This window comes from Gossypium hirsutum, chromosome D02, assembly GCF_007990345.1.
Source record: "Gossypium hirsutum isolate 1008001.06 chromosome D02, Gossypium_hirsutum_v2.1, whole genome shotgun sequence".
Lineage (NCBI taxonomy): Eukaryota > Viridiplantae > Streptophyta > Magnoliopsida > Malvales > Malvaceae > Gossypium > Gossypium hirsutum.
The window spans coordinates 16,252,982-16,325,070 of NC_053438.1; the positions used below are offsets into that span (position 1 = coordinate 16,252,982).

At 31.3% G+C, this 72,089-nt stretch overlaps 3 protein-coding genes and 2 long non-coding RNA genes across 11 annotated transcripts in view; 2 read left to right on the top strand and 3 right to left on the bottom strand.

The window, feature by feature from the left end:
* Nucleotides 1-2,421, bottom strand: part of LOC107910339 (factor of DNA methylation 1) — a 3,430-nt gene extending 1,009 nt beyond the window's left edge. Inside the window, exons 1-4 of one of the 3 annotated variants that reach the window (XR_005910238.1) lie at nt 1,460-2,352; nt 1,089-1,252; nt 414-529; nt 52-143 (exon numbers count right to left, since the gene is read on the bottom strand). Coding sequence is in view for 1 of the 3 variants with exons in the window: in XM_016838162.2 (XP_016693651.2) it covers nt 52-143; nt 414-435 (114 nt within the window). In the remaining 2 variants the exon portion in view is untranslated. Of the gene's footprint in view, nt 1-51; nt 144-413; nt 530-1,088 lie in introns of all 3 variants that reach the window. The other 2 variants (XR_005910239.1, XM_016838162.2) reach the window with 2 other exon arrangements.
* Nucleotides 2,422-2,752: 331 nt separating this feature from the next.
* Nucleotides 2,753-5,351, bottom strand: LOC107910338 (lysine-specific demethylase JMJ25). 5 transcript variants are annotated; one of them, XM_016838161.2, is made up of 4 exons: nt 4,897-5,351; nt 4,342-4,498; nt 4,181-4,244; nt 2,753-3,664 (listed from the first exon to the last, which is right to left on the bottom strand). In XM_016838161.2, the coding sequence occupies exons 3-4, from the start codon at nt 4,216-4,218 to the stop codon at nt 2,812-2,814; spliced, it is 891 nt and encodes a 296-aa protein (XP_016693650.1). In that variant the 5' UTR covers nt 4,219-4,244; nt 4,342-4,498; nt 4,897-5,351; the 3' UTR covers nt 2,753-2,811. The 5 variants fall into 5 exon arrangements, with proteins under 5 accessions (XP_016693650.1, XP_040944438.1, XP_016693647.1 ...); XM_041088504.1 differs by having other exon boundaries at nt 4,342-4,474; nt 4,897-5,202; XM_016838158.2 differs by having other exon boundaries at nt 2,759-3,664; nt 4,130-4,244.
* Nucleotides 5,352-28,940: 23,589 nt separating this feature from the next.
* On the top strand, nt 28,941-32,364 carry LOC107910336 (receptor-like protein kinase 7). Its single transcript, XM_041088505.1, has 2 exons — nt 28,941-31,606; nt 31,679-32,364. Exons 1-2 carry the CDS (start codon nt 29,071-29,073, stop codon nt 32,068-32,070), a joined length of 2,928 nt encoding a protein of 975 aa, XP_040944439.1. The 5' UTR covers nt 28,941-29,070; the 3' UTR covers nt 32,071-32,364.
* Nucleotides 32,365-33,612: 1,248 nt separating this feature from the next.
* LOC107908347 (uncharacterized) lies at nt 33,613-34,291 on the bottom strand. Its single transcript, XR_001686989.2, has 3 exons — nt 34,119-34,291; nt 33,900-33,942; nt 33,613-33,801 (listed from the first exon to the last, which is right to left on the bottom strand). It is a non-coding gene; the product is annotated as an uncharacterized lncRNA (long non-coding RNA).
* Nucleotides 34,292-38,611: 4,320 nt separating this feature from the next.
* Nucleotides 38,612-39,486, top strand: LOC107910335 (uncharacterized). The gene is made up of 2 exons (XR_001687597.2): nt 38,612-38,802; nt 39,107-39,486. It is a non-coding gene; the product is annotated as an uncharacterized lncRNA (long non-coding RNA).
* Nucleotides 39,487-72,089: the final 32,603 nt, after the last annotated feature.

Consider the following 72,089-nt stretch of genomic DNA (forward strand, 5'->3'; position numbering starts at 1 on the left):
AAGATATAGAAAAAAACGCTTATGAAAACAACTAAACATGAAAAAAAATACCTGCATATATCTCACAACAGTACTAGTATAATCAACAACTCTCCTTTGGGTCAGCTTTCTCATTCTTTTCACAGCAAAATTGTCACCATGAGCTGAAAGAAAAATAAAAGAATTTTGTCAGAACTAAAATTTAGATAGCCTAACTTCTCTGAATTGTAACTCATCTAAACAGGCAGTTGAGAGTAGCCATAGACCTAGAGGGGTTACTAAAACATAAAGCTCATGGTAGAAAATGAACATCTAAGTGCACCAAACGATTCTCCTCAGGCTCAGGAGGTAAAAACATGAAAGAAGTACATGAAATGATCTAAGAAATATTGAGCGTTAGCTGTTAAGAACAATGAAAGATTAACAAGACTCACTCAAGTTCCTGCCTAAGTGCATCAAACAATTCTCTTTTGGTCTATTTCTCTGCACCAGACGTGTTTAGGACCTTACTCTACTCTGTCATTTTGATCGTTGTGTTCTTCAGCTCCTCCTATAGCAAAGATAAATTGCAAATATCATATACATTGGAGGAGTGTTATAAGTCATTACTCTTCAAATTCAATGAAAGTAGGTTTTGTAGACAATATTAATTAATTATGTAATGTCAGCAAAGTACACAATCAATATCAGCAACTTCAATGGAGACCCAAGAACTTAAGTTAACCATCATCTTTAACCAAGTTAGAACAATAAATATAATAAACAAATCATTGAAGCTTTATGGAGTCAAACATTTATAGAGATTATACGATAAGCATATAACATTATAACCAGTACCCACAAAAAAGAACAAAATCTTCTCTTTTATAACATCATAAAGAAAGAGAGACTAAAAGGACTTAATTGCATTCAAACAAGGAACAAAGATTCATATTCAAGCTATTATCAAACGAGCTCAAATAAATAACATCAGTAAAATTGCAAAATTTCATGATAATAAACAAAATTAAGGGGCATTGTCCCAGAAAATCATTCAAGGAACTATTTTTACATAAAAAACACACAGATAAAACCAGGTTGAATATAAAAGAGATTATTGAGAGACTAACATTGGCTTTTAGCTGATTTATAATCTTTAACTTGAGAGCATCAATGGTTCCATCATTCATCAATGGTTCCAACACATCTTCTAGGGTTATTACTGATGATGACCCCATATTTTAATTTTCACCAAAAACTAAAATTGACAGATTGAATCCCTTCAATTTAATGCCTGAAATAAAAGAAAAAATAAAAACACTCCTAGGGCTTCGTTAAGCAAAAATAAAAGTTGGGTACTTGCAAAAAGAAACAGAAGTTAAATAGCACACGATGGAGATTAGAAAGTTAGAAATGAAGATTAGAAAGTTGAATAGCAGACGATGGAGATTAAAAAGTAAAATGAACGCCGATGATGCAAGGCCATTGACGAAAATCTTACCTCGTAGAAGATGAAGAGCGACAGAAAGAGAGGAAGAAAGATTGAAAGAAACAAACCAGACAGGACTCACCATAAAGATTAATTCAACAACAGTAATGCGATTTAATCCGCCATTTAGAAATTCTAGAAGAAGATTTGGAAAAGAAGGAAACGTAGGAGAAGATGCTGAGGGCAAAAAATGGAAAATAGGAAAGAAACTCAGATGGAATCCCTATTCAGCGCTTAAGGGAAGGAATGGCTATTACAACCAATGGTTGTAATAGAGCCTGAATGGAATCAAGCTGTAATGCTATTACAGCTAACCAAACACACGTTTGGTGGTGGGCCAATTGAATTGGGGGGAATGCATGCCTATTCCCCCAACCAAACATGCTGTAAGGGTCTTAAACCATGGTTCTTTTTTGGACCTTAGGGTGAACAGGTCGACGATAGGTAATAAACCAGGTCAGGGGAGTGGTTAGTCTACTGGGCCAGTGACAAGGGAGGATTTAACTATTCATAATCGAATACTGGAGAATCCTAATCGGTAACATCAATCGGAGGCATCAGTTACTGAAAGTGAAAGCAAGGGTCAGGCTGGAGGTGATGGGTTTACAGATTCAGAATTAGCCACTCCCAACGGTAACAATGGTAGTGCTATAAAGTCCTTATCCCGACCTAGTTCAGTGTTGCAATGACTTATTGATGTTTCAGTTGCGGATCCCATCAGAGGCCTTAACCCCAGCAGACACACAACAATATCCTTCAAGGATCTTAAAAACCCAAATGACGACGTCTCGACGGAGGGGGCTTCACTTCAATTTCGAGGGTTGAAAAATTAAAGACGCCGGGAAAGAATTTAGGGGAGAAAGTTGGGGGAGCACATGTTTCTAAAAAACTTAATAAATTATCCATGGGCAAGGGAGCAAGTTTAAAGTAAACAGTATCTCTAAACCTTTGTTGCATGATTCAATGATTCTATTGGTTGAGTTTAGGGTCTGTTTGATTGGCAGTAAAATGTTTTCCGTAAAATGATTTCTGGAAAATGTTTTACTTTTCTGTAAAATGACTTACTGGAAAATATTTTCTGGTGTTTGATTGAATCTGTGTAAAATATTTTCCGCTGTTTGACAGATTTCCTGAAAATATTTTCCGGAAAAGTTATTTTTTACATATATTAATATATATTAATAATTTTTTATATTTTAAATTGTTTTTACATATATTGCAATGATTTATTTATAATAATACTCAATAATAAGCTACAATATTGATCGTTATAAATTGAAAAAATATTATCCACAATGAGTACTAGTAAGAATATTGAATAATTATAAATTGCTTCGAAACCATAATGAGTACTAGAAATAATATTATCCAAATACATAATTAGTAGTACACCACATAATAACAACATTGTCCAAGTGCATAATATTACACCACATAAAAGTATCAATATCTTCAACCCTGAGAAAATTTTTGAAGCCAAATTTTTCTATGCTTCTTATCCAAAAAAGTACCTCACACCAGTCCAAGCAATCAATTGCTTTAACCCTCTTAGCCTCCTCTTTTAATATCTTTTTTGCACCTATAAAAGCTCTCCACATAACCAATGGTTCCCAACTAAGACCAGAACTTTTTTCAAGGACATTTCTAACAATAACAGGTTCACCTCGCATCCAATGAGTTTGAAAATGCTGAATGCTATTGTCTTCCAACTGCATTACATTCGGGCAGTACACAAAATTGTCATGACTTTTCTCTCTATGAGCTGCCTGCCTTACTTCAAAGTTTTTTGCTTCATTTCCTGCAGAGCAGGTGGTTTGACACAAAGAACAGCCTTGAGAAAACTCGATATCAGGTAACTGAAAATTAATGGTGAGCTCCTCAGCACTCTGAATCAGTTGCTCAACTGAATTAGTTTCAAATAAGCGTCTCAGTGAAAGTGTCTCACGACCACAACCACCCTTTCCATTTGGAGGACAAGGAATCCTACCATCTTCCTCAGCTCTCCAATCATTTCTTGCTGCCACTGCAGGAATCTGGTCATCTGAACCCATAGCTCGACTATTTACTCTTTTAGCAGACAGCTGGTGAGAAGATTTTGCTTCATTCCCTCCAGGCTGAGACCCTTTTCTAAGTTCATGACAGCATGATATACATAGATCATATAAACAATCAGGGCAGCTTCTATGGAAATTGACAATGGATGTATTGCAATTGTCACTGTCAAGGAAGGAAACATTCATAGTCATTATAGTAGGAAAAACAATAGCCATGTCTGCAAATTATTAATAACAATAAAAATCCCTTTTGCATATCTTTAGATGCAATTTCATAACCACATGATAATATACACGATAGTAGAAGACAACAAGATCCATCACGGTTGATGCATATCATTAACAATATACAACCCATTACTAAGTACTACAAAGAAAAGATCAACTAATAAGAGTTAAGTTTCTTAATGGTGTGAATTGGTTTTGATTTTCACAACAAAATATAAGGTAAGCTTTATGAATCAGTCTCATCAAATCGGCACTATCCTAGGATAACCCTTTTTCACATCTTCCTACTAGTTTAAATATAAGATAAGCACACAGATTAATATGGTAAAGAATGTAAGCTGTTTCCAAGTAACTAATATGACATGAGATTTTCAATTTAGGGGCAAAAACGTAACATAACATAACAAAAACCACAAGTTTCTCCTTGGTATCAAAGAGCATGAGGTGATACCAATACACTCGATCATCATCATCTATCACTGATACCATTATGTCCTGTTCTGTCAATTGCACACCTATGGCAAAGGAAGGTATACATCACTTAGCATTTCGAAGCATCATCTAGTATAAAAACCAAAACTTACAAAAACCAGACATATCACATTACAGTACCATGTATACTGGCTTCCACCTCTAGTTCAGCATGTTGCTCCTGTTGTATATGTCGAAGCAGAGGCAGAATTTCATGTAGCAAATAAAGCAACTTCTGCAGTTTAATATTTGTATCTGCTACCTCATGCTCATCCTGTCAAATTTGATAATTTTTCACCTCCAAAATGAAATTCAGAACACGAACAATCAGTTAGACCCAAAATACTAATCTTCTGGCCTTATTCGATCCAATCTGAATCACATCCATGCAAACCCAAAAGATAAAAAGAAAATCCTACCCAAAATCAATAATAATGCCAAGAAAAGCAATCATTTCTTTTTCTTTTTAATAACAAACTCAAAATGAATTAAACAACGCTGAATAGAACCGAAGCATCATCAAAGACGTGAAATCAAACCCAGAAATCTAAAATAAGTTACCATAATCAAATGCAATAATGAATCAAATAAATCACTGATAAATCAAACATTTAGCAAAGAAGCTAAACCAGCTAAACAAACAAGTGATGCTAAACAGACAAATTATGAACATCAACGAGTAAACAAAGAGTTTACCTTAAATACGAATTTGTTGGCGATTCGGGAATAAACAAACCCTTGATTTTCTGGAACTGGAACTGGGTGGAGGACCGGAGGTAGACCGGAGGTGGATCGATGGAGGACGGAGGTAGCTTGATGCCTTGATTTTGGATTTGGGAAAAAAAATGGAGGAGGGGAGATAGGGTTAGGGAAGACTGTCGGCAGTAAAACAAAACAATAATGTTGTGGATACAGTAAAATTAGCAACAATAGCAGAGGAGATGAGGCAGAGATGATGAGGAGCTATGGAAATGGTTTCAACGGTGAGAAGATGAGCTGTGGAAAATGTCTTACCGATTTCTAAGGGGTAAGACATTTTTCGGAAATATAGGGTTGATTTTCCCGTGTTTTGGAATTGATTTTCCAAAAGGAAATCATTTTCCTCCAATCAAACACTGGAAAATGGGGAAAACCATTTCCGGAAAATCATTTCCCCCTATCAAACAGACCCTTATTTCAATAGAGCTTGTAGAGGAGTTAGGCCCAAGTGACCCAAATTTAGTTAAAGAACCTCTGGCCTGAAGTGTATTAGTTGGACAGTAAGGTTTCAGTTTACTTCTCTTTACTTTATTTTATATGGATTTAAATCTAACTATATTTTCTTGAAATTGTCAAGGTTGCGCTAACAGTAAATTTCTTCATATTTTCCGTAAGTTTAATATTGAGCATAACTCAGATATCGTGTGTTTGCTGGAACCGAGAGTAAGCGGTAAAAAAATAAATTCAATTATTGATAAATTGGGTTTTAATTATTCTCACCGTATTGAAGCTATTGGTTTTTAAGAGGAATTTGGGTAGGCTGAAAGTAATCTGTTTGGATTAGTAGTATCTATAATCATCCTCAGTTCGTTCTCCTTTGTGCTTCTGGCAATGTTCCCTCTAACTTTGTTTTTATCATTTTTGTTTATGGTAGCCTAGACAGAAGGAAAAGAAAGCTTTAATAGGATAACTTGGTAGCTGTGTTACCTCAAGATCCCTTTCTGTGGTAGATTATGAGAGACTTTAATGTTATTTTATCACCTAATGATAAGAAAAGTGATCGTGGCACAGGAAAGAAATGTAAGTTTTTTTGGTAATTTTTTTGATTCTTGTAGTTTGCAGGACATGGGGTACATTGGGTCTTCCTTTACTTGGCAAAAAAGTAACACATATGAGAGGCTTGATCAAGCACTAGCCAATGACGCTTGGGTTTTATCTTTTTTGCACAGCCTCGTGTATCACCTTCCATGTATTAAATCTTATCACAGGCCCATTCTTCTAATAACTAAATTAGATTTTAGTGTGCCTAAAGAAAAACCCTTTCGGTTTCTCGAAGGATGGACAAAACACAGTAATTTTCCCGCTTTGGTCAAATATAAGTGGAATTACTCAGGTAATATGGTTGACTCTCTTACTAGTTTTACCTCACATGTTAAAGAATGGAACAGGTTCGTTTATGAATTTATAGGTACTCGCAAAAAAGACCTTATAAGATCACTTGCGAACATTCAAAAGACGGTGGATCATTCGGCCTCTAATCGATTAGTTAATCTGGAAATAGATGTACGAGAAGAGTTGAAAAACCTGCTCAATCATGAGGAATTACTTTGGAGACAAAAAGCTAGGTGTGTTTGGCTCTAGCTTGGGGATTGTAACACACAGTTTTTCCACAGTTGTGCAATCCAAAGAAAGAAATTAAATCATATCATGGCTTTGCACATTGACAATGGTGAATGGTGTTCTGATCAGAATATTCTTAAAAATAAGGCAGTTGGTTTTTTCGAAAGACTTTATGGTGAAATCCCTGCTCCCATGAAAGGTCTTCCTTCCAACATCTTTCTACGTCTCAAGGACCAAGATATTGTGTTTTTGACGAAGCTAGTTTCAAACGAAGAGATTAAAAATGCTTTATTTGACATGGCTTCACTGAAGGCTCCGGGGAGCGATGGTTTTCATGCTCACTTTTTCCAGAGTCAGTGGGGTATTGTTGGATATGCTATTTGTGAATAGGTTCAAGGAATTTTCGCTGGTAACAAAATTGATCCAGATATCAATAATACTCTAATTGTGCTCATTCGGAAGAAAGATAGACTAGAAGAATTTAGTCAGTTTTGGCCCATCAGTCTCTGCTCGGTGTTGTATAAATTGGTGATGAAAATGATTGTAAATAGGTTTAAATTGGTATTTCCTAACTTCATCTCGCAGGAACAAGACGATTTTATCACTAGTTGTAATATTCCTGACAGTGTTATTATAGCGCAGGAGGTTATTCATTCTATACATAGTAAAAGGATTGGCAGGAATTGGATAGTGATCAAACTAGACTTGGAAAATGCCTATGACAGAGTAAGTTGGGACTTCATTGGAGCGTCTCTACTAACTGTCGAAATTCTCAAGTTTCTCAGGACTATGATCATAGCAACCATATCTTCTTCTTTTATGCAAATCCTTTGGAATGGAGTTCCCACTCAGAAGTTTAAGCTAGTAAGAGGAATTAGATAGGGTTGTCTGCTATTGCTTTATATTTTTGTGCTTTGTATAGAATGGTTAGGATATATCATTCATGCGGAAATAGATGATGGTAAGTGGAATCCAATTCGTCTATCAAGATTGGGTCCGACTTTATCTCATCTACTTTTTACGGATGGCCTGGTCATTTTTTGCGAGGCGGAATTGGACCAAGCATATCTATTAAAGGGGGATTTGGAAGCACTTCTGTGAATTTTCTAGACATGAGATTAGTGCAAGGAAAAGTAATATGTATTTTTCCAAATGAGTTGAGATTGATTTATGTGTTCAGATTGGTCAGCTATTTGGGTTTTAGAAAGTTCATAAGCTTGAGATTTACTTAGAGGTGCCACTTCTTCATGATCAAGTTATTAAAAGGACCTTAAATTTTGTTGTAGACAAAGTGAGTCACAAATTGTAAATTTGAAGTAATGAAGTTGTCCATTACGGGAAGAGTCACTCTGGCTCAATCAGTTCTTCTAGCTATCTCAAACTACTTCAAACAGTTAATGCTAATTCTGAAAGGTGTTTGCGTAGAGATCGAGTGAATAGTAAGATAGTTTATATGGGGCTGTTCTGGTGGACATCCAAAACTTGCTTTGGTAGGGTGGGATTTAATTTGTCAGCTAAGGTCTCGAGGCGATCTTGGGTTTCGACACCTTCAGGATTAAAATAATTCATTTCTTATGAAGGTTGGGTTTAATTTAGTCACTATGAAAGATGTTGTTTGGGTACAAGTCCTTCGTACAAAATATGGATGGAAGGATTACATCTCGGATTCCATTACCAAGAGTCAATGTTCACACCTATGGCGCTCCCTTTCTCTGGTTTGGCCCATTTTCCGTGATAATTTAATTTGGTTAATTGGTAATGGCTTTATTATTCGTTGTTAGAAAGACTCTTAGATCTCGAGAGTCGGTCATTTACTTTCGCATGTTCCCGCTCATATAATATTATATTTAGAATGTACCTTGAGAGAGACTGGGTCATGCTTGATGGATCTTAGAATTTGGATTTGTTTCATATTTGGCTGCCCGAAGAGGTGATTAGACGGATAGTGGGTATCCCCTCCACATCCTGTTAGTGGGACAGATAGGATTATCTAGGCTTGTTCAGGATTAGGATCTTTTACTATTTGCTATTGGACCTTAAAAGAAGACTCTTGGAACCCCAAAGATGACTGTTAAAAGATTACTTGGAAATATTAAAGCCCCTAAAGAGTCTGATTTTTCTTGTGGCTAGTTTCTAAACAGAGACTTCTTACTAATTCAGAGTATACTCAGAGAGGAATTGGTTCACATCAGCTCTTGCCATTTATGTAGACATGACATAGAGGACACCCTACATGTTCTTCGAGACTACATGACAGCAAAGGAAGTTTGGATGCACGTGGTTCCAATTGAGAAACAACACAGGTTCTTTTCTGATCCTTTTTAGATTTGGCTTTCTTCTAACCTTTGTTGTCATTTTAAAATGCAGGATCGGTGAGTCACTTGGTCGTGTCTGTTCAACCTAATTGCTTGGTGAATTTGGAAGAACATGAATCTATTCATCTTCTAGAACATTACTTGGTCAGTCTACGAAATTGTGAAAGCTTCACTGAGTTGGGCACAACAATTTGAACCTTTTCTTAACAGATACAAGGTCATTCCACTTAATTCGGTGGTTCATTCACACTCTGAAGGAAATTGGGTTCACTTATTCTCTGATAGAGCAGTGGCTAGAGATTTTGTGAATGCTTCTGTTGGTGAGTTGGTTCGTGATTCATTTGGAAAATGGATATTTGGATTTAATTGTTATCTGGGCAAATATTCACCTTTTGAGGCAGAATTTTGGGGTATTTTGGACAAACTTCTCATTTTATTAGGATACAAAGGAGCCAATATTCGAACAGATAACCTAGAGGTGGTTACAGCCTTGTCTATGAAAGGGTTGGTTGACTTAGGTATTATCTTGCTTAGAAGGATTCAAAAACTTATGAGTTCTGGAGGACAGTGGGTGACCAGATATGTACCCAGGGAATGCAATTCACTAGTAGATCGTCTGGCGAAACTCGGCTTAGTATGGCAGTCAAGCTTACAGATTTTTGAAGTGCCTCATGATGCTGTGTCTCTGGTTCTTCAACAAGACAAAGCGCATAGCACTTTTTAGCATTTGATTTGTTGTAATTTTGCTTTATCTTTCACAAAAAGACAAACATTTTTATAATAAAATTTGCTATTTTTAAAAAAAAAAATTATAATAAAGTTTGTAGATTATTTTTAAAAAGTAAGACTAATTTAAAGGGTTTGTGAGAGAAATCGTCATGTTAGGTGACAAATTTATTATTATATTGACACATGTTATTCTTTCAAGGAAAAGAAACATTGAAGATGACACTTGTCATTCTCTTATGAAACTGTTACCGGACATGACAATTTTTTGTTTTCATGAGAGAATGACACGTGATATCTTTAATTTTTTTTATATGTTAGCACTATATTAAACACCACAATTTCTCTTTCCAAACTTTTAAAAATTATCTTACTTTTCTAAATAATCTAAAAACTACCTAACTTTCTAAATAAATTTTCATTTTAGTATTTTTCTTATTAATAAACCCCACTCTAATTGTCAATAAAGTATTAATAGGTTGAATACTTTTTATTTTTATTCAAAAAGTCAAAGAATTTCCTCGACTGATTGTATGATTGTCCCTCAATTATTTACCTGTCCCTGTTCCCAATTGATAGAGATATTGACATCTCCGGTTCCCTGTACAAGAGACTGACCAGTTGATTTTAAGTCATCCATTCCCTTATATGTGTTTGGATATTATTTGCCTATTTGAGAACTTGAAATATTTTTTTGGGCATAGAATTTTTAAAATATTGCAAACCATAAAGTATGGGATCATCCCAACTGATAAATCCGGTAAAGGAAAACAGTCTCCCTCCTCTTCACTCACGATCTTAGTCACCGCTGTATTTTTGTTACGGCTTTTCATTTGTCAAAATTCATGTAACAAATGAAATCTTTTGAATGTATATATAATAAACATTAATCTAAACTCTATTCTCCATCAAGACATTACAGTGATAGGTTAATCAAGCTTTTTTAACTTTTTGTTATAACTCATACTTCATCACACTTTGCTAAATTGTAATCTTAATGTGTTAACATACAATTTTATATTATTTGGAGATAATTATTGTGAGAACTCTTTGAATAATGATGAGTTTTGATGATCGATTGGGATAGTGTGATACGTTTAATTTATTTTTTATTTTACGTTACAATACCTAATCTCATTACCAGATTAACTACAAACCCACCCTAAGAAGAAGTGGCAACCCAAATAGAATGTCAGAAAAACTAATTTTAATCGTCACTAATTGTAACAGTTGCCACTGATATACTGTTGTCTCTGCAAAAACTGGTTTACATGTCTCCTACTTTAAATGAAGCAGACCGTCTAACAACCAAAATGGAAAGAGACAAAAAATGTAATAAAATACACATGGAATGGGAATTGGGAATTGGGTGTTAGTGGAAAATGGCACCAGCGTGCTTTGACTGTGTGTCTCCAGTCTAAAGGTCCCGTGATGAATGTTGAACAATGGTTTGTCTCCCTTTTCATTTTTGGAATTTCTACATCTCATGCCCCACTCTAATAATTCTGTCCTAAATTTCACACGAGTGCTTTTGGGATTATAAATTCTATATTTTTTTTGTTCTAAACCTAATATTTTTATTCAAATATTATACATTAGAAGTTTAATTATTATTGGATACATCGAGCAATTTTTTTTAAAATTATATCAATAGAGTTAAATTTTATTTATTTTAATATTATAATTTTTAAATTTTACTTGTGCAGTTTTCTCTTTAAGTTTATTTTGAATTTAAGTATCATCACGATATTATTAAGCTTTACTCTAATTTAAGTCGGGATATATTCTAATTTTCAGTTTGGTTGTACTTTGTATTGAATTGGTTTTATTTATAATTGTTTAAAACATATATTTTTTGTGGAGTTAATATTTGGTACACTGATAATGTAATTTTTTTATTCTATAAGCAGCCTTAAAAAATTATTATGTATCTTTTTTTAAAATTTTACTATACTCCTATAGGACATTTGTAAAATCATTGGTCTTACTTGTGAAGTGTAAAAACTGCACTGGCAATGTACCAAATGATTTCCCTTATTTAAAACATATATTATTTATGGGGTTAGTATTTGGTATACTGGTAATGTATTTTTATTCTACAAGCAGCGCCTTAAAAATTGTTATTTGTCTCTTTTTTTTAAAAATATATTTTTTATACTTTTATAAGGCACTTATTAACCTCTAACTCTACTTGTGGAGTCTAAAACTTCATTGGCAGTGTACTAAATATTTTCCCTTGTTTAACGCATATTATTTATGAGTTAGTATTTGGTACACTGATAGTGTATTTTTTTATTCTACAAGTAGCTTTAAAAAATTGCTATTTGTCTCTCTTTTTTTTTCAAAATATTTTTTTAATATTTTAATATACTCTTATAAGACACTTGTCAACCTCTAACCCTACTTATAAAGTCTAAAAACTCTATTAATAATGTACTAAGTATTTTTCCATCGGATTATATTTTTACTTGTGATTGTTGTTAGAATTGTAAGTGTAAATTTCTTAATAGTATAACTTTTTGAATTTAAAAGAATTATTTGACTATTAGTGAAATAAAAATAAAAATATAAAAATAACATGCAGCAACTTTTTAATGCAGCTTATAGATAAAACGTTATATTATTTATTTTTAATTAATTTATATAAAATTAGGAAACAATGGATAAAATCATTTTACTTTCCACTATTTTTTCTCCCTCCACCAAGTCATAATTAATTACATAAAAGTTTGTATGTTAAAAAAAAGCCTTTTTAAGAAAATGTAAAAAAAATATTAAAATTTTATATTAAAGTCGCATCTAATTAAGTTTCTGCAGTTAATAAAAAAGTTAATAAAAAAATTTATTAAGCTCTTCCGTTAACGGTTTCTTTCATTGACCACATTCATCGTTAAAAAAATTAATAGACTAATCAGATGATGACACGTGATAACTTTTGATTTAATCTAATATTTTCTCATAAAAATTATTAAAAATAATTATAAAATTATAAAAAATATAATATTTATTAAACATTAAAAATAATAAAATTCATATAAACTTATAAAAATTTTAAAAAACCTATAAATATTATAAAAAAACATATAATAAATCTAATAAATTTTAATAAATTATAAAAATTTTATAAAATTAATAAAACACATTTAAAATATTCAAAATTTTTATAAAAAAATTTCTTAAAAACTTATAAAATAAAATCTTAAAAATTATTAAAAATTAGATAAACTTATAAAAAAATCATAAAAACATGAACTAGACCAGATCAATCGGTTAGACTGAAATTGACAAAGGCACCTGTCCAAAGAAGGCCATTAGATTAGTTAAGCTAGGAGCCAAGTGGTTGAATCCATTTTTTTAAAAATTTTTTTATTTTCAATGTCTTATTTAATTAAAATGGAAGGACATGTCGAATTGGCAAACCAGTGGCTTGACCGGTTTGACCACAGGTCCATTTTGAAAGCCTTGGTCAGAATATTTCATATTAATATATGCTAATAGTTGAATAATGAAATTTTATAAAATTAATAAAATATATTCAAAATTTAGTGTTTTTGGTATAGTTAGACCAGTGGTTGAATCGGTCAGGCCACTGGTTTGTCGATTCGACCGGTCAATCCAATTTAATTAAATAAAACATTGAAAATTAAAAAAAATCGGTTCAACAGTCTAGCTCCTAGGTCAACCAATCTAATAGCTTTTTCTGGATCGGTACCATTGTCGATTTTGATCTAACTGGTCAGACCGACTGATCCGATCTAATTCAAGGTTTTATGGTTTTTTATAATTTTTATAAGTATATATCAATTTTAATATATTTAATAATTTTTTTAATTTTTTATAATTTTTCATAGGTTTTTAAGAATTTTTTATATGTTTTTCCTAAAATTTTAAATGTTTAAATATTGTTATTAATTTTATAAAATTTGAATAAACTATTAGAATTTATTAGATTTTTTTATGATATTTATAAGTTTTTATTAATTTTTTTATAAATTTTGTAAGTTTATATTAATTTTAATAAAAAATAATTTCTTTCCTATTTTTATAAATTTTTTTCTATTTTTTATTTTTTATCATTTTTATGGGAAAATATTATACTAAACTAGAAGGTGCCACGTGTCACCATCCAATTGGTCCGTCAGTTTTTTTAACGGTCAACGTGATCAATGACGGAAACCATTAACAGAGGAGCTCAATTTATTCTTTTTATTATGATAGGGGCTTATCTAAGTCCAAACGATTGGTTCTTTAATATTATTATGAGGATTAAAATGTAAATTTATCATTATACTATTGATGAATATTGAAACTAGTCATTATAATTTATTTTGATTAATACTTGTCATTAAATTTTGAGAATATGGTTAAACTTGCCACACAACTTTTATGTGATTGAATTTTATTGCTATATTTTAAATTTTGCCACTATATTGATTTTTAATTAAAATTTACAACTTAATATTGATTTTGATGATTTGAAAATAAAATTTAACAAAAAAATAATATTTTAGATATTTTATTTTAATAATAAAAATAATTTAATTTATAAAATATCAATATATTGACATATAATTTTTATTTAATAAAATGAAAACTTGAAAAAAAAGAGATTAACTTTACTTTTTATAAATAACGTATTTTATAAAGATTAACTAAATTGTTAACTTATATACGATGATGCATTAGTAAAATGTTGGATAAGGTACTGAAATTCATGAATTAATGCTAGGGATATTGGCTGAATGTGAAATGTTTATGTTTGGTAGTTAATTTGAAAAGTTGCAGATTGATATTCATTTAGAAATTGCAAAAAAAACATGTGTCATCATGACGAGATTTGGATTCTAGGCTACGGTGTGATGTCGAACTTGCTCGCTGTGATGAGACTGAAATAGTATGTCACTTCGCAACGAGAAACTTCCGACATTGCAACATCAGTTGGAAGTTTTCTCAACATTACAATTTAGTCCTAATTTGTCATCGTGTTAGCATTAGAGCTTTTGTAAGCTCATATTAAATTCGGAAATGATTATATGCCGTATCATATGCTTATATTATTTATATTTACATGTTAATTGGTATTAATTGAATATATTTTTATCGTAGTTGCTTCGACAACGAACGTGACACTTTGTAGCTCGGACCCAGCGATCGGATCGGGTTTAGGGTGTTACAGTCTTGAGTGTTGGAGTGGATGACTCTCAGAAGATAAAGACATAGATGTGACTGATTAGACTGACAGTACAGCAGATAAAATCTAGGTAGAATAGATCCTAGATCCGTTTATGGATTTATTCACTTGTGATGTTCATATTGTGGCATACATTAATCTTGAGTGGATGATGGACTATGTATGCGTGACTCATATACTTTGATGTAAGTAAAAACCGGAGTTCAAATAGATAAGGAACCAAAAACTGGAGCATTAGGTATACAATTTCTGTAGTAAATGGTCTTCTCTCATTAGCATTACATGATAGATGAAAAGTAAATATGGCCACAATTAATTTGTCTTTGTGATAAATGACTTGGTTACTATTTGATAGGAATTGACTTTTCATGAAAGAAGATGTAACGGTTACCATGAGACAAAATAGGATTATATTGAGAGAACAAATTTATCCCAAAGAGATTAAGGATATCCTATGAGGGTAACACACTGATAAAAATGTCATTAGGCAAGCGTTGAGTGAAGTAGCATTGGTAATTGTATGTAACAAGGGCGAGCTCAGTCACGATCCTATAGTGGAATGACTTTGTGACTAAATAAGTTTATAATTAATAGGCGAAAAGGTGGAACTTAATTATAAATTATTTGAACCCTAATTACATAAGTCCAATTGATCCCTACGCTAGCTCGTTGAAACTAGAAATAAATTGCATGTAAAATCAAATGAACATAAATGGATAGAAATGATAAAGTTAGAGAAATGGATCACATTCGCAAATTAATGTGTTTTCTCACTAAGTATAGAAATGAGTTGAAATTAATTTAAGTTTTTTGAATTATTATTTAATTAAATAATTGAAGTTTGAAAATGTAATTAAATTAATTAGTCATTGTGAATCCGTTGAATACGAAAATTAAATATATTTCCTCATAAATTCTTTTACGGTAAAGTTGTCATAACTTTAATAGAATTAGAATTTGGTTAAAAAAATAATTTATCTAATTAAATTAATTAATAAATAATATTTATTTTGGGAAAAAGAAAAACATGTATTTGGTTGGATTAAATTATAAAGTATTGTGTTGAAAGTCCAAGAAGCACATATAATTGGACCAAATACAAAAGACACCCAAATTCCCCAGCCCTAGTGTATTTAACTAATGTGTGTTGCTCCCTCTTCTAGTTAGGCTAGAAGACTGATTTTTCTATTAAATAAATATTATTTGTGTTTTTCTAATTGAACCATCTCTCTCTATAAATAAATGGCACTAGTAGAGCTTAAAAAAACAAGTTATACAGAAGTTTCACATAACTTTGAGATATTATTATTATGCCAAAAATTAGAGAATATTTATTTTCTAAGTATAAATTTTATTTTCTGGAAATAATAATTATGTCGATTTCTATTGAGAGAGAATGACATTCTTACTGAAAGTAATAAATTGTTTTTGGTTCTATGTTTGATTCATGATTCTTCAAGCCTATATTCGAACCGATTTTTGGTACGAGAATAGCGGAGTAGGTTGTTTAATTGAAAAACGGGAACATCTAGGATTTGTCTCGCACAAAGCACAAGTACTTTTCGGGAAAAGCTTATTCTTATAAATATCACAAACCAACTCGATTTTCAAAATTTTAATCATTCGTTGTGACAGAAAACCATTTTATTAAACTAGAATTTTCCAACACCATCTATACCCACCAGTTTCATTCCAACACTCCCTCACGTATAGCGTTGGATTTGAAATGGTCGCTTTGTAGTCTACTAACACTTTTAATCTGTAGTCCTTTATGGTAGAAACACAAGACTCCTGATCTAGATATTGCAATCCAACACAACACTCTTTCGTTTCTCTATCCTCTGACAATATTTTGAATACTCCGGGAACTTAAGAGCATGTGTTGCATTACGGTCGACAGTCGTTAAATAATTAGTGGGTTGAAATTGGATTACCATGTCATCCAAATAAATAGTCAAGTAGCACGATGGGAAAATGAGTATAGTTTAGGTACCAATTTGTGGGTTAAGTCAAAATTATGAACAAAATTTTTAAACAATAGACATAGAATAACTTTTAAAAAATAAAGGACAAGAAGTAAAAGAATAATTTACCCAATTTATAAATAAATACTTCAAATAAAGAATATCATACATTAAAAACCTATAATATGAACATAACTATTTTTTAACCTCATTATTATAATATATATAATATTTAAAAAGCCAATTTCTATAATTTTTTTTCCTTTTAGAATTACCATCTTCCCTAATTAATCGCATCTCTCTCCACAAGTAGAAATTTTTAATAAAATTCTCTTTTTAATTCTCAACCCTACCTTCGTCTTTGTCGATGATTTTCTTTTTCTTTTTTAAATTATTCTGTTACATAAACTTTTCGAAACTCAATATATCCAAAACTAATTTATATTTCATTAAAGATTAACCTTAAAATCATTTTCTTGGCAACTTGGTCTTAACAATAACAACTACAATATAAAACCTCAAATCTGAAATATTTTTTTTAACCATCAATCACACTTGCAAATAATATAGTGTAACGCTCCGAAAATGTAAATATTTGATCTATTAAATTTTATCATGAATTAGCATTTGCTTTAGTGGTTAGGGGTTTTAATTGAGTATTTGAGGTCATGGGTTCAAGTTTCACTTTTGAGAAATTTTACTAATTTTGCTTCTATCCTTATATTTGTTCTTCTAACTTAAGCACTATTTTCGCTCAATTTGTCTTAGAATGAGCTTGCTGGTTCAAGGCTAAGGTGTTAGCTTACTTGTTGGTCTTTTGTTCGAATCCCTGCTTGAGTGAATTTGTAATGTTTTTATTATTTTCATTTGAGCCGACCATGTAGTGGTTGTGGTTTAATCGAATTCTGGCTTTGGAGAATTTGATAAGATATCATAATGTTGGGGCAGTTTAGATATTATTTTAATTTAATTTATTTTTATTTTGAAATTAGAGAAAAAATGGATTTTCTAAATAAAACTATCCCCACTTTGCATGTTCCCTCTTTTCCCTATTTTGTTCACATTGTTCTTCTCCCTTTTCACGTGGATTATAGCAACAAAGGTCCTCAACTTTCTTTTTCTTTTCTTGATTTTGTGTCCCCAGTTTTCTTGTGTTCTTGATTGGTGGTTTTTGTGCTACTCAATTTCGGTGGTGGGTGTCGATTGAACTGTTGATAACTTGGTTTTTGCGTAAGTATGATCAATATTTGTTTCTTTTGTAATTGAAGTTTTTCCTTCCGTTATTTGTTATTTTGTTAAGTTGGGGTTTTTAGAGCCGCGTTTCTGTTATTAATCTTCTAGGTTATTTAGGTGAAGGTCACGAAATGATTAATCCACCGGAGGATTAAGCCTTGAGAAGGTGTTGTTTACGTCCAAGGGTAAGGATTTTTTTGTCAATTTGGAACTATGGTGGCTGTTGGATTAATCGTTTTGTGGGTTGGATTGGTAATTTAGGAAAATCGAAGAGTATATCCTCTTAAATCGACTCTCTATTGTTGGCTAATTCGCTAAGTGTTTGATGCTTTTAGGTATTGGAATACTCAATTTTTGGGTTTGCATAAAAAATTATCCAAGTGTGTAATGAAAACCTGAGAAAACAGCGAATGATGAAAGCCAAAATTTGGGAATGTCGACGTCACACAACCATGTGCCAGGCTGTGTGGTATGCCGTGTGATAGGCCGTGTGCTAAACCGTATGAGCTACACGGGTGTGTGTGAGGTCATGTGCCAAGCCGTGTGGGACCAAATTTTGAAAATTTTCCCTATGGTTGTATTCATCGTACGAGAAGAATGTAGGCCTTTTGTAGGGTCTGTACGGTATAAATTATGCTTCAAAGCATGAGTTCTAATGTTCTGTCAGTGGTAAATTTGATTTATGTATGCATGATTAATAAGTTATATGTATATAATATGTTATCTGTTAAGCATGATCTGTATTTGTTATAATAAGCATGTATGTCATATACATTTTCGATATTAGTTATTTTTGCATGTGCATTATGGTGGGACATATGTTTGAGGAGGAAGTGCGGGCAGTTTAATCTATCTGTTGTATCCAGTGGCTCAACCACATATATTTATGTTATTGGCGAATTATCGCCTTATGATATGGCAGCTAGACTGCAAATGTTCTAAAAAGTGCCATAAAGTAACTAAGCGGTGTGTAGGACTGGATGGGTAAATAATACTCCATATTGTGTGTAGGGATGGTCGGAGATGATGTGTAGCAGATGGGGTTAGGATTGTGATTCTCCATCTGATATGTTCTATTTATGTTTTGTTATAAAATATTTCTAAATGATATTTGAAAACATGTCTGAAATTAAATCTGTGATTCTGTTTTTTTATAAGTTACACACCGAGCTCAAAAGCTCACCTTTGTCTATGTTTACTTTCAGGTAACCCCTAGACTTAGGACGGGTCAGTGTGACAGGAGCTCGGTTAAACATTTTTTGCTAATTATGCTATCTTAATTTCCAGTTTGCTCTGTTTTGGTTTTGTTGAACATTTTAGGACTATTTGGTTTGGACTTTTATTTTTTGTTTTAAACTATTTATCGTATTTAAATCAAAATTTCACTATTAGCAAAACATTAAAATTTTTAAAATACGACTCGTGTTCTCCAAATTGAGTTTAACTAAAAGTTTCTCTGCAAACAAGAACGTTTTGTAGATATAAATTTAGTCGACAAAATTAACAAATTAAATAAAAAGGATATTTTCACTTAAAATAAATCAGGATAGTTTTCGTTAAAATCTGGCATTTTTCTACAAGGTTAAATAATTTCTAGGTTTTCAAAGAGTGTCATGGTAGCTTCTCTAGATCTAAGTATAACATTTAGGTCGGGTTTGGGGTATTACATTCAGTGGTATCAAAACTAGGTTGAAAACTCGGGCTGTGATTTTGGGTTCAAATTTTTGTGAAATATATTTCTTGTGCAAAATTTGTTTTTGTTTAAATTTGAAAAAAAAAGTTCATAGGATACCGAGTCTCCGATGCCGATCCTATAAGTGCTTCTGCCTTAACTAAACTTTTAGTTTACAAAAATACTATGATATTAGAATTACTCTGTGGTAGTTGGAGACTGTAACAACTCTATAAACACTTTTGATAAAGTTCTGGACATAAAATATTCGATAATAAACTTCAAAACTTATACACAAAATTCTAGTAATGTAGATAACATACAATGAGTGTGTGTGGAACTTGTGGATGAGGTACCTGAGGGCATGGTGGGGGCCAAAGAGGGGCTTGAGCTGAGCCATCCTCGATAGGCAGTATGTATAATCTAGATACGAGTGAAACTTTGGGCATACCTACTGCTGAGACAGGGTCTAAGACTTAGATGCTGGGGACGACGCATTATCCTAAGCCATGTTAAAAGTCCTTGAGAGGGTCGTCGGGACCCATTCTGGATTTAGGAGCCGAGGGTTGGTAATTGAACGACTTCAATCCTATGGAGCAAAAATATTTAGGGGCATCACTCGGGTCACCCCGACTGTGGCCGAGTATTGTTGGTGGCTACAAAAAGGATTATGAATGAAATAAATTGCACTCTTGAGAAGAATTAAATGGTACGGTGTCATTGCTTCGCGATAAAGCTTATTAGTGGTGGTTGACCATTAAAGAGGGTACTAAGCTTGAGAAGACTACTTGGGATTATTTTAAGAATGATTTCTAGAATCGACGAGTTATGTTGAGGCCCGTAGATACGATTTTATGGGGCTAACTTAGGGAGATAAGACTGTGGCTGAGTATAAGGCCAAATTTTTGAAGTTAAGTAGATATGTTAATGGGTTAGTGGAGACTGACTACGATAAGATTATTCGATTTAAGGAAGGGTTACATTATGAAATTAAGGTATTGGTGGCTCCTCAGAGGGAACGAGTCTTCGAAAATCTAGTGGAGAAGGCTAAAATTACTAAGGACATAAAGCGCATAGAACGTGAGAAGAGAGAAAAAGAGAGGGGAAAAGTAAGAATAAGAAGGATTCAGGTCCTTCTAGCTCTGTTCAGCTGCCTAAAAAATAAGCCATATTTTATGAGCCTCCACAGGTTGAGACATCGATTGTATCTACTAAGATTCAGTTATGGGAGAACTATGGTAGGCGTCATAGAGCGAATGTTGGAGGAGGTTGGGTGTTTATCTACGATGCGTGTCTATGGAACATCGCATTAGGGATTGACCGTTCCGTTCTGATCAGGTGCAAGCTCCAAGTCTAGGTTTGGTTCAGCCTTAGAGGGCAGTTCAATAGCCACCTAGGGGTCGTGGGCAGGCTAGAGGTGGTAATGGTTTAAATAGGGGTCAAAGAGCACTGGATAGAGTTGCAAATCAAACTGAGACTAGGCAAACTTCTTTGGTATATACGATAGAGCACCGCAAGGATAGAGATGCTGCTGATGTGATGGTCGATACATTCATTATCAATTATATTCCATACTTTGCACAGATAGATATTAACTCTACTCACTTGTATATAGCTAATACTATTTTTGTGAATCTGGGAATTCCTATTGAGAGTACTTCTGGTGAGGTTTTTGTGATTAGTCCACTGGGTCATTCAGCACGGGTTAATAATAGTTTTAGGAGGTGTCCGCTGGAGATACAAGGTGTTGTGTTTTCAACTAATCTGATAGAGTTACCGTTTGGAGAGTTTGATTTGATAATGGGAATGGACTGGCTTGTAGAGCATCGAGTCAGCTTAGGCTGTGCTACTAAGAGGGTAACTCTGATATCTGAGGATGATATAGAGATTGTTATGATCGGTGAGCGTCGAGATTACCTCTTCGATCTTCGCACTAGTAGCCAAAAAGTTAGTTCAGAAAGGGTATGGGGCATTTCTAGAATTTGTACATGATTTGCATTCTATAAGATCTCCTGTTAGGAATATTCAAACAGTTAGAAAATTTTCGAATGTCTTTCTTGAGAAATTGTTAAGGTTGACTACGGATAGGAAGGTTGAATTCGGTATTGAGATTTTACTAGATACAGCTCTAGTGTCTATTGCTCCCTACCGCATGGCACCGAAGGAGCTTATGAAATTGAAAGCTCAGCTTCAGGAACTTCTAAATTGAGGGTTCATTAGGCCTAGTGTGCCCCTATATGGAGTGCTTATTCTTTTCGTAAAGAAGAATTATGGAACTATGAGAATGTGTGTGGACTAATTTCAACTGAATAAATTGATGGTAAATAATAAGTACCCATTTCCAAGGATAGACATCCTATTCGATCATTTTCGTAGGGCATCCATATTCTCAAAGATTGATTTTCATTCTGGGTACCATCAGTTAAAGGTTAAATAGGCCAATGTACATAAAACTGCCTTTAGGACTTGTTATGGGCACTACAAGTTCTTAGCCATGCCATTCTGTTTAACGAATGCTCTGGTTGCATTCATGGATCTTATGAATCAGGTTTTCTACTCGTACTTGGATCAATTCATCATGGTTTTCATAGATGATATTCAGGTATACTCTAAGATAGAGGACGATCATGATGAACATTTAATAGTAGTTTTGTGGATATTCCGTAAGACAAAGCTCTACACTAAGTTGAGCAAGTGCGAGTTCTGATTAAGTGAGGTCATTTTTCTAGGACATTTGGTGTGTACTGAGGGAATTCGAATCGACCCTAAAAAGATTGAGGTTGTGCTTTGTAACGCTCAGGTTTGTGCAAGTGTACACATTCGCTATCAAGTAATAAGTAAGTATCGAGTTATCGTCTCCATAGGGATTGTATTTGTGCTAAGTCACTTAATTTTTAAAATTATATTAACTATTTGAAAAATAAAAAAAATATAGTTGAGAAGTGGTATAAACTAAATGCAATGATCCCTAATGTAAATTATCCTAATATGCAGACTATATGAATGAAATAGATTTTAGCAACATTTAACACAATTTGCAACAATTATAACATAAATAAACTAGGACAATTACTTTAATTAAACTTAATTTATTATCATCATGCTTAATAATATTCGGAAAAAATTTCATGGCAACTCGATCTTTCATGAGTTTGGAAACCAAATTAGGTCATTTCGGAATCCTTTACTTAGTAAATACGCATTTTACCGATCCTTATTTACTAAGGGTTTTTTAGCATTCGTGTGAGATAACAAGGACGTGTTAGGTTTGAAACAATTTAATCACAGAAATCTAAAAACTATGTAGATAACAGAGCCTGGTTAGGGTTGTTATGCAACCTACAATTTAATCGGGTTAGAATCTAAATTGAGCATGTACATTTCAATTATACGTCCATTAGTCGTCGTCTGGTTAGGATCGCTCAACTAATTCAGGTGCATTTCAATCACGTATGAAGGAAATACAAACTTGATTTTAAATGAAAACATGATCGATTGAAGCACAAACATTATAAGCATGAATCAAATAAATATTATTTAATTAAAATAATCATCCTAGATTAAATAAAATTAAGCTATCATTGTCGTAAACAAGAACTAAGAACTCATAGCAAACATCTTTAAATTAAATTAAAGAAAAGAAAGATTAAACCCAATTCGGAGTGGCTGTCACCCAAGACTCTGATTGACGAGGCTCCTTCGTTTCTTTGCGTTGCTCTTTTGCTGATGGCTCTCCAAGGTGGCCGACCAAGGGCTCTTTAAAAGGCTAATTTGCTAAAATCCTTATGCAAGGATGATGACAGGTGTGGGAGCTAAGAGAGTTGAGAGAGAGAATGAGAGATGAGAGGGTTGAGGGATGATTGAAAAAGTGAGAAATGAGCTCTTATTTATAGGTGAGGCAAGGGAGCTAGTTTGCTAAAAATGGGAGTATCCATCTGTTGAAACCTCCTCCAAGAGTGGTCGGCCATGAATTGAGGAAATGTGGCTAATTTTTCCTTGATTTTTGATCAATTTGAATGCCACAACAACTCAGGACTAAGACTCGGTCTCCAATAAATCTTCAGGTAAATCTCTAATTTCTTGAACTCTTCAAAGGCCTTGTATAATTAAACCAAAAATTCGTTTATAATCAGCCATGTGAAGCTGAAAATTGGGTTGACTTGGACCCCACTTTGGACGGGTTTGCAATTAGAAGAAAACTCTCAGACCTATAAAAAATAGCAGATAGTTTAGAGGACCAAATGAATTAATTTAACCACTTTAATTAATCAATTTACTTAATTAATTAAACCCAATTTTATTAATGAAATATTTAAAATGAATTATTAAAATATAACATTATATTTTATTATTTAATTTAATCATGCATGACCCACTTCATAGCTTAAAAATATAATATGCTTAAATTAATATAAAATAAGCCATTTTATGCATGAAAACTATATAATAAAACATAAAATTATATTTTAATAATTTCTATGTCCTAATTTCATATTTTCACATATTTCATTAATTTATTAAACAATTACTTGGTTTTAACAATTATTTTAAGTAGAAAGGTGATGAATTATATAGGAAAAATCCTATATATTTTTTCGTTTACATGCTTGAGTGGAAATAACCTGGGAATGTGTCTAAGATTCGCAACTTCCTCGGTTTAGCGGGTTATTATCGGGGACTTTTTGAGGGGTTTTTGCTTATCGCTGCTCGTCTAACTAAGTTGTTGTGTAAAAATGCACCATTTGTGTGGACTGATGAGTAGCAAATGGGCTTTGAGAAGCTCAAGTCTGTTTTGACTCAAGCACTCGTTCTGATATAGCCTGAATTCGGTAAAAAGTTTGTGGTTTACAATGATGCTTCTCACATCGATTTGGGTTGTGTTTTGATGCGAGATGGCAAGATAGTGGCTTACGCATCCTGACAGCTTAAATCACACAAAGGTAATTATCCCAGGCACAATCTTAAGTTGGCTATTGTTGTCTTCGCCTTGAAAATCTGGAGGTACTATCTGTATGGTGAGAGATGAATGTTTTTATTTTTATTTTATCCTGACATCCATGATATGATTTAGATTTCTAAATTTAATTTATTATTTATTCATTCTATGAAATGGATAGAAATTATTATTTTTAGATTAAATGAAAAGGAATATATATATCAAAATCTTTTTGCTAGTTAATAATCTTCATCTTGCAGTGTATGATGCATATGTTTCTTCTTTACACAATATCTATACGTAACACCTTAAACTCGGTCTAGACATTACGGCCAGATCTGAAAAAGATACCATGATACTCTTTGAAAATTCATAAATTATTTAGGCTTGTAAAAAACGCCAGATTTTAATGAAAACTATTCCGATTTATTTTAAGTGAAAATATCCTTCTTATTTAATTTGTTAATTTTGTCGATTAAATTTATATCTACAAAACACTCTTGTTTGCAGCAAAACTTTTAGTTAAAATCATTTTGGAGAACACAAGTCGTATTTTGAAAAATCTAATGTTTTGTTGATAGTGAAATTTTGATTTAAATACGATAAACAGTTTAAACAACAAATAAAAGTCCAAAACCAAACAGTCCCACAATGTTCAACAAAACCAAAACAGAGTAAACCAAAATTTAATATAGCATAATTAACAAAAAATGTTTAACCAAGCTCCTGTCGCACCGACCCATCCTAAGTTTGGCGGCTACCGTTGTCGTTTGCATTCGACATGAGTACACCCCCTATAAGGTGCATAATGTAAGCTCGAACGGCATGCATCACCTCCCATTCACTGGCAGTACTCGGCAAATGCTTGAAATTGACCTTTAGCCATAAAAACTTCAAACCCGTAATTTTTCCCTCACTGGGTGAGCGTCCAAGTAAGTCATAGCAAAGGGCGGTTGACCTAGAGATCGAACTTACACCCGTGACCGCATTCCCGTCGATGGGGGAGCCCGAGCTACAGTACAACATCCTGTAGAGTGATGGTGCACTCGCCGCACGACAAATGAAATATGTGGGTCTCCAGACGCCATCGCTCGACTAAAGCGGAAATTAAGTCGTATCGCAAATCAAAAGTCCAGATCAATGCAGCTGATCCGAATCCGGCTAACTCCAAGTATGGCATTAGGCGTTCATCTAGCAGAAACCCTACACTATTAACACGACCCCTCAATGCGCGATATAGGCCCTGACATTATTAAATTAGCCAAATAGTTAATACAATCTAATAATTCCGCAAATGACATGAGTATCAAATAACAATTTCATTACCATCTCATTAATAGTACTTGATGTGTAATTATCATTATTAATCAAAGAACCCATTTGTTGCAAATCTTCAATTAAAAAAATGAATTCATTTAATTTGTTGCAAAAAACACAATAAATAATGTGGAATTTTAGAAATAGAAAAACACAGTAAATATCTCATAATTTCCCATAATTTACCTACAATAAAAAAATTATGTTAGTTTACAATAATAATATAATTAAAATAAATATAAACTATCTAGAGATAAAAAACATACTAATAAAAAAAATAAAAATAGAAACATACCTATTTAGTTTCTTTCAAACAACCTATAACAATAAATTTAATCAACATTTCAATAAATCAATAAAAATTGTCAAATAAATAAAAAAACAAATAAAATTACATTATAAAAAATTTACATTAATAAAAAAATCACAAAATACTAAACTGAACACTAACAATTTATATAACCTAATCATAAATTACTAACAAAAACTATAAAATTATCTTTAAAAAAAATTACATTACTAAAAAATCACAAAACCCTAAACTAAACAGTAACAAATTATAAACTAATCATAAATTACTAACAAAATAACTATAACATTAAAAAAATTACATTACTAATAAATCACAAAATACAAAACACTAACAATTTATAACCTAATCATAAATTACTAATAAAATAACTATAAAATTATTTTTTTAAAAAATTATATTACTAAAATATCATAAAACACAAAATACTAACAATTTATAACCTAATCATAAATTACTAACAAAATAATTCACAAAATAATTTTACATTAATAAGAAATCACAAAATACTAAACTAAACACAGCAATTTATAACATAATCCTAAATTACTAACAAAATAATTATAAAAAAAACTGCATTCATAAAAATTATTAAACTAAAACCATAAACACTAAACATAAACAATTTATAGATAATAATTAATAACAAATAAAATTCACAACATATTAATCAAACTCTTTAAATTAAAAAAATTATTTATTAAAATAATACATACTTTTTTTTCTTTTTTTCTTCTCCTTTCTCTCATTTCTTTCCCTCTTTTCTTCCCCGGTGCCTTCATCTTATGGGGGACCATGCTTATGAAGGGACACATTTCAAAATATTTCCCTTTTGAAGGGACACAACAGTGCTTAGCAGTGTGCATAGCAGACAGGGGGAAGGAAGGTTGGGGCGTGGGCGTTCGGCGCAGGGGTGCAGGTGGTGGATGGGACTAGTGTAATTTTATAAAATTAAATTCTTTGATGTAATTTAACAAAATTAAATGCTTTGATGTAATTTAATAAAATTAAAAGCATGGAATAACTTCAATAAATATAAGGGTAAATTATATTCAAGATCATTAAAATATTAGTAAGTTTACGTTTTGGTTACTTAATTTTAAAAAGTTACAAAATAGTCACTAAACTAATTGAAAGTTTTTATTTAAGTAGTTAGGCTGTTAAGTTTTTTTTTTAATTTGGCAAGCGAGCTCTAAGAGATAATTCGACGATTGGTGCAATGGGTTTGTACCCATCGACGAGTAGAAGAACATATCTTAGATCTAAGTCGATCTGATGATTAGTGTTGAATATCAAAGAAGAAAGTTGTTTTGTTTCTAGTTTGTAGATTCATGGTGCTCAAAGATATTTAATGAAAAAATTGAACTATAAATAAAAACTTTTAAATAGTTCAGTGACCATTTTATAACTTTTTGAAGTTGATTGACCAAAATATAAATTTACTAATAGTTTAGTGACCCTAGTTGTAGTTTACCCTAAATATAAACACAAGTTAACCTCACTATCATGTTAAGAAAGGATTAATGCTCCATCTAGGTGAGCCGTGAAATTAAAAGTAGTAGTAGCACTGAGATTGATTACTACAACGATGAGATTAAAATTAATAGTGGAATGCGTTTTGATTCAAATGTAGTGATGGAGGTGAGATGAAAAAAAAAAGATCATTAATAACATTAATAAAAAAAATGTATCATTACATTACTTTTATAAATTTTAAATAATATTAAATTATAAATAACTTATACTTTTTTAGAATATTTAAAAAAGATATTACCAAAAATTATATTTAAAAAAGCGTAAATAAAATTAAAATGATTGAAAGTTGAAAAGTAAAACAAATAAAAAGAAGATTAAAACAATAATTTCAAGTCTCACTAGATCTTTCCCACTAGCTGAAAATCAAGGGGTAAATGGAAAATAATCCCACTGGAGTGTGCATCTAGAAGGAAATATCAATGAGTTTGAAATAAAAATAAAGTTTGATAAATTCTACTTCACTGGAGGAGTGAAGGTGTAGTAAAAGGGCGAGCTACAAAATTGCTTTAAGGAGAGTTAAAATTTGTAATAACGTAAATTCTAAAAGGACTATAAAAAAATTTACCATTTTTCGGGGATAACTCCACTACGTACACCATCTTTAGCCATTCAATAATGTTGTTGGTTTAAGTTTGAAAGAGAGTCTATTAGGCATTAAAAAATAAACCTATGCTTCTTAATATCATCATTCACATAGTGGGGACACCCTTAGTTCATGGCTCTAAGATAAGATCAACCCAAGTAAATATATGAATATTTTTAGCATAATAACTTATTTTATCATTTAATTAAAAAAATATATTTTAGCTCTTCATTTAATTTTTTTTATCTCTTTTAATTTTTAATTGACGTTGCTTATTAAATCACCCAAAATAAATAAAAAATACATAAATTATCACATCAACAATTAATTAACTTTTTAAATTTAAAAAACTCAAAAAAAATGCGTGTGTAGATGCTAATCATCATTTCCCATATATATAGTTATTTTAATAAAATTAAAAGATACTAATTAATTTACTCTTCCATTAGTGAAGTGATTTCCACTATCATTTTACAGCCACCACCAAGTCATGGTTGTTTACATTGCACTTCCATTATTTCAGAAGTCAATTTGACTGATAATTATTGCATCGCCCACCAACTGCTAAGTCCACAGATTGTGACTTCACTTTGTTATAATTGAAAAAATCAAAATCCAAATCCCCTGTAATAACTCCCTCCAATATAAAGAAAGCCCCTTGTATTAACTCGCTCGCCACCTTTCTTCCAATATCTCACTTGTCTTCTTCTTCGAACCCTTTGAAACCAAAAAGTCTTCCCTCTCGATTACCACTTTCAAATCTTCCGTATGTCTTCTTACGGACAAATCCTTCTCTGTTTTGGTCTCATGTTCTGTTTCTACTTACCCTGTTGTGTAAAATCTGATGAACTCCAAATCCTGTTGGACCTGACATCCGCTCTTAATGAATCAAACACCAATGTTCTTGATTCATGGGAGGCTACCAGTTCTGTTTGTAGCTTCAATGGAATCACTTGCAACGCCCAAGGGTTCGTTAAGGAAATCGAGCTTTCACATCAGAACCTGTTGGGTGTTCTTCCTTTGGATTCAATATGTCAGCTTAAATACTTGGATAAGCTTTCCTTGGGGTTCAATTTATTGTACGGTGAAATCACTGAAGAGTTGGGTAATTGTTTAAAGCTTCAGTATTTGGATCTTGGCAACAATTTTTTCACTGGTTCGTTCCCGGATATATCGTCTCTTAGCAATTTGCAGTATCTTTATTTGAATGGAAGTGGATTTTCCGGCACTTTTCCATGGAAATCGCTTGATAACACGACCAATCTTGCTGTTTTGAGCATTGGGGACAATCCTTTTGATCGAATGGAGTTTCCTGATCAGATTTTGAAGCTAAAAAAACTGTACTGGCTTTATATGGCGAATTGCAGCATCGAGGGGAAGATTCCGCCCGCCATTGGAAACCTTACTGAGCTCATAGAATTGGAGCTTCAATACAATTATTTGTCCGGTGAAATTCCGGCGGAGATTGGTAAGCTTCATAAGCTATGGCAGCTGGAGCTTTACAACAATGAATTGACTGGGAAACTTCCCGTTGGATTAAGAAACTTGACGAAACTGGAATTTTTCGATGCCTCGGCAAACAATCTTGAAGGAGATATTTCAGAAGTGAGGTATTTGACAAACTTGATAAGCCTGCAACTGTTTGAGAACAAGTTTTCCGGCGAAGTTCCGCCGGAGTTGGGTGAGTTCAAGAAACTGGTGAACCTGTCTCTTTACACTAACTTGTTGACGGGTCCTTTGCCTCAAAAGCTTGGTTCTCGGGCTGAATTCAACTACATCGATGTATCGGAGAATTTCTTGACTGGTCCAATCCCGCCGGACATGTGCAAGAAAGGGACCATGAGAGCAGTTCTTATGCTTCAAAACAAGTTCTCCGGCGAAATTCCGGCGAATTACGCAAGTTGCACCACTCTGAAACGGTTCAGAGTCAGTAACAACTCGCTTACCGGAATCGTTCCGGCGAGAATATGGGGATTGCCGGAAGTTGACATAATTGACGTTGCTTACAATCAACTTGAAGGTCCAATTACATCTGATATCAAGAACGCGAAACAAATGGGGATACTGTCAGCTGAATACAATCGGTTTTCAGGTGAACTGCCAGAAGAGATTTCAGAAGCTAAATCATTGGTTAGAATTGAGCTAAACGACAATCAATTTTCCGGAAAAATCCCTCATGGAATCGGGGAGCTTAAAAGATTGAGCAACCTTAACTTGCAGAACAACAGGTTGTCTGGTTCAATACCAGATTCATTAGGTTCTTGTGCTTCCATCAGCAACATAAACATGGCTGATAATGTTCTTTCTGGCAAAATCCCATCATCTTTAGGATCTTTGCCGACATTGAACTCTCTGAACTTGTCTGGAAATCAACTTTCCGGGAAAATCCCAGAGAGCTTGTCGTTGCTCAAGCTGAACCTTGTTGATCTGTCTTATAATCGGTTAACTGGTCCTATACCAAATTCTTTCTTTATTGAAGCATATAATGGTAGCTTTACTGGAAACCCTGGCCTTTGTAGTCCAACGATCCGACATTTCAAGCAATGTCAACCAGATTCCGCCATGTCTAAAGATACTCATACGTTTATAGTTTGGTTCACGCTCGGCGCAACCGTCTTGCTTGTTTCTTTGGGATGCTTCTTATATGTAAGGAGAAAAGAAAAAGACAATAGCCTTTCTTTGAAGGAAGAATCTTGGAACGTAAAGTCTTTCCATGTTTTAACTTTCACTGAATATGAAATCCTTGATTCCGTTAAGCAAGATAATCTGATTGGAAAAGGAGGATCAGGGAACGTATACAAGGTAACACTTCCGAATGGCGTCGAACTTGCTGTGAAACACATACGGAAAAGCCACAGAAAGAGCCTGAGTACGTCTGCGGTTTTCAGCAAAAGTGCCGGAAAGGAAAAGGAATTCGACATGGAAGTGCAGACATTGAGCTCAATAAGACATGTCAATGTGGTGAAGCTCTATTGCAGCATCACTAGTGAAGACTCATGCTTGTTGGTGTACGAGTACTTGCGCAATGGAAGCTTGTGGGATCGATTGCATACGAGTAAAAAAATGGAGCTTGATTGGGATACAAGGTACGAGATTGCAGTTGGGGCAGCTAAGGGGCTCGACTACCTTCATCATGGATGTGAAAGACCGGTGATCCATCGAGATGTCAAATCTAGTAACATATTGTTGGATGAGTTTATGAAGCCTAGGATTGCTGATTTTGGACTCGCCAAGATAGTTCAGAGCAATGGAGCTAAAGACTCGACCCATGTCATTGCAGGCACCTATGGTTACATAGCTCCTGGTATACGTCTATATGTCACTTTTCATTTCTTACATGCATATGTTTGTTAATAGCAAACTATGAATTCTGCAGAATACGGTTACACCTACAAAGTGAACGAAAAGAGCGATGTGTACAGCTTCGGAGTGGTATTAATGGAGTTAGTGAGCGGGAAGAGGCCAATCGAGCCGGAGTTTGGAGATAATAAGGATATTGTGAGTTGGGTTTGCAGCAAAATAAACAACGAAGAGAGTGTATTAAGCATAGTGGACCCAAGAATTCCTGAAGTATTGAAAGAAGATGCAATCAAGGTGTTGAGGGTAGCCATTTTGTGCACTACGAGATTACCGGCAATTAGACCCACCATGAGAACCGTGGTGCAAATGCTGGAAGAGGCAAAACCCTGCAAATTGGTCGGAATTGTTATCAGTAAAGAAGGTGAGCACAAGATAAAGGAAGCAGACAAGTTCAATCTACTGTTATAAAAAGAATCTTGCAAACATTGTAACATATATTAAACACTTTATCAGCTTATCAGTTGTAAAATATTAACTACAGTCTGATATATAGGTATGTCTATTTATATCCATACATCGATCTTAATATATATATACGCTACTATGTATTTTGTTTTCTTCTAAAAGACACCCCTCTCTCTTATTTAGTGTAAATACACTCTTAAGAAGAGAAAGGATTGTATAAAACTGTGATTCCATGTCATATTTATCTCTTTCCAATGGAAGAATAACAAATCAGATTTTTCCTTCTGATTTTCATCATTTTTAGTTGGATTTGAATTTTGTCAGGAGAAAAGAAGCTGAAAATCAGGAGAGCAAAAAACTGATTTGTCTTCTCCCATTAGAAAAGGATAAAATTGACGTGTCATCACAGTTTCATACAATTCTTCCTCCTTCTAAGAATGCTTACTTATCACTTATATTTAATTTGAAGATCTTATAACCTCTTGAGATTTATTTATTGCTTTTATTTTAAATAAAAATATAATTATAAAAAATAAAAATATTGTGCCATTTTTATTATTTATCTATGCATTTTCTATTTAATTTATTCATTTATCAATTTTTATTTATAAAATAATGAAATTTTAATTACATATTGAAGTGTTACAAAATTAAATATATTTATTTTGTCTCATAAAAAATTATTTAACATCAATTAAAATTAAATATTTTAAATATATTTAATTCAATATTATATTAACCTCCAGATTGAATTCATTAGATTATTTTTATGAAGAATTAATTATGTAGTATTATTTAGAAGGTTTTGATGGAAAAGAAATGAATTGAAATATATAAAAAAATTGAATTCATTTACAATTAATATTATAATTAAATTAAATTTTATATCCTACATGTAGTTACATAAAAAAATTGTTTAAAAAACATAAAGAAAAAAAATAATTATTGTATGAATTTTTTTAAAAAGAAATTAGGTCTTAGTTTAATGGTAAGGTTAAGACCACATGTGAGTGTTCAATCAAATCGAGTAAAAAATCTTTGAGTTAGTTAAGTTGATAAGTTTTATTTTATTGTCTTAACTTAGTTTTGAGTTAGTCAAGTTCACAAGTCTTATTTTATCATCCTAACTCGATGTGAATTTTTAGAAGAGTCGAGTGAAACGAAATTCAAGTCGGATAAATTTGTTCAAGTTAAATTAAAAAATTAAACAAACCAAATTGAAATCTTGTTAAGAATATGACTAAATTCCAAGTTAACAACAAATATCTCTATTATAACTATTTTTGTGATTGTACGTATAGTATGCCTTATACCGTCAAACCGATCACATAGAAAGCATGACTTCAATTACTGAATTAATTTTTCACAAGCATACTAATTGCTACGGAATCGAACTATTATGAGCATATTATTTGTTAGTGCATTGTTTCATTAAAGGCATACTAAATGCTATTGTATTGACCTATTTTGAGCATTACATATTGCATTGCATGGGGTGTGTAAGGCCCAATTTTTGTCTGGGCCCGATAACAATAAAAAACCAAATAAAAAATAATAAAAGTCCAACATTAAACAGTCCATAGTCCAAAAATAAAATCCAAAATTATAAGGCCCAATTACATTGAAGCTCGAAGCAGTTTTCAGAAATCCCTAGGGTTTCTAGATCAGCATCAAGCTCCCAGCGCTGCAGCAGCCAAGCCCTCTCCCGCGCGTGCGCTACCTCTAAGCCTGTACCTGCACAGCAAAGATGGCAACAAACAGTATAGGCAGAATAGCAAGAAAATCGAAAAATCAGCGAACAAATGATGCTTTTTAAATTAGATGTTTCTTACCTTTTTCTTTTTCCATAGTCTGCTATAAAAAGTAGACTCAATACTGTAACAGGGAATTAGAAAATCAATAAAAAAATGAGTATTTCACAACATCAATCAAAGAAAAAAGAAAGATAAAATAGAGATTAAAAGTAGCAATTTATTTTCTTTGTTTCGTCTTTTCTTCGATTTGATTTATTTTTTAGTACAAAAAAGTAAAGGGAAAGAAGAGGAAATTACCTCTGCCTTCAGATCCGTGTGAGAAAGAGCCAAAAAGCCCTTTAGGGTGAGGTTTTGACCACCGTTCACGGTGGAATCATGGCGGAGGCGCGGCGGCGTAGAATAAAGCCGAAACCCTAGCAGAGAAATATTAATTTTTATTTTTATTTTTTAGGGTTGTAAATGTTATTTTTTGGGGAAAAATTGATTTAAATAGTGGTACCATACGGTACCGTTTTGAGCAGGGGATATAGGCGCTGAAACGATGTCGTATTGGCCTTGACTAGCGCGACCCAACCCGATCCGAAAGGGATCCGCGTGTTTTTGGGGCCTAAATGGGAAATTTATAGTTTTAGTCCCCTCACTTCTATAACTGATTTAATTTGTTTTTTTAATTTTAATTTTGTCCCCAAAGTTTTTTCTTTGTTACATTTTAACCCAGATTGCAGCGCTGCGTTTTGGAGGAGAAGGGAATATTTTTTATTAAGTCGTCCATGTTATTCGTGCGTCGCATTTTGGCCCTTCTGTTTCATTTTATTTACATATTTTCTTTTTAATTTGGTTTTAAATTCGATTTGATCCTCATTTCAATTTACTCATTTTTTTTATAAAAATTGGTTTAAATATTTTATTCTGCTGTTTTTAATATATTTCTAAATCTAGTATTATTGTAGTAATTAAACTTATTATTATAAACTTATTGTTGTATTACTATTTTAAAAAGTTTTTTTTATATGTACTATTTTACGTTTTTTCTTGTGCTATTATTTTTAGTTTATCATCATAATTATTCTAAATTTATTATTAAAATTTTCACATACTATTATTTTTTTTATGTTATATCACTTAAATTTAACACGTGTTATTTTTATATTTCATGTTAATTTGATATAATTAGTGCATTTTTTAGTTTTATAATATATTTTTTTATTTCTCTGCTATATCTTCATATATATAAAATTTATATGACAATATTTTATACTGTACTATTATATGTGTATATATAATTTTTTATCAAATTACTTTATTTTTTATGTATTATTTGTTTTAAATATTTTATACATGTAATTTGTTGTTGATATTGATGTTTTAGATTTTCTTTCTTTTAGGATACTTTTTAAGTTTGCTATATTTTAGTTGCGTAATTTGCTTAAGTATTTATTTCAATTTTTTTTATTCACTTGCTTTTGAATGTTAATTTTAGTATTCGTATAATATATGATGTATAATTATCATTCTTACATGTTTCGCATTGCTTATCCATATTTATTATTTTTTTAAAATCATTCTATTACATTTATGTCATTTAAGAGATTGCATATAACCAAAATATTGAAATCATTTTTATTCAAAGGTTTTCAAAATAACGTATATTCGGTATTTAAAATTCTCGAGAGGATGGTGCCCTAACTTACTGGGCTTCGATTTTCTTTGTTGAGTTTAAGAAACCGAGTATTTCTTTTTCAATTCAAATGTAAAATTTTCAAATCAAAATTTATTTTGGAAGTTCGAAACATTATGTCCTAACGCATTGGATATGATATTTTGAAATTTCAAAACGAAATTTTTTAGTAAAAATAAACTTGTATATCATCTTTGAAACTTCAAGAAATTGTTCCCTAACTTACGGGGTTTCAATTTCCTCATTAAATCGGGATGATCAACATTTTTACACAAAGTTTCAATAAAAGGGGAATTGTTTTTAAACTTTTTCAAATTTTTCGGCATTTAACTTTAAGATATTAATTAATCAATTAGGTACCAATTTTTGGGCGTTACGAGGGTGCTAATCCTTCCTCGTACGTAACTGACTCCCAAGCTCGTTTTCTCAAATTTTGAAGACCAAAATCATTATTTTAAATCAAAATGTTTTATTAAAATGATTAATCTCAAGGTGACCCGGTCACACCTCGAAAAAAGATTAGTGGCGACTCCATTTTCGTTTTAAAAGTTGACCCCATTTTTCAAAATAAAGGTGGTTTCGACAGGGTGAGACGATATGTAAGGAGGAAGATCTGGCAGTTTATCTGCAAAATAAAAATGATTGTGCAAGTCACAACCATGCGGCAGTTCTCATCTGCAAACCACTGTGAATCCACAACCAGAGGCAGATTCCATCTACAGGGTATTGCTGTGAATCCACAGCCAATGGTAGATTCCATTTGCGGGTACTTGTTGTGTATCCACAGCTGAAAGCAAACTCCATTTGCAAGATTTGTTGTGTATCCACAGCCATGTGACAATTCTCATATGCAAATATTGTTGTGTGACCGCAACCTATGACAGTTGTGATTTGTGAACCAGTAGTGGTTTAACCACAAACCTAGTGTGTTGGTAGATGAAGTTCTAGGGAACTCCCAACGTGGTGTGTAGCAATGAGGTAGGATTTTTTCTGTTAAAGCGGAACTGTATGACATTCATGAAATGTGTGCATACAAAACTGATAATTTCTAAGATGATACATATATATACACATATGCACATTGTTGAATGATCTAAAATGTTGATAGGTTAAAATTGGTATTGCGAATTGTTCTATAAATAGTATTTTTGTATAATAAATTGTTGCATTGATTATTCTTGTGCTAAGTTGATATGAAATAACGATATTCCGAATTGTCATTTGATAGTTATTACTTGGAATTCTGAGATAGTTAAGTGAAGTGTTTTATGTGAAGAAATGTTAATTTGAAGTGCTTTGTGAATGTGTATGTCGAAACTATTTTTTTTGATGAAAAAAGGGGTCGACTTGGATTTTAAAAATGAAAACGAAAATGGGAGTCGCCACCGATCCTTTATGGGGTAAGGTGTGATCAGATCACCTTGAAAATAATTTTAGGTCTGCGAGATTTGAGAAAATAGGTCCGGGAGTCGGTTACGCACGAGGAAGGGTTAGCACCCTCGTAACGCCCAAAATTGGTACCGAATCGATTGTTTAATGTCTTAGTGTCGAAACTTTGAAAAGATTTTAAAATACGATCCTTTTATCTTGAATAAAATGAATTGGATAATAAGGCTCACTTACTTCATGGAAATAAATTGTCACACTCAGTAAGTTAGAGTGCAACATTTCAAATCCTCAAAATTAAGTTTGACTTTTAAAACCTATGCATTTTGAGAAGGATATTTGATTATTTGGGTCAAATGAGAGAATCAAAACCCAATAAGTTAGGGTTCGATTTCACAAAATTCCTAAATATCGAATATTGCCTTTATTTTAAAATTGAGATAACAAGATGTCCTATCTAGTAAGTTAGGATCCAACATTTTGAAATCTTAAGAACTTTATTTTGACAATTGTATGGTTTTAATAAAATGAACACTTGATTATCTAAATTCATCGAGAAGAATCGAAGCCTAGTAAGTTAGGGCCCAATTTTCTCGAGAATCATGAATATCGAGTATTTTGACAATTTGCAAAATAATATGATTTTTTTAAAAAATTGATGAAATCAGATATTTTAAAAATAATGTGATGAGATATTAATGTACAACACGAAACAATAATTAATAAATTAAAGTTTAGATTAATGGTCATCAATAATTTATGAATACAAATAAACAACATAATACATGTACAAATAATAATCACGTATCTCAAACCACGCAAGCATAATTATCAACATTAAAAAAAACCCATAACATTAATAATTAATCTTTAAGTACCTAAAAAGAACAAGAGAAGAAATGATAATCAATGAATTATGAACACCAAAATTTAAAAGAAATATATATGAATTTGTATTAGATTCCAAATAGAGTTAATAAAACATACACTATATAAGTAATAGTTATAAGATTTACAAAAATAAATTATGTGTACATATAAATGAATTCGAAAGAAAATATATAAACAAATCTAAAGGAAAATTTAAAGGTAATAACTAGAATAATATGAAATTAATGATATATATATAATAAAAATAATTTAATATAAATTATATATGTATAAATATAAAAATAATATTGTATAAAAACATTTTTTTATTAATCTTTAAAATAAATATAAATAAAGTAAATTCCAAAATTATATCATAGAATAGGAACATCAAAGAATATATATAAAATTTAAAATATATAAAAATAATACCAGTATATGTTAAATTTCCAAATAATGATTTATAATAAAAAATAATATATAATAAATTATGCTATTATTAATAATATATTATTAATCAATGTAAACTAAAGCAACCATACCGAACAATTAAAAATAACTTAAAACATTAATATGAAATAAAATATATAAAAATAAAGAGTTTGATATGTAAAAACAAGATTAGATTTAAAATAAATGCATTTATGTGATGGAAAATTAAAAGAGAATTTAATGCATTACTGGACCAAGGTAAAACAAATAGCAAAATAAAGAACTAAATTTAAAAGGTAAAAAAAAGATAAAAAAATCAGAAAATATATGGATTAATCATGCAAATATCCCTCCCCCATGCCAGAACACGCGGATCTTGCCATGCTTGGGCCGGGTCATCGGGTTTCGCCTCTTAAACGGCGCCGTTTTTGAAAACATTTTAAAACTAAAAAAAATAAAAAAATAAAAAAACCTAAATCTAAAAGTTTTCTCTCAAACTCGCAGAAGAACGGAGAGCACAGCCTCCAGCTTCCCATCTTCTGCCGCTTCACCTTCACCTTTGCCCGTTTGACTCTGTTTTGCTCGGAGGGAGGGCTTCATTGGTGCCCCACGATGGTAAGTTTTCTCCTTCTCCTCTCTTATTTCTCCCTTTTTTTTTACATAATTGTTGAATAAATAAATAGAAAAGAATAAACCAGAGAAAAAAAGAACACTGCAATCACCTTTGGAATTTTTGCTTTCCTCTGAAAATTTTTCTGTTTCTCGTATTCAATATCCGTAAAACTTACAAAATCTCCAATGGCCTTATATAGCCAATAATGATCGAATAGAAAAAATAAAATTACAGAAAATCCCTCATTATTTGCTACCTTTTCTTGTTATTCTTCGTTGCTGTTTTGTCTGCTTCTGTTTGTTGCAGGTACGGAGGAGTCTAGCTGGCGGTACGGAGATGCACGCGAGGGCAGAGACTCGGCACGTGCGTGGGAGGGTCTCGTGTGTGTGGCTAGCGGCGGCTGAGGCAGAAGGTTGCCGAAGGCTAGGGTTTCAGTCTCAGTTAGGCTAGGTGTTGGGCTAGAGTTTAGGTTAGTGGGCTAATTAATAGGCTGTTTGTATTGGCCCTAGTGGGTCTAGTGTAATGGGTTTACTGTAGCGGGACCTTAAAATGGACTTTGAATTTTTATTGAATTTGTTTGTTTTTATTTTTATTTTTATTGGGTTTATTTGCTAACGGGACCCGGGAAAAAATGGGTATTACAGTGTATATTCTTGAAATTGTTAAATTCATGTGTCTTGCCTACAGTTTGCATAGTTTTTGCTTATGATGGACCTCAAACTAAGCTTAAATAGCTCACCTCCCTTATTTTCCTTCTTTACAAATAATCCACAAGGTTAGGACACGGACTCGACATTCGGAGGGCTTGACTCAGATTATTAATTTTATACAAAAGTATTTTAGACTTTTTAATTTACAAATTTTGTTATTTGAAACTTTTCCGTTTTATTTAAATTGCGGCATAGGACTTAGTTTTCGAATTTTACTTAGGCATGCATGACATTTAATTCATTTAGACTATTAAAATATGAATTTTTAATTTACTATGCATGGAAACATTGTTTTCATTAAAATTACATTAGTGTCACTTTTTCGTTGCTAATTTGTAAATGTGTTTTGTTAAGGAATTAAATTGAAAAATTACCTAAGTTTTCAAAAGTAGACACCATTACAAGGTTAAAATTTAATTTAATCGGTTTTTGGTTAAACTGTAAATTTTTCTAAAAATAGACTAAATTTTCTTCTAAAAATTATCAAATATTTAAATATGATCAATTTTTAAACTCCAATAGTTTTGCTAGGCCATTTCGGTGGCTGATGTAATCTCCTGAATTTAGGTCTAACGTCTAGGCCGGGTTAGGGAGGTTACACAATTTTGACTAAATTACTTATCCAAAACTCAGTTCACTTAAATAATAACTCAATAAATATTTAAAAATACATACAGGCTTGGTTTACGATAGCAGGGTCCCGAAATTGCCTTTTTCGACACCACTAAAAATCGGGTTGTTACAAAACTTCTTTCACAAGATAAGCCCTGAACTTGGCAATTGTTTTCACATTGAGGCTTGAACTTTTTTTTAGTCTAAGTTAGGTCTTGAACTTAGCAATTGTTCCCACATTGGGTCATGAACTTTTTTTTGGTCCAAGTTAGACCTTGAATTTGACAATTCTTCACGTATTATGACTTGAACTTTTTTTTGTCCAAGTTAGTCATTGAAAACCTGAAAGTTTAGACCCCAATATGAGAAAAATTGCTAAGTTCAAGTTTCAATGTGAGAATAATTACTAAGTTTAGGGACTAATTTAGACAAAAAAATTTCAAGCCCTAATGTGAGAACAGACTAATTTACATAAATAATATAAAAAAATTAATTTCTGAAATGGGTTGTCACTGGGATTAATTACCAAAATTGTATATTTTTGGGTAAAGCCTTTCTCATAGGTGCCACTACCTTTTTTTATAATAATTTTTTTATAAAAAAATATTATTATTATTTTTTAATATATATATCGAGTCAAAATACGGTCAACATGTCAAAATACAGGTTGAAAATACTCGTGACGCGTGTGACGCCACCTGGACTGGTGGCACTAGTTGCGCTTGTCAGATAGGCGGCACTGGTGCTGATCAGTCCCATCCGCCCTTTGCATCTTGCGCTGAACACCCACGCTCTAGCCTTCCTTCCCCTTGCCTACTGTGCACACTACTAAGCAGTGTTGTGTCCCTTCAAAAGGGAAAAATATTTTGAAATGGGGGATCTCATAAGCATGGTCCCCCATAAGATGAAGGCACCGGGGAAGAAAAGAGGGAAAGAAAGGAGAGAAAGGAGAAAAAGAAGAAGAAGAATAAGAAGGAGAAGGAGAAGGAGAAGGAGAAGGAGAAGGTATGTATTATTTTAATAAATAATTTATTTTTTAATTTAAAGAGTTTGATTAATATGTTGTGAAATTTTTTTGTTATTAATTATTATCTATAAATTGTTTATGTTTAGTGTTTATGGTTTTTGTTTAATAATTTTTATGAATGTAATTTTTTTAATTGTTTTAAAATTATTTTGTTAGTAATTTAGGATTATGTTATAATTTGTTGTGTTTAGTTTAGTATTTTATGATTTTTTATTAATGTAAAATTATTTTGTTTGTAATTTATGATTAGGTTATAAATTGTTAGTGTTCAGTGTTTTGTGATTTTTTAGTAATGTAAATTTTTTTAAAAAATTTACAGCACGTTTGGTTCGCTATATTGGAATAGAGGCGTAATGGAATAGAGGCGTAATAACAAATCAATTGTTTGGTTGAATGTAATGGAATAGGGGCGTAATAGTATTCTTGTGTTTGGTTGAGTGGAATAGAGGTGTAATAGCATAATGGAAAAAACTAAAATGACTAGAATACCCTTAGCATAAATTTGTTTGGGTAAATGATTATTGTTATTGTTATTTAAATTTTAATAAGATTATTAATATCAATAATAAATAATTTAATCATATTTTAACATAATTATTATTAAATATATTATAATTAAAATATATAATTTAATAAAATTCTTAATAATCAATATTCTTATATGAATTTACTCAAATCATAATATATGATACTATAAAATATAATTTAACATAATTATTATTAAATATATTTTAATTAAAAAATATAATTTAATAAAATTCTTAATAATCAATATTCTTATATGAATTTACTAAAATCATAATATATGATACTATAAAATATAATTTGGAATAATTAATATTAAATATAATTTAATTAAAATATATGATTTAATAAAATTTAAAATAATTAAACTAATAAATTTTCTTATATGAATTTGTATAATTTAAAATAATTATTATTAAATATAATTTAATAATAATATATAATTTCATAAAATTCTTGATAATAAATTTTCTTATATGAATTTATATAATTTAAAATAATTAATATTAAATATAATTTAATAATGATATATAATTTCATAAAATTCTTGATAATAAATTTTCTTATATGAATTTATATAATTTAAAATAATTAAATTTTAAATATAATTTAATAATGATATATAATTTCATAAAATTCTTAATAATAAATGTTCTTATATGAATTTACTAAAATCATAATATAACTTGAGAATTATATTCTGCATAAACATAATTAACTTATATTAAGAAAATGTTAGATGAAAATGAAATTCTACATCATAATCCATATGTTATATAGTTTTACAACATCAAAAAGTTTGAACATTGATTTTTAATGGTCAGAAAGAAATCTTCTGACCCATTCCAATCGCGCAGCAGAAGGTAAACTAAAGAAAACGAGCATTTGAGTTGGATGATCTGAAATTTTACTCAAAGCTCGATACCGCTCATCGTCGGTTAAACCTTTAATTTCCCATAAGGCTGAATATAAATTTGTAGTTTTCTCTTGGATGATCTGGAATTCTTCTAACTTCTGCTGAACTACCACATCGGAGGCAATACTCCTACTGATTTGATTGCCAATGGCCCGCATGTTTTCAGCCAATAAAGTGGCAGCCTCATCAAATGAAGAAGACATATTATCACGAGCATCAGATTTCTTCTTTCTCTTGTTTGAAGATGAGGAACCCCCTTGGTCTCTACCTCGTCACGGCTCCGCAGCAGAAACATCCATGTCATTCACTAAAAAAGGCTAGACTATCTATCCAACCACTTTACCACCAGCACCATCCATCTTTCTTCTTTTCATCAATTCATCTATCATCTGTTGTTATTTTTCTTTTGTATCAAATTTCATTTTCAAACTCATTTTATTATTATTTGAATAATATCAATTAAAGGTTGAACATAATTATATATTAGTATCGAATTTGTATGTACTCTTTATATGTACTCTTCATAATAAATTATATATCAAATTTGTATCAAATTTTTTTTATGTACGCTTTCACTAATAAATTATATATTAGTAAAAAGTTGGTGCATTGGTACACCAATAATTGAGTAATTTTATAGTATAATGGTTTACATGGAAAATATATTATTCAAACTATAATTGTTTATTTTTGTAATTTTAAAATATCAAATAAAAACATATAACCTATTTTAAATTCAAAATGTTTTCAACTTTAGATTTGAATACATACTACTTTCTTTAAAAAAAACACTTTTAATATTTATTTTAATAACCCAGAAATGAAAAATATCAATTAGACCATATACTTAAAAAAATTTAGTTACAAATATTGATACCTAATTATTCAGTCTTCTAAATTGACTTAAATTTGAACATTATATAAGCATCGAAATTGAAATTTGATTGTTTTTACATAATTTAAAAACAAAGAGCTTATTAACTAAAAAAAATCCTTGTAAAATAATTCAATAATTATTTGAGTCTTTAATAGAAAACAACATAATTAACCCTTAATCGAATATAAATAATAGCTCAAGTAACTCGTTTACAGCATTTGATTTCAAAATCTAAATCATAACAGAACTATATCCTACTATACTTGCAATTTCCAGTTTCATCTTCTACTCACTAACAAATCAAGAACAATTTCCAACAGACTATCAAAACAATTTCCAGAACAAATCAAGAACAATATCAAAACAAATGCAACAATTTCCAGTTTCATTTAAAACAGCAGACAATTTCCATTGCAACAATATCAAAAAACTGTCTGAATTGAAAACAGCAGACAATTTCCATTGCTCACTGTATCAATACGAATATTTTAGCAGAGAAAATGAAAATCAATAGAGAATATCATCTCAAAATAGAAGGAAAATCAGAGCGAAACCACATGTAAATGAAGAAACAATCAGGAGATAGAAAAATTATATCTAACAACAACTATTCAAGCGGAGCAAATGATATCAATAGAGATGTCTCGCTCACGAATATGATTCCTCAGTTCATATCAGAAATATTGGACCTCATGGTACTAATAATCCTTACATACAAAGCATCCCTATTGTACTATATTCATCATTTCAGCAAAGCCAACAGATAGATCAAATTCCATTTAAGTTCTAACAAAGGAAATCATTGAAAATAGCACTTAACATGGAAGTAAAGATGAAATAGAGCAGGGGAAGTCTTTTTCTCACCAGAAGTAGCAAGAATAACCAAACAGGGTAATCTAGTAATAAGCTGTATTGAAACTATTTTTTTCATTATTTGTTTGGTTGCATTATTTGCTGTTATCTAGTTGGCATTTTTAAATTGGAAGGGTAATGAATCCAAACATGCAAAATGAGCAACAAAAGCTGAACTTGATTTTTTTCGGATAAACGTTGCTTTTTTTATTTACCAACAAAACCATACAAACATGCAATAACCATAACCATACAAAGAAAAGCTGTAATGAGCAATACAAACATACAAACAAAACCATACAAAGGAAACAACAAAAGCTGCTATGGCAATACAAACATGCAATCGGGGAAAACATACAAACAAAACCATGAATACCAATGGAAAACTAACCTGTAATGAGCATATCGGGGATGAATGCGATGAAGAATTGTTGGAACAAAGAACTTGTAATGAGAAAAGGGAAATCAATTAAGTGTTGAAACAAAACCATAACCAGCAAATAATGCAACCAAACAAATAATGAAAAAAAATCATAACCAGCAAGAAGCCCTATGCCGATTTACCAAGAAACTAACACCATGAACTGAAACAATCGCAATCGTATTTATAAAAAAAAATTGCAATAACACCCATTAATGCATGCAGAGAGGAAAGATGCCAAGATGAGAAATGATGACCGGCTGGAGATTACTCACTTGCCGCTTTAAAGCTTCCGGAGATCTGAGACCGTGGAGTCGGTGAAATATACGAAGATGGAAGTCGGGACCGGCTGGAGCTTTGGTTCGCTGGCAGCTTCTGTCGATGCTGGGAGGGAGAGGGTAGGTGGAGATCGATTTCAGTGATGACTGCTTGGGAGAGGCTTGGGAGGGTAAAAGAGGACCGATTAGGTAATCCTTTCTTTTGGATGGGATTGCAAATCGGCGCTGCATAAGGGAAAATGGGAATCCGTCCGCAGCGTAATAGGCTCGTATTAGGGCAATATAGCCAACCAAACAGGGTAATCGGTGGGGCCACGGATTAGGGGTGTAATGGCTAATCCATTACACCCAACCAAACATGTTGTTATAGTTATTTTGTTAGTAATTTATGATTAGGTTATATAAATTGTTATTGTTTAGTTTAATGTTTTGTGATTTTTTATTAATGTAATTTTTTTATAATGTAATTTTATTTGATTTTTATTTATTTGACAATTTTTATTGATTTATTGAAATGTTGATTAAATTTGTTGTTATATAATTTTATAGGTTGTTTGAAAGAAACTAAACATGTATGTTTCTATTACTATTATTTTTTTAGTCGTATGTTTTTTATATTTAGATAGTTTATATTTATTTTAATTATATTATTATTGTAAACTAACATAAATTTTTTTATTGTAGGTAAATTATGGGAAATTATGAGATATTTAATGTTGTTTTCTATTTCTAAAATTCCAAATTATTTACTATATTTTTTGTAACAAATTAAATGAATTCATTTTTTAATTGCAAATTTGCAACAAATGGGTTCTTTGATTAATAATGATAATCACATATCAAGTACTATTAATGAGATGGTAATGAAATTGTTATTTGATACTCACGTCATTTGCGGAATTAAATTAGATTGTATTAACTATTTTGCTAATTTAATAATGTCAGGGCCTATATCGCATATTGAGTGGCCGTGTTAATAGTGTAGGGTTTCTACCAGATGAACGCCTAATGCCATACTTGGAGTTAGTCAGATTCAAATCAGTGGCATTGATCCAGACCTTTGATCTATGATACGACTTAATTTTCGCTTTAGTTTAGTGATGGTTTCCGGAGACCCACATATTTCATTTGCTGTGTGGGGAGTGCACCATCACTCTATAGGATGTTGCATTACAGCTCGGGCTCCCCATTGACGGGAATGCGGTCACGGGCATAAGTTCAATCTCTTGGCCGGCCGCCCTTTGCTATGACTTACTTGGACACTCGCCTAATGAGAGAAAATTTACAGGTTTGAAGTTTTCATGGCTAAAGGCCAATTTTGAGCATTTTCCGAGTACTACCAGTGAATGGGAGGTGATACACGTCGTTTGAGCTTACATAATGCACCTTATAGGGGGTGTACTCATGCTAGATGCAAACAACAATAGGGTCTACTTGATGTATTTACCCCTATTATCTAATTTACATAATACTCATTTGTATAGTTGGGGGTTCGCAGTGTTAACCATGTTGTATCGCGAACTTTGTCAGACGACAGACCCTTCTGCGGTGGACATAGGCAGGTGCCTCATATTGCTGCAGTCGTGGGCGCTTTACCAGATGTCATTCTTGGCATCCATTAGTCATCAATTATATGTATTTCCACTCGTTAATAGGTAATGAATTTTTACTCGTTATAACAATTAGTTGACTTTTTTTGGATTATATTATTCTAACAATTTGTTTTCATAGCTGAAGCACTAATCTAGGTATTGAGAGGTCATACACGATTCTGATATACCATCTGATGATCGAGAATCATGCTGGAGAGGGGGTAAGTTTTTATAATATCAACTTAATTTTATTATTTTATCAAACTCGACCCGCGTTAATATAATCATGTTATTAACTATGCAGTTCATTTGGATGTCGTATTCTGTTCTAAAAATTATGGCGATTATTCTCTCGTCTGCCTACGTCCACTCAAACCTATGATGCATTAACGCACCCGTTATCAATTTTTAGACAGTGGAGTGGTCTCATGGTGATCGAGTACTCCAACAATTTGGTTGCATACAGTATATCTCGACACTGCTAGTACGATTAGGGGCGATCCATGGGATTAAAAAGAGTGGGAAACTTAGAAATGATTGGGCGGAAGTGCATGAAGAATATATTGCAATGTGGAACAACCGGTTGGGGAGGGTACCTCAGATGGGTCGTACTTTGGATCTGCAGCCGTCGTTAGAGTAGAGATAGTGGTACTTTAAGATAGAGAAACCATTTTTGTTTGGTGGGCGGTCGATGGTATCCCCCTCGTATATGACATGACTTGGGCAACCCTTTTTAGATCCGCATCATACACCTGAGCCAGAGGTAAAGCTAGAGCTACACTCTAGAGATAGTTCTTATCATCCAGATTTTGAGGGCGATAATTATTTTCCGGGCTTGTTAAGCCATGGATATCATTCAGAGTTTGATATCTTCAGCCCACTACCACTTCAGTACTCCAATCATCCTAACTCGTATCCACCTCAGTACTCTACTCCTCCCGGCCCATATCTACCGCCGTACTCCACTCCTCTCGGCCCGTATCCGCTGCTGTACTCCATTCCTCCTAGCTCAAGTTCATCAATGACGTTTAAGACATATGATTTTTCATATATGTTTCGCACACCCCCTATGCGGGTGAAAAGAACGTTGATCGCTGTAATCACCCACAATGTGAACGTCAAGCTCTAACAAAATACACCCCTAGGACCACACCATCAAAGCATCCATTTTAGGGGGTTTTGTAATTTAAATAACTTTATATTTATGTAATGACTTTTTTTCCATTTTAGTTATTAATTTTAGGGGTTTTTTTTTCAATTTAAATAATTAACTTTGTATTTATGTAATGACTTTTTTGCCACTTCAATTATTAATTTTAGGGTTTTTTTTACAATTTAAATAATAAACTTTGTATTATTTACTTAAAAAATGTTACTTAATTCAAGAAAAATATAAACGCAACAAGTTTTAAACTAACTTTGTAATTCAAATTAGATTAATTGCAACAAATTTTAGACAAATTTTAGATTCAAAATTTTTAGATTCAATCCTCTCTACATGTAGTGAATGTAATTAATAGGGCGTCAACAACATTTCAATTCTTACCCGATCGCGACAATTGTCCAATATGGTAGTTTCGGAGTGGACATTTACTCTGATTATGACCGACTAATCTGCATACGCCACACAGCTTCCCATCAGATTTCTCCATAATGTTCATTTCATTATGGTTTCTGGGTGATTACAGACGACCTTTCAGATTCCTACGCAACCCTTTGTTTGGGACAAGCTCGAAAGTCATCGGAGGTACCTCCCATGTAGATAGGTCAGGCAGCATGGGGAACTCGTTCTCCCATACACGCAACGTACACTCGAGGGTGTACACTACATTGATAAATTGTTCAACATTGAGCGAGATTTTGGCACAAGCTGCCACGACATGTACACAGGGATAATGAAGTGCCTAGAACCTCCTGCAATCGCACCTTCTGTTTCAGAGATCAACTTCGTAAGACCTAGGTGGTATACCAGGTTGACGAGCGATGGTCTCTGTAACTCGAAATATTTCATTATGTCGTGAATATATTTCTACATTTATTGACCTCGCCATCTGTCAGTTTGCAACCATTGCATTCTTGACATCTTCGACAAATACGTGTCCTGCATCCATCTGGTTGACTTGGTGTTGCACCAGTCTTGGCATCAAGGTAGACAACTTGTAGAATATAGTTGAGAAGATAGATGAAATCGGAAGATGTTGTGTTTTCATCAACACGGAGTTAACCCCCTCCACCAAATTAGTGGTCATATGACCATAGCGAAAGCCCTCGTCGAAATTGTCGCCAAATTAGTGCTCATATGACCATGGATCCATGGTACCCAACCATTGTCAGAAAGATGTGTTCATGTGACCCTCCATGTCACTTTCAAGTCGAGTCATCCTTTGTTGAAAAATGTGTGGCTCTAGCTTGTACGTTGTGTATGTATTAAGAAAATAGAAGTTACAGCCTCGCCCTAAAATATTAGGTTATATATTGAAAAGATAAGATTATTCTTTACTCATTCTCACAACTTGTCTCCGCCAGTCTGCATTCCAATAATCTCGGTAGAAGTTAGTCGCGATGTGCCGGATGCAGTAAACAGATCTCCATGGCACACTGGAACGCCTAATGGCGGTAATTAATCTTTACCCTATATCGGAGATGATGCAAATATTATCGTTACTAATAACATACCTTCGCTGGTTCGTAAGGAAGAATTCCCACGACTCCATATTTTCCTTATCTACCATGGCAAACGCTATCGGTAACATGTTCTTGTTCTTGTCTTGAGCAACCGTAAGAAGTAGGATATGTGTATATGTACCGTATAGCCATGTCCCATCTACTTGCACAAATGACTTGTAGTGGGGAAATGCACGCACGCATGGATCAAACGTCCAGAACATCCGTTGGAAAATTCTTTTTCCCGATTATACTTGGTCATCCGGGTCGTAATAAGGTCATGTCTGTAACTCAATAACAGTCCCCAGCATGTACTCCCGCATAGCGGCTTTCCATCCATGTAACTTATTGTACGATGCCTCGAAATCTCCATACAATTGCTTAATTTCTATCTGTTTAGCTATCTATGACTTCCGATATGATACTCGATACTGGAATTGTGCTTGCATTTCAGCAATCAGTACCGAAACTTTAATGGTCGGTATGTCTTTCACCTTTGGCATGATGCACGTACAGATAGTTTTGGAATCAAGTTTTCGATGATCTTCTGTCATACGTGTTGAAGTGCATGTGTGAGGCCCAACAAATTTTTATATCTCATACATCTGCGACTTCTAGATAAATGTAGCTTGTACTCGCCAATTGCAGCCTTCCGCCGACCTCCAACACTCCCCAATATATAATGTCGATTTAGACACGGCAACTTTGTAGTCCACTGATATATTCATGCTATACCGCTTAATGACTAATACATACTCTTCCTTACTTTCGAATCTCTAGCCTACGAACAAATCCTCAAGATTGAAATTTACAGCCAGCCGGTGAGTAGGTAGTATTTCAGGGTACTCCAAGAATTTGGCCGCGTGCACCGCATCGGGGTCTATTCGCGACATGTGTGCCTCGGGATTTTTGTGTATCACAATACGACGAATCTAGTTCCCGACTGAAGACGCATTTACGTTTTCATCATTATTCACGCCTTCGTCATCAATATCATCTTGGACCTCGTTCACGTAGGGATCACTATCACTATTGACCTCGTAATTAGAAGGATCACTACTATGGTATACATCATCACCAACCACATCAGTCTCGGGTGCAGCATTAAGATCAATGTCGATCCCGCGTATAGTTGATTGACTATCAACGTACGATATTGGAACCACCATACATGACTCTTGAGCTCCATGTTCTTCACCTAATGGACTGGGATCTTTAGTTGAGTCCACACTAGCTAAATCAACAAATAACTGAATCGGTACATTTTGGTTGCTCCGAGTCCTACAATAAAGAGCGACCATTGTCTCAACGTCTTCATCGTCTACAAGTTCCATTTCGGTTAATTTTATGGGATCCATCGAAACTGGAAACTTGTAGAAAAGTTTCAAGATCCTTCTCCCACAATGTCTATCAATTTTTGTACTAATCCTTTCCTTCATATCATCCAACGAGATATTTCTATTAAATCTCATAGCTATTTGTTGGCGACATTCAAATATACATTTCATGATTGTTGTCAAAATTTCTCTAACGAAATAAACGTAGACGAAAAATTGATTCTCCATCTCTAATACTAGATCTGTTAAAAAAATTCAAAATTCTCAAAACAATTTCGAATAGCAAAAAAAGTTACTTACATAAAAATTTTAATGAATAAAAAGAGACCAAAATTATAACAATATGCAAAATTTTTTATTCAGAAGCTAACAAAATTAATAACCTAGCAAAATAACTTTCAAATAATAAAATTAATAACAAAACTCTCTATTCTATTTAAAAAGAAATAAATAAAAATACCTTATCCTTCTTTTTGTTCTCCTTTCTTTCTTTCTTTCTTCTCCCTATCTTCTTACTTCTATTCTGTTAAATTTTTTGGAATTCTCGTACTCATTTCATATTTAGATGAGTTTAAATAGGCGAAAAATTAAGCACTGGTGCCGCTTATGAGATAGGTGTCACCAGTGGTGCCTACCAGATAAGAGTCACCAGTGGCACCTAGCAGATAGGAGTCACCAGTGACGCCTACCAGATAGGCACCACCTCTCTCATACCACAATCCGGGAAAATGATACATAGTGGTGCCACCTATGAGAAATGTACCAGTAATAAAATAATATTTAAAAAGATTTATTATAAAAAAAGGTGGTGGCGCCTATGAGAAAGGCTCCACTCAAAAAACATACAATTTTGGTTATTAATTCCATTGACAACCTATTTCAGAAATTAAATTTTTTATGTTATTTGTGTAAATTAGCCGTGAGAACAATTGTTAAGTTTTTGACCTAACTTGAAAAAAAATTCAATAGATTGATTGATGGAAAACTCAAAGTAAATTTTAGTTTATGGATTTATAATTTGTTTTAAAAAATTGACGCTTTAAAAAAAATTGAATTATTTATTTATTGTTGAATTAAAATACAATTAGTTTACATAAATACATATCTAAATTTTATTAAACATCTAAATAAAATTATATATATAAAAATTGAAACCTTGGGACATCAGCAGTTCAAATTTATTTGAAACATTAATATCAATTGTAGACACAAAGGGAAAAAAATAAAGGTTTGATTTGAAAGTTAAAAATTTGACACAATGCTAGATGAGTTGATGGAGACATGCATGATTTCAACAAATTGATGATACATTATGTACAAATTTTATTATTCCAAGTTAAAATTGTTTAAGTATTTGAAATTTAGGTAAAATAATTGTGCATGAAGTATTATTGTTTTTCAGATATATTTAAATTAATAATATAAGAAAGAAGAAACAAGTAATAAAAATAATAGAAAAGGAATAAGTTGGACTTTGGTGCTACAAAAACGAAAAACCCAATATTTGATGCTCCATTTGGGCTACAATTAATTATCCTAAATATTTTTGCGGGCATTGATGCTATGAGACCTTTTTATATCAAACTAGACCAACTAACAATAACAAGAAATATAAAAGGAATAATCGTGATTACAAAACGAATATGAAAAATGTAAATATATTACGAATGTTTTAAAAAAAAATTACTCAATATATTTAAATTTAATTTAAATAATTTATATATTAAAAATATTTTTAATAAAATGGTTTATATTTCTTTTGATTTTGAAATTTAAAATTTAGTTACTATACTTTAAATTTGAGAATCTTCATCTCTCTTTCAGTTTTGATATTATAATTGATAACGTGGATATTATAGAAAAGGTAAAGCAAATCTTTTAACCCCATATTCATATATATATTTTTATCAATTTTGTCCAAATTCTGTAAAAGTACATAAACAATTACAAAAAATATTTTAAAAATTAAACATTTTTCATATTTTCAATAAAACATAAAATTTTTAAAAATAAAAAAAGTGTTATTTGCTACATGAATAGTAATAAGGTCTCTTCAAGCTTTGAACCATTCGTCCAATCCATATTAATTAGATTTGAACGAGTTTTTTTTATATTTTAATCTGGATTAATTATATGTAAAAAAATATTTATATGTAATTATGAAGTATATATAGTATTAGTATAAAATAATTTTTAAACAATAATACAAACTATGAATTCGTTGAAATTAAATTTAATATAAATGATAATTTAATATAATAGAAAGAACAACAAAACTGCAAAAAAAAAAAAGAGAAAAAAAATTAAATTACGCAATGTGTAATGTCGAGGGTTAATTTTTTTAGAATTAAGATTAAGTTGACATAATTTATAAATGTTAAGGGTTAAAGTTGCTATTATGCCAATTAAAAGCTGCCACTATTAGCCAACTAGTGACTAAAAAAGACAAAATTGAATAGTTGGGTGAAAAAAAGAAATATACTAATAGTTGGATGACTACTACCCAAATAAATATAAGTTTCTATACTTTTCATAAATTTGGAAATTAGTTCATGTAAATTTCTTTCTAGGAAATTTGTCCTCCTACTTAAATTCTAGTTCATTAAAAAGTCATTGTTTTAGTTACATTGCTACAAATGAGTATTTTCTTTATTTCAAAATGCCACTCCAACCAATTTCACCAAAAAAAAAAAGAAATTGTGTTAACAATTGGGCTTGAAATTTGAAATCTAAAAAGTAGAGGGACTAAATTTCTAAATAAAATCATATGGACTAAATTTCCAATTTATTAAGAGTACAAGGACCTATGGTATATTTTAACCTAGAGTTAATTGCACCATACATCCCTAAACCATAACATTCATTTTAAATTGGTCTCCGAAATTCAAAATATTATAATTACCTCCCCAAACTATTGATGTTATATTAATAAGGTCCTTCCATTACTAAAATCTTTAATTTAACTATTAAATGAGATGTCAAATCTTATGTGTTAGTTTAAGATGAAAAGTTTAAAGAAAATGAATATTGTAAAAATGGATGTTGTAGAAATACTGATTTTGAGGTTTTCAAAACTTTTACAAAAACTTTATCGTGCAGTCTCTCTTATGTGGGTTTTACTTTATTTTTAGTTTTTTTTGAAAGTTATTCGGTAACATTTACTTTTCTTTAAAATTTTCACTTAACAGTTAATTTAATGGTTTGAATAATTGAAGGACGTGATTGATATAACATTAATAGTTTGGAGATGTAATTAAAATATTGTAAAATTTAAGGGCCAATTTAAAATAAGAATCATAGTTTGAGAATGTCTGATGCAATTAACTCTTTAACCTAAATAAGATAATAAAATATTAACGAACGTATGTAATTCAATGATTATAATTTAGTGAATCAAATAACAATATATCATAAAAAACATTTAAATTTACTTAATTTCACTTCTAATGATGTGTTATAATTTGATTTACTCGCAATACATAAAATTACAGAAGTAAATATTAACTCATAAATAATGTATTAAATGTTGAAAATTTCTATTAAGAATTGTACTATGGGTAGGGTAAGCAAAATTCAATTTGATTTGAAAATATATATATTTTTTCGATTTTTGAGTTAATTGAATTAAGTTATTTGATTTTTCTGAATCAATTTAAATAGGTAATTTGATTTTTTGAGTTTCAAGTCGAGTAGGAATTTACAACTCAAATAATATGAATAGCTCGAATAACAAATTGATGCAAATATCTCTTAGATTCTTGACAGTTTTGAAAATATGCAAATGTGTCCTACTAAAAAAATTACAAAAAATTCAAAGTATTTATAAAATATTTTTTTCAAAAAATTTGTAAATATACATTAAAAATATTAAAAATATTAAAAATTACTAAAAAATCTTTAAAAATATATAAAATGCTAAATTATAATTTAAAAAAATCCCAAATGATAAATTTGAGGCCTTAAATAAGTAAATTATCAAATCAACTCTATTATACTAATTATCATATCTTTTTCTCTTATTTTATTTTAAAAGAGTTTTCAAATATATTTGGTCTTTATGCTCTTTACCTTAGAATTTAGTCATATTGTCAGCAAGATTTAAATATGGTTAGTTTAATTTTTTTTAATTTAACTCGAACAAATTTATTCGACTCGATTCGACAAAATTTCAAATCGAGTTAGGATGATAAAATAAGACTTGTCAACTCAAAATTTTTTCACTTGATTTGACTCAATTCGATCAGATGCTCAGCCCTAACTATGTGTAAGTTGTACTTTAATTTATTCAATTTTAATTTCGCTCAAATTGTAGCCATTAAATTTGTTCATTTAAATTCTTCTATTTCCTAAATTTATATGTAGTAAACATATTATCACATGTGTAATACCATATCAACTTGTTATTTTTTAAATGATGCTCACAAAAGTTATACCATTTTAATTAATGGATTTAATGACTACTATTTGAAACAAGATTGAAATTTCAAAATTTAAAAATTACATGAATTAAAAATGATCAAATTGGAATGTAGGGATTAAATTCACAACTTATGCATGGTACAAGACCAATAGGAGATTTCAACTTAATAGACTAAAATTTCAAATTTTAAAAAATACGAGTACTACAATTACCTAAATTAAACTGTAGAGATTAAATTCATAATCTACTCATAACATAGATATTAATAATAAAATTTAACCTATATTAAATATAAAAATTTAACAAATAATATATGAAAATTTTTTTAAATAAATAATTTATTCATATCTATGTGCGGATTAAGTGATATTGCCCGCTATTCCTCTTCGGCTCTTGGGCCTTGGCCGTAAATTTCGGTATGTTCATTCGTGAAGAAAAGTGGCTGTCAATTTCTCTCAAAAGCAAAGAGATTATTTAAGCTTTATTTATTATCCGCTCCATGTGCTTTAATTCTGCACTTACCAATTACCATCATCATCATCGTCCAATCTAACAATTTGAATGTTTAATTTCTTAATTTTATATTAAGTTATAGAGGAAACTAACTATGTATTATTGGAAGTGTTCACTTCCATCACTACTATGACATAGTGTTACTTGTTATATTTAATGTTAACAATTTATTAGAACAAAATCTTGGATTTTGTTTGATTATGATATTGTGAAATGATTATAGCCTATCAATGAAAATTAATCTATTTGGAGGAACATATTTTAAAGATTGGATCGGATCAATTGTACCAAATTCTTTGGATTAAGGATGTTGAATCGAGACAAAACTTGAAGACTTATCTTCCAACCGTCTACCTTACTTCAGTCGTTATTATTGTATTGTGTTTAGCTATTTTAGTTGTTATTTAGAATGAATTTTAATTGATCTTTAGTACGTTAGCAAGTCCCGAAAACTTCTATATTTTTGGAAGACTTGTATAGTTTTATGTATTGATCGCACTTATCAGTTTATTAAGAAACGTTCTTGTGAGAGTGCATTTGACAAAATAAAACCTTTTGTTGGTGATTTTACAAACTAAATTCTCCCTTTGAGAATTTATGGGGAGAGATCTAGTCTTCAAGTACTAAATCCTCCCTTTGAGAACTAGGATCACTTGTTTCATTAAGTTCGAAGATAGTGGATTCATTTCACTAACTAGGCTTCGCAAGTGTAGGGAAACCAAACTGCGTAAATGATTCATCGTCTCAAGTTTTTCTATTGTTTATTGCAATGTCATCAGAAGTGCCCACTTCTGTTCATACTTCATTTCTTAGTATATTAACAATTGGTTCAAGTCAATAATTGGCATCAGGCTCTCACTTAACATAATTAGTGGTGCTCCATGATATTGTTAATTGCTAGATATGGAAGGTGTAATAGCCTAATTTTGACCTTAATCGGAACAGTGGTTTCGGGACCACAAATCCGAGTCTAAAAAATATTTTTATATTTTTGTTTTTCTATGTTTATTATGTGTGAATTTATATGTGTGAAAGTTTTGTGAATTAATTTTATTGTTTGAGTGCTTAATTTGAGAATAGGGCCTAATCGCGTAAAATAAAAAAATTAGTTGTTAATTAAGAAAGAGCCTAATTGTTGTTGTCTTTGTGTTTTGGAGGTGCTATGATGCAATTAGTCCACTATATTAGTTAGTGGATGGTAATGGTCAAGAATGACCTTATATTATATGTTATATATATATTAGTAAAGGTTAAATTAGTAAAATAATAATAAGTTAGTATAATGATAACTAAATAAAACAAAAGCATGTAAATGGCCATTATCATCTTGGTTCTTGCCGAAAATACAAAGAACAAGAAAAGAGAAAAAGGGTTCTAGGGTTCGACACTTGCATTGGCTAATTAGGTATGTGTTTTTGATTTATTTTAGATAATTTTTATAATTTTGTGATTGTTGCTTAGCACTCTATCTAGCCCATGCCTCAATTTTGAAATTTGATGATGATTTTGAGTTATGCTATTGATGCTCTTGTAAGTTTTGTGATGATAATTGATGAAAAATGAAAGATATTTGTTGGATTGACATGTTTATTTTTGAATTTTTGGTGAAATTGAGTAATTAGGGTTAAATTGTGAAAATAAATTTTTGAGAGACTAAAATGCTAAATAAATGAAAAATCTGGACTTGTATGGACACTAGGAAAATTCGGCCCTTAAGGAGTGTAGTCAAATTTTGTGTATTTTGTGTTTTGAGCAAAAAGGATTAAATTGTAAAAAGTGTGAAATGTTAGGGGAAAAATTGTAATTTTCCCATTCATGTGTTTTTAGGCTAAATTGAATAGAATGGTGTTTAAATACGCTTAATTTGAATATGTTTAGATCAAGAATTAAAGAAATCAGATTTGGATCGGGGAAAGAAAAAAGTGGTCGAGTAGCCGATTTAACAGTTGATGATATCCGAGGTAAGTTGATAAGCATTTAAATGTTGTTAAATTCAAGAATATATAAATAATAAGTGATAAATTAAATTATTTTATTTGTTATATGCTTTGGCTAAAAAAGATATTTGAAATAGGGATTTTGTTTCGAGTTTGATTCGATCGATAATCAATGTCTGAAAGCCCCATACGAACCCTAGGAATAGATAGGATACTTATGTCATGACATAGGACTCTGATATGTGTTTTCGTGTAAGACCACGTCTGGGACGTCGGCATCAATATCTGATTACGTGTAAGACCCTGTCTGGGACAGTGGCATCGATATGTGATTACATGTAAGACCACGTCTGGGACGATGGCATTGTACGAACTTTCTGATTATCTGTGTATCCTTTTTAATTCCGAACGGTTCAACGGGCAATGTTAAGTGAAGACTGAATGTGAAATTGATATAATAGGGTTCAGGTATGTATTTATATCATGCTATGAAATTAAGGTAAGTTGTATATTGAATTGATGATTCAAAGTTAACTAAAATATGAATAATGTGTGAGCATATTCGTGCTTATAAGTGATTTGGCTTATAGAAGCATTTGTGATATAAGAAGATTTGGCCTATTATTATAGTCTTAAATTATAAAATGTTAAGTATACAAGTATACAAGTATTTGAGTATTTGTGTATTAAGCTTCATAAAGTTAAATGTTTACTTATATTTGATTTGGTTGGCTTGGTAAATTGGTTTGATATTAATGTTAAAATGAATAATGTCTGCTCCTTAAGGTTGACAAGAAGGTAACTACAAATCATAAAGTAGTTTACCATTATTGTGATATTCCTAGACACACCAGACCATGATGTTTCAAAATGTTGTATGATTTAATATGGAGACACGTAGTTTCTATAGAAGTGCCCACTTCTTGTGGCACATTCCTATGAAGAAGCAGAAGCTGGTCTAGAAGAAGAAAGAGTCAAAGTGTATACTTGTGACAGATTGATCCTTGAATACAACTATGTATAATATGTTGTACTTCGACAGTGGCTACTCATGATACATGACGGGTCATCCTACATACTTGTCTAACTTTGAGGAATATTATGTGGGTAAAGTTATATTTACAGATGGAAAGAAGGTCGCATCCTTGGAAAAAGTATTCTAAATGTCATTGAGATGCTTCAGTTAAAGAATGCGCTTCTTGTGGATGATCTAAAAGTTAGCTTGGTAAGCATTAGCCAACTATGTGACCAAGGCATGCTTGTTAGCTTTACCAAAAACAAGTGCCTAGTGTCATTCAAGTCAAAATAAAAAATCTTGGAAGGGGATTGCATATTTGACAATTGTTACAAGGTGTTCTAATTAGTCAAATTCAACAATATTAGTATTTCATATATAGAATTATGGCATGAAAACCTTGGCCATATGCACTATGTCAAAGACTGGTTCAATATGATTTTGTCAGAAAGGTTCCAAAGCTGAGTAGCTCGATTCCTAAAGTCTGTGGTAGTTGTTTAATGTCTCACATTAAAAAAAACACTTGAGTTACTTCGCATGAATCTTATTGGTCCTATGCACACTGAAAGCATATGTGGAAAATGACATGGCTCCGATTTTTCGAGGTTTACTTGTGCGAGATTCCTCACAGACAAATCTGATGCCTTTGATGAATTAAAAAAAATTGCAAAAGCCTTATGAATGAGAAGGGCCAAGTCATTAGGGTGATCAAGAGGATTAAAAGTGATCATGGGCATGAGTTTAAGAATGAAGAGTTTTCTGACTTCTGTGATAATGAAGGGTTTAAGCAGGAGTTCTACGTAACATCTCAAATGTTCTGTTTTACACGAGGCACTATTTTGAAAGCAGGTATAGCAAATTATTGAGAAATTAAAAAAATTGACAAATAGAGGAATTTTGATAAAGATAAAGTGATTTTTGTTATGGGACTTAATGAAAAGAACTTTAGAAGTGAAAATGTGACAAAAAGACCAAATCACAAATTTTGAAAAGTTCAAAGACTAAGGTGCAATTTGACCAAAATGTGAAAAGTGAGCTATTGTTAACTAATTGTGATGATAATAAGTTGGATTATACGTTAGCGTAATAAAAATCACTTTTGGGACCAAGTTGAAAAAAATCAAAAGTACAAAGACTAAAGTGCAAATTTTCAATTTTAGTGAGAGAAAATAAAAAGTCTAATTTTTACCACAAAAGGGATCATATTAAATATTATAAGTGAATTATGAGAATTTGGATTGATAATTACCTACTATTTAGAAGAAATTGTGCAAATAGTAAAAAAAAACAAAATGGTAATTTTTCATAAAGGGTAATTTGGTTATTTCTCAAGTATTTTATGATGGAAACATTATTTGGATAATATATTTGATATATGGAAGTTATTGGGATAATTGGAATATGATATATGGAAATTCGACTTCAATTAGTGATTTTGGACTTGAAATTTTTGTATTTGGGCTTGGGGGCTTACTTGTGTGATCTTTTAGGAGAAAGAAAAGTAGAAAAATCAACCCCCATCAACCTATCTTTCTGCTTCCTACTAACTAGGGGTGAGTATTCGATTGATTTGAGTAAAAAAATTTCGAGTTAGTCGAGTTGACAAATATTATTTTAGCAACTGAACTCAATTCGAAAAGTTTTCGAATCGAGTCGAATTGAGTAAAAAAATTTCGAGTCAAGTTAACGAATCATATTATTTATACTCAATGTTGTGTTTACATGGACCAAATATTTAACTAATAGACAAAGTACAATATTATTTAACTACATAAACAATATAATTTACTTAACATGTAAAAAACTATTTTACGCGTGCAAAATAACTATACTTAACGTTGCAAGACAATCATTGTGGCCATAATTCGAGTCAACTACATAAGATATTACACCACACGCATAATTATATTTACATAGTACATAATTATGCACCAAGAACTATCTTATATACAAGATAGCAAAATGATATACCAAAAGTATGATATAATGCCACTACTACACAAAAAATGATATAACAAAATGATACACCAAAAGTATGATATAGATGGTGTGATGCTCCAAGACTCGAATTCAACAAAATAGATTCAAGCTTCCTACATAACAAAATTAAGAGTTTAACCAATTTTTTTGACCAAATCAAAGCAAAGATAAGGTTGAAGTTTCTGTAAGCATTAACAAAATATCTATTCTAAAAAGTTAAAATTAAATTATCTTCAAGTTCATCTTCTTCAAACATTGTAGATAGTACCGGCAATTCTGTAACAAAACTAAAAATGCATTATTAAATTATGAAAATCTTTACTAGAAAAATTAAAACAAACATTCAATTTTGTGAGTCATAGTTAAGTATGTTACCATCTTCATATTCTGATAACTTTGACAATTCTAATAAATATCAAATGAGAAAATTGTTAGTTAAATTGTGAGAATGTTTATAAAAATAAATAAAATAAGCAATTAACTTTTTGGATTAAAGTTAGATCCCTTACCATCATCTATATTTTGAAGTTCCTCTACATACTCCTCAAGGTTGATAGGATCTGTTGATCTTTGAAGCGAATCTTGTGTGCAAACCAAAGCCTCAAACATAGAAGGAGTCAAAGAAATTCTAAAATGATCTAGAACATGTCCACTCATGCTGAAAGCACTTTTGGATGCAATGGTTGAGATAGGAACTGATAACACATCTCGAGTCATTTGCGCAGCAATTAGGAATCTTGGACTATTAACTTTCCACCACAATAACAAATCAAATAATCTGAATTATTTTTTCTTCATATATTGTTGCATGACAAAGCCTATCTTCGGTTTTACTTTATCTATTTCGTTTTCTATTAAACCTGGAGCTCTAGTAGGAAAATTAGATTCAACTTCAACGTTTATGTGATGGTTTCCCTCAACATTTGCAGCATATTCATCAAACAAACAATGCAATTCTCTATTGATAATTCTTATAATGTCATTTGCAATAGTAGGAAAAAACAAGTTGAATCCAAATGCAAGAAAATTCATTTTGCATCGTGGGTCAAAGATAATTGCTAGATAAATAAACAAGTTTATCACTTTTGAATCGCCCTAGTACTTCTTGTACTTGTTATTCATTTTTGAAGCCATAGACATATGTCTAAATCCTCACAATGTTTCCACCCATCGAGAAGATAATGCACTTCTGTGACTACTTCAAAAAATGAATTAGAGGTGACATGTAATGATCCAAACACCTTCAATGTAAGTTCATGAAAAAGCTCAAGCATTTTCGTAACTTTTTGAAAATTTTCCCAACTATCACATGTGAGGACTCCATATCTAGCATTAAGGTCTAGAAAAAAGTTATGATCATCATGAACATAAGCTTCAAACACACATTCATATTTTTCAGCCACATTTAACATCATATAAGCTCAACTCCATGTAGTAGGCACATCTAGACATAAACGAGCCTTAGGACCTAGCATTTCTTCTTCTGGTCGACAGTTGAATTTAGACAACCTTGATGGTGATGCTCTAATATGTCTCACAACTCCTCTAACTCGATCCATAGATATAGAAATGTCATTAACCCCTTCTTGAAAAATGAGATTAATAATGTGTGCCACACATGTCATATGTATATATTTACCATTCGCAACACAAGCTTTTCAATGAACCAACTTCTTTCTCAAATAACCAACAGCAACATTGTTAAAAGATATGTTATCAACAGTAATAGCAAAGACCTTCTCATTCCCCCAATCTTGAAGACATTTCTCAAGGGCTTGACCAATGCTCTCACCTCTATGAGCAGAAACTGGGAAAAATTTTATAATTCTCTTTTGTAACCTCCATTCATCTTCTATCCAATGAGTTGTTAGAGCCATGTAGGATATCCTTTGCGATGAAGACCAAGTTTCTATTGTCAAACAAATTCTACTTTTCTCTTTTTGAAAAATTTACTTTAATGTATTCTTCATGAAATTAAACAAATCAAGACAATCTTTTCTAATTGTCTAATGAGATGGAAGATGAAACCTTTGCATGCTATAGAAAAAAAAACTTAAAACCCTCTCATTCTACAAATTTAAAAGGCAGTTTATCCAAAATAATCATACGAATCAATGCATTTTTAATTCCATCTTGATTAAACACCCAAGTTGAGAAATCTACATTTTCTTGTCTAGATTTTGCAAATGCAAGTTTTGCTTGCTTAAGATAAGAGGTATTACCTCAAGGTTTTCTTGAGCAAGCCTTCATATGGTTATTTAGATTGGTGGTAGAAGCCCCAGTTTCCATTATGTTCGCAATAATTGCACATTTCCCTATTCTCCCCATCTTTTGTTGAGTATTTACTGAAATATTTCCAAAAAGGTGCCCTTAGTTTGGTCTTTCTTCGAGTATTTCCCTTCTTTGCTGTGCGGACAACTTTAGTAGAAGAAGTAGCTCTAGCTTCTTGTAATAGTTTTTTGCTTTGAGACTTCTGCGATGGCATTGAGTCATTCATATACAATAATAAATTTAACCAATTAAAATTACAAAATGGTCAAGTGCCTTAATTCAATCAAAGTTTTATACTCATAAATATGTTCCACACAAATAACCATTAATAATACTCATTTAATGCAAAGTCCCTTTTGTTCCCTAGATACTGCTATGGAAGGATAATTAATTAGCCATAACACAACCCTAATTATAAGATAAACACTCAAGTTCTCCTCAATTCAGAGGATACCAAATAGTATTATAAAGAAAAATCCAAAAACCAACATCACAAATCAAAGGCATGACTTAATAAGATTCTGATACCCTTTATCATTACACTTGCTACTCATGTTCATTGAATTCTCTTTTGCTTCCTAAATATTGCTAGGATGTATAAAAAATTAAAATTCAAAAAATCAAAAAGAAAAAGATAAAATGGATTTAAAACAACAAGTACAGCCATACATATTTAAATATATATCAACATTCAATGAAAATTAAAAAGATATTTTGCAGTCAAAGAAAAACTGAAATTAAATTACAATATGGAATTAGAAATCTGAAATCCAAATAAGAATAAAAAAATTAGTCCAAAACAAAAAAAATAAAATAAAATAACAAGAGGTGAGCAATATTTACCCAATGTGAAAAGAGAAAAGGGAAAATGCAGAGAAGTTGGGAAGAAAATTCTTTCACAGAAATATATCAGAAGTTGTGATCAATCTTCACTACAATGATGTTAAGCTCTAAATCTATTAACTTTTGTTTTATTTTAATAACACAAACACAACAATGCACTGCTTGCAAGTGGGGATGCAATAGTAGATGGAATGAATGGTGTTATCACTCATAAGTCAAGTGACCTACTAGTTAATGCATGTAATGCTGGAGATATCCACTGAATCTATTGGAGTTGCATACTTATATAGCTATGGAAGTGCTACTAGGTAGGTATTCAAATTTTTAAAAGATTTTTAGTAGAATGTCTATAATGTGAATGGAGTTAAAAATAAAATTTTGGATCTTTAGTTTTTTTTTCATGTTTTTATAGTTTCCTTTCCTTGAAAAAAATTATTCATAGAATATTTAGAAAAATACAAATCAAAACGTTTTAATTCATAGAATATTTTTTTCTCATTTCCAGTGCTTTCTCATTTCGCTCAATAATGGAACCTCCCATGTTCTCGGCACAATGCCATTACAGAACCAAATGTGAAAACACTCACTCACACGCACAAAGCCAAAAAAAATTACAGTCTTACCTTAAACAATTGATGGTGGTTGTGGCCTGTGGGATCGTGGTCGTGAGACCAAAAAAGAAGCAAAAAATGGATAAACAATTAAAAGTGGGGGGCGTTAGGCGTAAGGGAGGAGTCAAAGCTTTTGAGTAAAGGAGAAAGGGAAAGTGGGGGGGGATTTGGAACGACAGGAAGGAAAGTAAGGATGATGAATTAAAGTTTTTAATTTAAGATTTATCGAAACGACCTAGTTTTGGTTTTTTTATTCAGATTTTTGAATAACTTCAATTGTGTAATTCATATTCGAGTTAAACTAAAAAAATAAATTTTTATTCGAGTTTTTCGAACAAATCATAGTTTGCTCACCCTTACTACCAACCCTCTTTCTCCATGGGGTTCTCTTTTTTTTTTCTTCCTTTTGCATACTTTTTCCTTGAGACTTTTTAAGAATCTCAACACCCAACCTTGAGTGTTGTTGAAATCACTTAGAAATTAGCCTTCTTTCATGGATTCCACCATCATTTTCATCTTTTTTAGCCTAGGGTTTGGAGGGTTTTAGTGTGAGAAAATAAAGCTAGAGAGAGAAAGTTTTAACAAGGTATAATGGTGTTTTCTACTTCTATTAGCTTGGTATTTGAGATTGATTGTATAAGAAGCCTTGGAAGGTTATGTATTAATATTTTGATGTATATGAAAAATGAAGAACGATCATAATTGGGGTTTTCAATCTAAATGAGGATGAAAACAAGTGTTGGAAAGCTTGATTTAGTGTAAAAAGGCACCCAATATGAAATTTATTATGGAACAAATATGTTTAGTTCTTTTATACTAACATGTTAATGGGAAATTATGTAGTAAATATGAAATTCATTATGATACAAATATGCTTGGTTTTTGTGGTCTAATTATGCTAAAACAAGTAGTTGGTAAGTTGTAGTGAAAGTGGTTAGTTATGAGACGTCATATTTGTTAATAGTGAATTATCAAAATTTGGTGGCCATGAAATGATCATTTTTCAACAATTTGGATATTTGAGAAGAGCTATGAAATATGATATAAAAATGTTATATGTTATGATATAACAAATTATTAGAATAAGTTATGAAAAGTGATAAACATGATCCTTGATAAAAACCAGGTTATGAAGTTGCTTAATAAAGCGAAAAACACAGTGACTTGGTCACCTAATAAACATTTGGTTATGTGGATGAGAAAACATGCAAGATTTATGTGAATATGTGAATACTTGATAATTAGGTGTCATTAGCACCAAGAAATTGATATCTGTTATATGATTAGAAATATAAAATCATTATGAGATATGCAAAAATGTGAAATTTTTTATGATTATGAATCTTTTTATTGATGTATGCTATTTGCGATCTTATGTGCCCCAGAAACTTAGTGAAATAGTTAGGATACAATTGATATGTCAATAGGGATAAATGTGTACTTGGATTTTTCCACGAAGAGTTTTGTATATGGAGTTTTGTACCTATGGGCTTTGCACATATTACATGCACTTTTTGTTGGCCTTTAGGCCCTTCATTCCCATGCAGATTCTAATGCCTTCTAGCTTAGCACTTTAGTGCTCTTTGGTTGTGTGGGATGGATACACTTATGTGCAATTTGGTTGTGAGGGATGAATGCACTTATGTGCAATTTGGTGTATTTAGAAGGGATGTGGTTTGGTACATAGCACTACGTGCCCTTTGGTGTGTTCTAGAGGGATTCTTGTGTATCTGAGTCTTTTCCTTGTAACACCCTTAACCCGTGTCCGTCGCCAGATTGGGGTTACGAGGCATTACCAGACTTAATGCCTATTTTTTTTTCTAACAAAAAAAAACTTATACAAGACGAGATAAACCCAAATATACCAAATTTGCATGCTTAGTATTTAAACCAAATACATATACCAATAATTTACTATTAATTTATATACTTAAGAAATTTACTTCCAATTAATATTATAAAAATAGTTATAATCTAGAACCAAATAAATAAGATCTAGAGTAACATACTCACATCAAAACACAAATCATACCTTAATAAATTTATTAGAATTCATTTTAAGAATATATTCATAATATTCAGACAATTAAACATGCCTTAAAGTTATACAGTATATATATATATGTATACATGTCTAAACATGGTTCGATGTTCTTAGATGATTGCGTCATTAACCATTTCGTATTACAAACAAACTTATTTCATAAAATAAATGATACAATTTACTATAATTATTAAAAATGATCCATTCACATTCAATGATAATATAGACATATATTTAATGGTTCCATCTGTAAAATAAAACGAATATAAATATGATTATGTTAAAATTAGATGACCAAACCAATTTATCCTACTTATAACCGAATGCTCACCCAAGCATAGCCAAATTTAATCTACTATATAATCGAATTAATGTGGTCCAACTACTACCAATTCAAATTGCATTATTTGCTTAAAATAGAACCAACCTCACTAGATAATTATTTCATGAATCTGTTTAAAAACTTATAATTGAATTGACCATTTTTTTTATGCATGCACATACATGCTCATAATTAAATCACTTAATTCATACCATGAAATTGTATGCTATAAAACAATATCAAATTTATATCCATCGACAAACTCATTAATTTAACAACATATTCATATAAACTTTCATTTAAATCCAACTCTCACATTTAAACATACCATCTTCAAATTTCATATCCAAACCACAAATCCAGATCAATGCCTATAAACATTCATTCACCCTAATAGTAATACTTAAGTAACTCATCATTGACATCTAAAAATACACTTCCATTTATAGTTCATATTATATATTCACTTTACTACTATTCCAACATGTCACATATAACTAGGTAACTCATCATTGACATCTAAAAATACACTTCCATTTATAGTTCATATTATATATTCACTTTACTACTATTCCAACATGTCACATATAACTTCCACACATATGTACTACTATCCATAAAATGCCAAACCTGGATCAAAATATGTATAAACCATGATTCATCCAAAACCGAACACAGCAACCTAATTAAGCCACTTTCGCATGGCTTAAGTATATATACACATTTAAATTTTAAGCAAACTTCAAAGCTAGTCTATACATGCCATAATCCCAAAATAATTTTCAATTTTTAACATACCGTAATTATTTGATAGTGTGATGAGCTTTACTGACGAATCCTCGAGCTCGTAACAACCTCCAAAAATCTATAAAACAAAGATAAATAAAAATACAAAGTAAGCTAACTTAGCTTAGTAAGTCTTTAGCATAACATAAAAAAATATAAATCATATAATTCATTCGATAATTTTACCGAAGCCGAATAAACATTATACAACAACTACCAAACAATCATTAATCTCAAGACATTTTAATTATAATTATTTAATAATCTTTCAAACTTATACATATCAATAGCATAAGGCCGAATTTACTTAATACATACTTACACACACATAAATATCTTTTATTTTATAATTAATCAATGTACTTACCTAGTCATCGAATAAGATATGATATAACACATACCTGATCATTATAACTTTACAATTCTATTTGATATCACATTGTCATAGAAATCACTAGGCACATATCTTGAAATGATACACCGGCACAAAGCCTGCTAGGCTTAAAGCCTGATTTAATACACCGGCATGAAGCCTGCTAGACATAAAGTCTGAAATATTTCACCGGCATCAAGCCTGCTAGGCACATAGAGCCTGAATATCTTGGATACGAAGTTGATTTTTCACATAATACATTATAAGAAATTTCTAAATGTTCTTTAAGTTTTGTATAAAACTTTTCAATTATCGTATCTCAACAAAATCAAATTCATACCCAAATCTTCTTAGTAAGCATACTTTCGGCTAACATAAATATATATATAATTCACATAATTACATTCAGAATATAAATCTCAAACATATATTCGACTAAAGAATATATAAATAGTTTATAAAATTCATTTCAACTTATAGTACTCAAACATACCTTGGCTAACACACACATATATATCTCATACTTTTAGTTTTAACTTATAGGATTCAAATATATATATTCGGCTATCATATACCTAAAACTCATTCACTTATTTTCAGCTTATAAAACTTATATCTAAATACTAATTTTTTTATAAAGTTTATTTGCTAATAGACTTACCTCAGACGGTGATAAACTAGAACAAAACGATTAATCGACGACTTTAATTTTCCCCCGATCCAAGTCCGATTTCTTTAATTCTTGATCTAAACATATTCAAATTGAACCCATTCAAACATAATTTCATTCAATTTAATCCAAAAACACATAAATAGGTAATTTACCATTTTGCCCCTAATATTTTACATTTTTATAATTTAGTCCAACTTGTACAAAAGACAAAATATTCCAAATTAACCACACTATAGCTTGTCCGAATGTTCCCTAGACTCATATAGGTCCATGCATGTCATTTATTTCACATTTAGCCCCTCAATTTAATATTTTTACAATTTAACTCAAAATAATTAAATTCATCAAAACTTCAAAAACAAAACATTATAATGTTTCACATATCTTTAATATTTCATCATCAACCACTAAAACTACAAGCTATCATCAATGGAAATTCACAAAATAATCATCAAATTCGAAAATTAAGGCATGAGTTTTGTAGTATTTAAAGCAACGCTCACAAAAACGTAAAAATTATCAAAAATCGAAGCAAAACATACCTCAATTGAAGAAACACAAAGCCAAATCTCTAACTTCTTTTTCTTTTTTCTTTTATTTTTCTATTTCGGCAAGAACAAAGTTTTCATGCATGAATATTTTGTTTTTATTTTATTTAACAGAAGTTATTTCATGTTTTACCATTATAACCTTATAAATATATATATAACTATTATATATTAATGTCAATGCCGTCCACTAATATTAGCTATGGCATAATTTCAAAATAAGTGCATCATATTATAAAGATAAGTTCAATTTGGCATTCGCGCATTTAACTATCAAATTTTTATTTTACGCGATTAAGCCATTTTCTTTAATCGGTCATTCAAACGATAAAATTTAAACACGAAAATTTCACACAATCAAATTCACACATTATAAACACACAAAATAATATTAAAATATTTTTTGACTCAAATTTGTGGTCCCGAAACTACTATGTCCGATTAGGGTGAAATCGAGCTGTCATATTCCTAGTGTTTATTATGGCCTAATTAAACTAAAACCTTGATTATAAGATGTGTTCATGGATATAAATCGAAAAAAATGTATTATAAAGTACTTCCTGAACTTTTAACCCAATACTTTATAATTCGATCCAACCCGATATTTGTTTTTCTATTTCCCAAAATAAACATCTAAATTAAATAATCTTCTCAACCCAATTCTAATTCCGTTAAAGTCATGACGACTTTACCGTAAAAGAATCTATGAGAAAATATATTTAATATTTCTAAATTCTATAGGTTTTCTATGACTAAATGATTTATTTTCATTTTTGAACTTCATTTAATTCGAAAATATTAAATTCATTTCCAGGTCATTTTCATTTTTCATTTTCATTTTGGAGAAAATTACATTCATTTCCAAATATTTCCCTTTCTCCCTTTTCATTTTCATTTTGGAGAAAACCTTATTCATTTCCAAATGTTTCCCATTTCTCCATTTTCACCATTTCTGCCCATTTCTATTCATTTGATTCAACATGCAATTCATTTATGGTTTTAACGAGCTAGTAGAGGCACTGATTGTACATATGTGATTAGGACTCAAATGATTTATAATTAAGTTCTAGATTTTCGCCTATTAATTATAAACTCATTTAGTTACGAAGTCATTCCACTATAGTATCATGACTGAGCTCTCCCCAATGACATACCATTATGCAGGTAACTCGATCATTGCTCGTCCAATGATCTTTTCATAAGTGTGTTACCCTTATATGATATCCTTAATCTCTTGAAGATAAATCCACTCTCCCAATATAATCCTATTTTATCTCATGGTAACTATTACATCTTCCTTCATGAAAGTCAATTACTATCAAATAATAATTAAGTCATTCATTACAAAGAGAATGACCTGTGGCCACGTTTACTTTTCATCAACAATGTAATGCCAATAAGGGGATATCATTTACCCATGTCTCGGACTATGAATTTCACTGTTGTGAATGACTTTACATACTGTAGAAGTCATATACCAATGTGCTAGCATTTAGTTCCTTATCTATTTGAACTCAGACTTTTACTTACATCAAAGTATACAAGTCACGCATATATAGTTCGTCATCCACTGAAGATTTAGATATTTCACACTATGAACATCATAAGTGAATAAATCCATAAACAATTCAGGATTTATTCTTCTTGAGTCTAGTCTGATGTACCATCAGTCCAGTCAGTCAAATATATGTCTTTATCTTTTGAGAGTCATCCACTTCGATGCCCAAGACAAGGAATCTCCCTAATTGGACTTGATAGACGACATATTAGTCTTTCAACCAGTTTGATCATTTCTATGTAGACTAAGGACATGTTTAGGTTCGCCTACTAATACAAGTTATTTTTCTGTATTACGATCTGACCACATAATATCGTTCAGTATTAGTTTAAACATTAGACAACCAGTGAGCTAATATTTGCTTCTATTGCTTTGCATGCAAAAACCACGTGAAGACATTATACAAAGTATATTAATGTAACCCATGAATTAATTTACTAAACAATCTGTTAGAAAAAAATTACATGTGTACATAGACAAAAATAACAATTAGTAATCATTGTTGTGTGATCGATTACTTTGATAAAAGAACCCATTTCGATATTTGCACAAACAATAAAAATTTTAATCACCAACTAAAAATAAAAATTAAAATAAATTACCGTAACCCAAATTTTTTCAACTAAAATTTAAGTATCTTTATTAAAAAATATATAAAGATAAACGCAAATCAATTGTAGCAAACAACCCATCCCCATAATTAATTTTTTCCCCATCCCATTTTTGTAATTATTTAATTATTTGTATTATTTTTATAATCTTAAGTATTAAATCTAAAAATTATATGTAAAATATTATAATATACAAATTATTATTACAAACTAAAAAAAGCATATACTAAAACTATCTTAATCTATCCCTACAACTTAAACAAAAATATAATTATTACAAACAAAAATATAATCTTAAATATTAAATCTAAAAATTAACAATAATTCAAAAGTATAAAATTTTTTATATTATACATATTATTATAATAACCAATAAAAACATACCTTAAAACTATCAGACTTTCTCTCTAAAACATCAATAGAAACCAATTTTCCCCTGCACAAATTTCCACCAACCAATATATATATATATATTTCAACCTCAATTTCGCACTAAGTTTGAGGGGGCCATGGCTTATTGGAAAGAAAAGAAAAATCCAGTGGTGCCACCTAACACATCGACGACACAAATTAAATAAAAAATGGTCTCAATTCTTTTCCTTGAAAACAATTTTTTAAGAAAAATATCATCGGTGCTGCTTGACACGCCGATGACACCATTAAAAAATTAATTTGTTTTATTTTTTTACCATCGTGTATACTCATATTTTCACGAGTATTTTAAAAAATACATATGAGTATCGCCTAATATAGTAGCAACACTAATAAAAAAAATCCTTTTTTTAAAAGGTGATGATTGACCAAAAAGAATAGATGGTGCCGTCAATGTGTCAGGGGACAATGGTGTGAATTGTAGCAAACAATCCATCCTCGTAATTAAATTTTCCCATCCTATTTTCGTACTTAATTAATTTTTTAGATTATTTTTATAAAAAAGCCTTGAACTTCTTTAATATTATTTTCTCATAAAAGC

What these genes read in the sequence shown, in the direction of transcription:
- LOC107910338 (XM_016838158.2), bottom strand. Translation starts at nt 4,218, where the DNA reads ATGGTATCAGTGATAGATGATGATGATCGAGTGTATTGGTATCACCTC. An exon ending in AAACTTGTGGTTTTTGTTAT is followed by an intron (nt 3,665 to 4,129) that starts GTTATGTTACGT and finishes CTTCCTTGACAG; the next exon opens with TGACAATTGCAATACATCCA.
- LOC107910336 (XM_041088505.1), top strand. Translation starts at nt 29,071, where the DNA reads ATGTCTTCTTACGGACAAATCCTTCTCTGTTTTGGTCTCATGTTCTGT. An exon ending in CTATGGTTACATAGCTCCTG is followed by an intron (nt 31,607 to 31,678) that starts GTATACGTCTAT and finishes TGAATTCTGCAG; the next exon opens with AATACGGTTACACCTACAAA.